This window comes from Phragmites australis, chromosome 19 (genome assembly GCF_958298935.1).
Source record: "Phragmites australis chromosome 19, lpPhrAust1.1, whole genome shotgun sequence".
Taxonomy (NCBI): domain Eukaryota; kingdom Viridiplantae; phylum Streptophyta; class Magnoliopsida; order Poales; family Poaceae; genus Phragmites; species Phragmites australis.
This window is the reverse complement of record NC_084939.1, coordinates 7,857,447-7,929,535: the sequence shown is the minus strand read 5'-3', so window position 1 is coordinate 7,929,535 and position 72,089 is coordinate 7,857,447. Positions and strand designations below refer to the sequence as shown.

The window sequence follows — 72,089 nt, the reverse complement described above, 5'->3', positions numbered from 1 at the left end:
CAGTTGTCCTGGCCAAAGGAAATCTCAACGTTCGACCACTTAATAGCCTGGCAACCCTTGGGGATGATACCTAAGACTTCTTGAGCCACCGTCTTGTACTGTCGCTTGGACTCATAGGATGCGGAACCACATAATATGTGGTCAATAGTCCTCTCATCCAACTAGCAAGACATCAGATTTGAGTCATCTTCGCTGCTACTGGAGCTGGAATCCTTGCTTTATTTGTTGACCTGGGTCTTCTTTCCCTTGGCTACTTTTTTGATCTCCGCTTTGAACATCTTCTTCTAGAGGCAGCACTCGTGAAGGCTATAATTGTCGGTCTGGTGGAGGTTGCACCAAGGCATACCGTCACATTTGTCGAAGCTTGGTGTAAAGCTCTTGCCCTGAGATGAACCAGAACGCTTGTCAGGATGGGTGTCGGGCAGATATGCAAAAAATTCATCAGATTTAGCTTTCTTGCCCTTACCACCCGTGGGGTTCTTATTGCACTTGATCTTGACTACATAGTTGTCCAACCTGGGATGGGGGTTCTTGATGCCCTGAGCCTTCTCCTTGACGAAGAGGAGCGCTTCTTCGGCCTTGGTGGCCATGTTGACGATCTTCTTGAGCTCTTTGACCATCTAGGGCTCCTTTCGGGCGACATATCCAATACATCATTGGCTCTTAACCCTCTGAGTGAAAGCTTGGATGACATCATAGTTGCTGATGTTGAGGATAGTGTTCCGGGTGTTACTGAAGAGATGCACAAACTCACGCAAGGTTTCTTTCTCCGTCTGCTCGCAATGGTAGAGATCATTTTTTGTGCCAGAGCGAATGTACGTTCTCTAGAAGTTAGCTCTAATTATATCACAAACTTGCTCCCTTGAGTAGATTGTTCCTGTCGATGATTGGTAAGAAATGTTCTGGCTGCCCCCTCAAGGGCATTGGAGAGGTAATTTTCCAGTACCTTCTCATCCCCATCAACAGTATGGATAGCTGTGGTATAGATCTGGAGGAACTCAACGGGATTCATGCACCCATTTTACTTCTCAGTCGACCTAGGGTGGAACCTTGCTGGCCAGCTCACGTTTCGTAGGTCTAGAGAGAAGGCCAGATATCCGTTGATGGCACCTTGATTGGTCCCGTCAGCCTAGGGTGTTTTATCCATGGGGGTGGGAGATCAGCCCCGGCTAAAGTGGTGCCGAGATATCCTTTGATTGGATTGTCAAGGGGCGGTCGATGCCTCCTCGGGGGTCCTCAAGTGTCTCCACTGGTCGATAACCTCACAAAAGTCATTGACCGGATGACCTCTGACCGGCGAGGTTCTGTGACAATTAGTTGGTTGGTTGTCATATTGGGACACCTTGTTTTGGGATTATGTCTCTTTGAGTTTGATCCTTCTTGAGAAGGGGTGTTCCGTGACTTCCCTCGATTAGAGCAATTCCCGGCAAGGGCCAGATGGGAATTCTCAGTTCGGATGTGAATCTCCTTTGTCATATCATTCATCGAGTTCATTCAGGCCTTACCAGTAGGGGTTGTCACTGTGGTCGGAGGGCGCATGAGGGCCTCCTATAGAAGTAGAAGTCTCTGCGCTATTTTAGATCTATAGCGTGGAGCCCCCTACTGATAGTCAGGAGACGGTAAACCGTGTGCTCCATTAGGGTTTTGGTTCTAGGGTGGTGTGGCTAATGGAGGCTGGCTGTCACCCAGAACTAGAGCAGGAGGGATCTACGTGTTTACAGGATTGTCACATGATTGACCTGATCATCACCCCTTCCTTCGATGACGAAGACTTCTCGGGGGTAACCTCCACTCGAGGAGTTTAGATCCATCATGGATTTTTCATGGGATTTCTCTGGGTAGGTATCTTGACAATCCATGTTGTCGGAAGCTACGGGGGAGGATCCCAACTTGTGGTGAGCAGTGTATTCGTGATTTTCTTGGCAGCCAAGTGGCTCGAACTCGATACCGTAGTCCTTGGTGCATTGATCCATGAAGCGACTTACGTCATTGCTAGAATCATCGCAAAAATAGTTCTTCATCTAGGTTTACCCAATCGATCACTGGTTCATCAGAGGGAGGGGTGAAGTTACCGTAGAACCCCTCGTTTGTGAAATTGGTACTCAGTGCAGGCTTTGGTGAAGTCGACAGCATGCCATGTATAGAATCTTCAATGCCTATTTTTATGATCCCCACAGACGGCGCTAGTTATCAATGATTGGCGAACTACTGATCTTACGAACTTGTAGAAGAGATAATGTATGCTTCGAGAAGACAAATCAAAGAGCACACAAAGAGATTTTTATACAGGTTCATGCCTCCCTTAGAATAATAGCCCTACATCATGTTTATCTTGTATTGATCTATGTGACTATTATAAGGAGGTGTGTGGCTAGCCTAGATAGATATAACCTAGTCAGGTGGCTTCCTTGTGTGTAGTCGAAGAAGATCTAACTGTGAAAGGCTTGCAAGAGCTTTCGCATATAGATGATAGCTGGTGTCTTGGCTTCTAAGGATTTGTGCCAAATTGTCCTCCGCAGGGTCCCCAGGCTTTGTATATATAGAGAGGGTGTTGTACGTCCTCTAGAGCCTTCCTTCCTGTTCTTGGATATAAATATATGCCCCGAGAAAGACAGAAAACCCTGAGGTGTCCGGATATGATACTTACATATTAGTTATCATCACAAAATATCACTGCCAGTTCTAGCCTTTAACCAACAGTGATAATCCATCTAGATGTGCAAAAACACTCTACCAAGAACTCTTTGTCATGGGGATTTGTCTCATGTTTGATCTCAAACTTTAGACAGAGACCCCATGCCAAAATGTTTGTGGTAGAGTATTTTATATATAATTCCAAATTTCCAGCAGAATCTCAATTAGCATTAGGATCAATGTGCCCAATGGTGCAAAACTACTCAGAGCTCGTAGTTCCTAGTACAACGGTTTTGCACCACAAGGCACACCGATCCCCATGCTCAAGCTTGATCCTAATTTGAAACTACAATCTTCTTGAAACTGCAATGACAAATAGAAATAGATGTTGCAAAATTACTCTATCAGGAGGATCTAGTATTGCAGTATTGCACAATACGTCAAAGAGCTCCTGATAGACCAGTATTGCCCTATTTGTTTTACATCTTGCACTATCCGAGTGATAATAGTAAACCTAAATGAATCGCAAAAAGATATTAATCTTGAAGCGAATATGTTTTCAGCCACTCGTTTAGATCTACCTATTGCCACAATCTAGAACACTCAACTTGCCACTTGTTTAGTTAGGGAAACAGAGACATGGAGATAGGGAGACAGGCTCGAGCGAAGGGGAGAAGGGGAAGATAGCTTGGACTTGAGGGAACTGGGTGGTGCAGCCATGTTGAGGGCATCCGTGAGGTCAGCGATGGGCTCGGGAGACGGGGAAGATGACTCACGCTTGGGGAAATGGGGTGGCGTGGCCTTGAGGTTGGTGACATGCTCGGGAGATGGGGAAGACAGTTTGGGCTCAGGGAAATAGGGCGGCGTGGCTAGGCCTTGCATGGCCATGATGTAGGCAGCATGCTCGAGAGACGGAGAAGACAACTCAGGCTCAAGAGATGGGGAAGACGAGCCTGAGGGGTAGAGAAGGTTGAAGTGGTGACGGTGACCATCATACCACTTCGACCGCCACTACCCCTCAAGATTAATTTCTAGAGATGGGGAGCGAAGTGAGATGGGGGAGCGGAGTGAGGGAGATGGGCTCGAGATTTATATAAATATTATCACTGCTAGTTCGTATTGGCTCAATTATTGCTCTGCCAGTGAGCTTATGAACTGGTAGTAACAACCCTTATCACTGCCAGTTTGTATTCCGAACCAGCAGTGATACTTGACTGTTGGTTCATAGCTATAATTGGAAACAATATCAACTATCACCGTCGGTTCTTAAAGGCGCAATTTTATACCTACTAGTTCAGCTTATGAATCGGTAGTAATACCTTATCACTGTTGGTTATTTCCGAACTGACAATGAAAGAGAGGTAGAAATGATCCTTTCTGTAGTAGTAAAGCTATCTATCGATGTTAAAAAATTTCAACACTTCATTGCATTGTTTTTTAGATGGGACTGGTGCTAGGAACATTTTCAACACTTCACTGCATAGTTTTTTAGATGGGACTGGTGCTATGTACTTTTTCAACACTTCACTGCATAGTTTTTTAGATGGGACTGGTACTATGAACTTTCAACACTTCACTGCATAGTTTTTTAGATGAGACTGGTTGTAGGAACTTTGATTTAGTTTATTTCTTGATCTAAGTGTGTGTAGATACATCTGCTATGATCCTAAGATGATAAGGTGCATAAACATCCAATAAGAGGATAGTCGTGCGACATCAGCTGTTAGGGAAGGGACTACACTATAGATTGAAGAGACTTAGATTAATTCTTATTTGCTTGACTACAAATGGTGGCAGCTTTATGCCTTATATAGACCTAACTCTAACAACTTGACTAACAAACTCTAGATAAGATAATAGCCTAACAAACCAATAGATATATTAACTAATCTATCCTAACCTATCTAATCTCGTGCTATAATTGCACGGTTATTGTTCACATGTGTGAACATTAATTCCAACACAACAATTTCACCCCTTCTTGCAAGAAAACCCATCCTCGAGCTATATTGGAGGCCAAGGTTGTAGCCTGAGATAGCCCCACCTCGATGAGCGATCCTGAGAGATCAGCAGGGTGTTATTGACTGTGGAGGTTGAAACCAGAGAACCCTTCATCCTATATGATGGTGAGGATGTAGCCAATGATTTGAGATACTAGAAATGGGACAGCAGCAACATCGTTTCCACATCTTTCATTGGTGGTTGTAGGAGCATGACGTCGTTGTGATCTTTCGCATGTTCGCCGCACTTTGCACCACCGCACACATGGTGTTGGCCAGCAGTGAGGCGGACATTGTCGAGGCAGTGGAAGGTTCAACAGCACCATGGATGTTGTAGCACCCTCTCCATCCGCCGATGAAGGATCCATTGCATTGGATGACATACTGCTTTGCAATACGGCTAACTGACTTGCGGTATCCAGAGAACGCTTGTCGATCACCGATTATTGTGAATATATGACAATAAGAGGGATAAGCATTCATCATGAGGATAACTAGATGACGTCAGTTACTAAAGGAGGAATTAGACTATAGATTGAGGAGACTTATAATAATTTTTCTTTGCTGCATTAAAAAAGATGGCAACTGTATGCCTTATATAGGTCTAACTCTAACAACTTGGCTAACAAACTATAGATATGATAAGAGCCTAGCAAATCATCAAATATACTAACTAATAAATCCTAACCTCGATAGCCTAGTGGCATAGTTCCATGGTTACTGTTCACACACATGAACCGTAATTCCCGGACATAATAACATCCATGTCTCGAATTCCCAATCCATAAACTTTGCAATCACAACACAGTGAATCCTAATCCATCGGAAATTTGTAGTCATAAATGCATGTAGTCTTGACAATGAGATGTTTTCTGCTATTATTATCAAAGAATCTTGAGGAGCTATCAATTAGTTTCTACAGAACAGAAGTACACCAACAATTTGACGGTCACAACTCAACAAAATGCAATCCTTACATTGAGATGCTTAGTGGTTGGGTGGCAGTTTGATCTTCATAATATTTGCCTCTCTTAACTGATACATCCTTTCTCTATGAAAGTGCAACATTTTTGAAAAAAATGTTCTTTTTTTAGAAAAATAGCAAAGCACATCGTTCTAATGGGGTGCAACAAAAAACCAGCTAATTGCAACAAATACAATTGAGTTAAGAAGGATAATAGAGGAATGCAACATCTCAAATTAGTAGCACCGATTGCAAGAATTAGACGCGATACCTTTGACTCCCAAAATTCAAAGCTATAAATACATTGTTGCAACAACCAAACAAGTCGATAAAGCATCTAAAGTCTCTTCCACAGAAACTTAAATGATTTGTTACATCTAATGCTTTAGTAGGACGACTATTGGCATTTCCTTCCACATCATGAACTAGCATGCATGATCCACTATCTTCACCACCAAGCTCAAAGAAGGCACATCACCCGTACCGTCCGCTTCGTACCACAAAGCTTAGGAGGCGGTGACACTCATGGCAGGACCCGTTGTAGAAAAAATAGTCCTATTAGGTCATGATTGTGATTTTAGTGATTAATAACAACATAGTCATTGAGAATAACATGTTTGTTAAGAATATATGTTACTAGCTCTCATGGATGCAATACATCAAGAAGCCACCGCAGCCGGGACAAAGTTTGATTGAATTGGAGAAGTCCTAGGAGAATTGATCTCACCAGAAGGTCCGGTGCAGAGGAGTTTGAACTCACCGGAGCATTGTGCACAGAGGCGGTTAGCCTCACCGGATAGTCCAGTGCTCTGTGTGTTAAACTCACAAGAGTATTTCTAATAAAGTGAGAGAAGGCTGAGGACCTCACTGGATAGTCCGATGATCTACACAGGGTAACATTGGACCATTTCCTGCAGAGAAGAATGCAAGTACGGAAGACTGAAGTTCAACCCACCGGATGGTCCAGTGCTTGATTTGTGCACATCGGAGTATAGCATTGGAGCATTTCCTATAGAGAATAATGCAAGTGCAGAAGACTTAAGATCAACCCACTGGATGGTCTGGTGTTTGATTTGTGCACACCGGAGTATAGCACCAGAGCATTTCTTGCACATGCAACTGCAAGTGTTGAAGAATGAAGATCAACTCACTGAATAGTCTGGTGATCATAGAGATAGTTGCACCAGAGAATTTTTAAGGAAAAGAGAGAAGGTTTAAGTCACTGGATGGTCCTGCATGAATGGAATGAATACCAGATAAATTCATCGGAGCTTTTACAAAGAGAGACTACAAAGGCTCAGATGGCTCAAGATAACTCATCGGAAGGTCCAGTGATAGATTTGAAGGCACACTGGAGTATCCAGTGTTCACAGAGACCTTGAGTAGTAGCCCAACGGCTAGTTTCTAAGGTTTTACTCACCAGATGATCCGGTGTTAGTACTACTATTCTCACTGGATTATTTGGTGTTAATAGCTTTTCTAAGCTATTGGGAAACATTTTGTTGGCGGGTTTGAGGCTATAAATACCCCTTCACTCAGTCATTTGACATGTGGCATGCTGCTGGAGTCTAGAGGAAGCTCATATACACTTGAGAAGATATCCAAGCCACCAAAGTGCTTAAAGTGATCATCCAAGGCGATTAAGCACAACACTAGAGAGTGTTTAGTGCTTATAGGCCTAGAGTGAGTTGTATCTAGGTGTTGCAGCTTGAAGAAGGATCAAGGAGTGATCCTAGCTTGTACTGAGTGGTACATTGGCGCTTTGGAGTCTTGGTGACTATCCGGCATCTTGAGCCTTGGTGGCTCAAGCTTGTTGACCCTCCGACTTGGTATGGAGCGGCGGCAAGACACATGTACAGGTACGTGAAGACCCTTGTCTTGGTGACTCAAGCTCTGAAGTGATCATGGCGGCAAGTGACAGGAAGAGAGGCTAATGGTGAGACCTTACCTTGGTGGCTTGGTGGCTCATCATGCTTGAGACCTTGTCTTGGTGACTTGATAGCTCAAGAGCCATGATCGGAAGAGACTTGATGATTGGGAGCACATCCTTTGTGGTGCTCCAATGTGGACTAGGGATGTCATTCATGCTATCGATACCACAGGATAAAAATTCCTTATGCCGAGTTTGTCACTCTACCGTATTTATGTTTCTGTATTTACATACTTGCAATTTAACTTGCTAGAGTAGGTTGCAATCCTCTTGAGCGGTAGAGTAGACACACTAGATAAACCTAGAGCATATTTAAATAGAAATTGATATAGGTTTATCTTGTGAAGTTTTTGGAGCCAGTTTGTTTTAGGTTTCTAAGTATCCTAATTCACCCCCTCTTAGGATGTCACCGTTCCTCACAATTAGTATCAGAGCCTCATGCTCTTGATAGGATTAACATACTAGAGTTATAACGTCTGGGGTTGGGATGGATACCCATAGTGCTCCACTTTTCGATGGTACAAATTTTCCCATTGAAAAATCCTAATGTCTTGTTGTTTGCAAGCCAAAGGTCTAGATGTTTGGAGAGTCATCGAGGAAGGGATGATACCTCGCATCACTAACAAGGAGAGACAATTAGATGCATTGGCGAAGAGTATACTTTTATCATCTTTAAATGTTGATGCATTTAATCGTGTTTATTTTCTTACAAATGCACATGATATTTGGACTAGTCTCGTTGAATTTATGAACACACAAAGGATGTGCGCAATGAGAAATATCATGTGCTTGTTACTAAGCTTAATGACATCAAACAACCACCCCATGAAAATGCTAATGACATGTACTCACGTTTAAATATTCTTGCCAATGATAGCAATGGGCTAGGTCTGATGCCAATTGACGATGATCAAGTGGTGAGAAGAATATTTCAAGATCTTCTTTCAAAGTACAAGTTGATAGTCTCTATCATCTACGACAATAATGACATCAAGAAAATGACTCCAAGTCAAGTGCTCGGCAAAATTACCGCCCATGAGATGACTATGAACATGGGGGTAGAAGCCTCTTCCTCATCTGACGCAAAGAACCTCGCTCTCATAAGCAAGCAAGCATCATGCCCACACATGAAGGCGAAGATGAGGAGATAAGAGCAAGAGTCAAGCTCAAGCAAACATGATGAAGATGAATATGAAGAGAACAATGAAGATGATGAGCAAAATATATCAAGTGATGAATAAATGGATCCTGAAGTCACCAAGCTCATCTCTCAAGTGGAGAAGAAGATCAATGCCAAGATTCATCATCGAATCTCCATGAAAGTCTTGATCAAAATAATTGATCACATCAACAAGGAGAAGAAGACCAAGAGCAAAAGGGAGACAAGAGGAAGAGTCAAAGTATTTGCGAGTATAAGAAGATGGGTCAGCAAAGATAAAGATTCAAGCTCAAGTGATGAGAGCTTCGCCACCCACTGCTCCAAGAGAAGCTCTTTCTCAAGGTCGTCATCACGCAAGCCACCATCACACAAGTGCATTATAGCTAAAGGTATGGATAGCGATGTAAGTGATGATGAATCTGATGAGGATTCTCCTTCCTATGATGAACTCCTTCATTTGATCAATGAGCAACAAAGGGCCCTCAAGAAACGATCTAAGAAAATTAAGAAATTCAATACCCTTGATGACATTCATGCTACCTTTGTTTCTAATTATGAACAATATTGAGCAAATTCAATTTGCTAAATAAGGAGCATGATGAGCTTAAGGCAAAATTTGAGTGCATTGAATCTCAATCTAAGGCCTCTTTGGAGCAATCTACCTCTCTTTTTAATTTTAATCCTAAGGTAAATGCTTGCACTTCTTGTAATGTTGAATTGATATATCATGCTCACCTCTTTGCAATGAGATATGTGTGAGAATATTCTTGTAGAATCATCTACTTAACTTATTGCATAAGAAAATGATGAGCTCAAGCAAGAAGTCGAAAAGTTGAAGAAGGACTTAGTAAGATTAAAGAGAAAGAATCATGTCCAACCTCCTCAAGATAACCATGATACCATGGTGAAAAAGCTTGCAGAGGGGTCCACCGTGACATGCTTCAAATGTCATCAAGAAGGCCATAAGTCCTTCAAATGCAAGAAGGTTAAGAAGGAAACCAAGGAGAAGAAGAAAGCAATGAACCTCTCCAACAAAACCTCCAACATCTACACTAAAACTAACTACAATATCAAAACCAAGAGACACCACTACAAGCTCAAGAAGAAGAACAATGGCAAAGTGGTTGCACATATGGTTGGGAGAAAGAATTAGGGGTGGAACTAACCCATTTGGGTGCCCAAGGGAGTCATCACTAATATGAAGGGGCCCTAATCGGTTTGGGTTCTAAAGAAGACTTGAAGCCCGAAGCGACTATGATGATTTGGAGATATGGCTCACAAGATAAAGTGAAGGTTCAATCGAACAAGCCAAGTGTATAAGATTGGGTGTTTTGATGAAAATCATGATCATCATATACCCAAATCCCAATCTAAAGGTAATGAGGTAATGGTAGCTAGACTTTTGTTCATATTTTAAACTATTGCCTTGTCTAGGATTGTATGTGCATATTTCAATTTATTGCAATGTCTAGTTTTCATATGGTAGGTTGCTTGTGCTTGTCTCTAACCTATGAGCAACCTACATGGTTTATTAGTTATAGGTTCCTTTTCATGTCATTAGTTTCACAATAGGAATATTTTATGTTCCATGAACCAATCTATAGGGTACCCTTCTCCATTGTTATTAATAACCAGTGCATATGTTTCACAAGTATTCAAAACTTATATGCAAACATTTAGGGGCAGTATATCCTATAGATTGTGATTTTAAGACTAACATGTGTTGCTAGATGTATCTTTTGTAGTCTCATGGAGAAATCAACACGTCCCCAGAGGTATGCAATGCTTAAATGCTTCAGTTGGTATCATTGTCAATTTATTTCTACATTTAAGCTACCTCCATGCATGATATGAATTAAACTTTCTACCTCTACTTATTGTCTAGATGTGTATATATTGCTATAATCCTACAAGTGGTATTCACAAGTGAGTCTCATTATATGTATGCACACATAAAAGGGGAGTTTAGATTATATCATGTGAGTTTCATGAATTATGATTCGTGTTTATCTTTTTCGATAGATATCAATGTCTCCTATCCTTTCAATTGGTATATATTTTCAATTGGTATCATTTCATTAGATCATGACTTATGAAGCTCTCTCCCATGTGCTCTAATGCTCTTCCTCGAGTTCAACATATGCTTTTAGCCCTTTTTAAGATTGTTGACAAAGGGGGAGAAGTTTGATGACCAAAGCAAGATACACAATACAAGATGTCTAGGAATACCGAAGTTAACAAAGGGGGAGAAGAAGAATATACAAGAAGCAACATGAGGCACCTAGGTTGACAAAGGGGAGCCACAACAAAGTGAGACTAAATGGTAAGAACATTGCAGCAGGGATAAAGTTTGATTGAATTGGAGAAGTCCTAAGAGAATTGACCTCACTGGAAGGTCCAGTGTAGACAATACTACAGAACAGGTAATCACTGCTAACTCAAAAACCCCCTTCACTACCGTTTTTGGAGCCAGCAGGGGGTAACGGACAGTGATAGTCGGGGACTATCATAACCGGCTCCGTGGACCAGCAGTGAAAGGGGTTATCACTGCCGGCTGAAGGATTCGACCTGTAGTGATTCCCTGGGTATCACTGTCAGCTGGTGGTTTCAGCCGACAGTGATTCCCAAGGCATCATTATTGGCTGAAAGCTTCAGTCGGCAGTGTTGTGCCTCCCCCCTTCTACTCTTGCCCTATCCTCACTCTCTGTACTCTGTTTCCTCCCTCTCTCTCCTCGATCTCTCCGTCTCTCCCCCACTCAATACATGCATACAATGAGACATATGTAATGTAAATCAATAATAAAGGCACCTTCATGAACACTTAGTAATTCATGTCACACATATATACAAAATAGTTCTCACAGGTCACCTCCCGAAAAGTTGGTTGAGTTGAGCCAGTCTAGTATCCCTCTACCTCTGCTGTGATGAGGACCGCGTCTCCGCACGGATAGCTGATGGCATGTGTACGTGTGGGGACGCGCGGGGGGGGGGGGGGGGGGGGAGGGGGGGATGGTGGTGGAGTGGAGGACCCAGCCACACCTAATCGATCGCAGCGTCGCCTAAGCTCCAAGCTCGCTAGCGCATCAAAGACATTGAAGTACGACTCCTGAATGCTAGTACGGTTTGAGCATTCGGCCTCCTCCATAGTGCATTGACGAGCCACCCTCTCATCCTCCTCCTCCTGGGAACGCTTACGGGACATTGCTTCTTGCTCCTCCACAGCGCACAACTGATGGGCCAGCCTCTCATCCTCCTCCTCTTGGGCGCACTGACGGGCCACTGCTTCTTGCTCCTCCTTCGCATCATCCGTTGGAAGGCCATTCTGTCGAAGAGTCGTTCAATGGTACCAACTCCAAAGTACACCTTCATTAATACATAGTAATTCATGTCCAATATTAATACATAAGAATTAATGTCCTTCATTAAAATGGTGTTACTTGGTAATATATAAGATGTTTAACCCTCAGGTAGACTTCCTCCTTGTCGCATACTCTATACTAGAAGGTATGGTGTAATATGAAGGTTTGTCACTGGTTGACGGCACGATCGGTCATGAAACTCACCATTTGGGTTGATAACATGTTCTATGAAGAACTCAGTGATCTGTTCTTGAAGGGCATTTATTTCTATAGGTTGTAACTCTTTTGTGCATAGTTTAGAGCGCTGCGTTTGAAGAATCAGAAGCATTAGTCCTTGAACATGTAGAAATTGAAAAGAAGGCATCAATATGTTATTTCATACCTCAAGATCATTAAACCTAACAGCGTCTCCGTCCGGGCTGAATCTGTGCATGGAAGTTAGAACATAAAACGCGTAGATATTCTTGCAAGGTGGCTGCCTCATACACTTCAAGAGGAAATGATTTGTTAGTGGAACGAATTGAACCTTTTTATGCAAAAGGAAATGCAAGATATGAAAGTTCTGTGCGTACTGGAAAGTCAGTTTTTATATTATACTCCTTCCTGAATGGAAAGTGAATAAGACTCTTTTTACGATATCTTGTGTATGCTCTGCACGTGAATATGAATACCAATTAAACTTAGATGCAATCATTGAGATGATGAAATGATCGAGTTTACCTATTTAGCATGCTGATTGGGTTTTGGTAAGTCGTCTGAGCTCTCTTTTGTGAGTCTAAGGCAATAATCTTGCTCAAGTCTGGGTGGATGACAAGGAGGATCCAATGAAAGCTGCAGGAATATTATGTCACCATAGCAAATTAGTACCAGAATCAAGTTGCCCACAAAAGCATAACACCCTAGTGCGCAAGCACGTACTCATAGCTATAGGGTAAGAGTATGAATTTCTTGTATTGGTGGTGAAGCAGACACTTCAATATATAGTTCTCGGTGAAGTCTGGACTCTCCCTTATAAGTGTCTAGTTCACAAGCCTAGGATTGATGAATCCTAATTTATGATCAAATTATTGTCTGCATGCGTGGATCTCCATTCTACGCAATAGAGAAGTTAGCCATGCAATTTTAAGATACAAGATCATATAACATGATTTACAGAGTCCATGCTCTGACTATAGCCACGTCCAGGGCATCTTCCTTGTATAGTTCATACAAGTCCTTGAAATACACCTAGAAGGAGCCGTCCTGTTGAGGAAATATTCATATGTGTATCTTACGGGGAACGCCTGCAAACCCTGCCTGGATTGCTCTATGTACCATTAATGTAATCGATGCATTTGAGTTGTAAGGTTTCTTTCTATATCTGGTTTGACCAAAGGTTTGGTCAACTTAAATGGTCATGTAACATCCAACTTTGCAATATCCGCTCCCAGAGTAAGCCGTGCTAGTTCTTCTGCTGATAGTCCAGAAGTAGCCAGGAAGTCCCTAATGCTTGGAGCATTCTGAATGATTGGAGCTGATTTGCTCTTGGCCTACTTCTTACTAATACGTTCGTAGTCACTCGGTGGCTTTTTTGAAGCCGCCCTAGTCTGTTTAGATTGGCCATATTCATGAAAAATTTCATGGTATCTTCAAGTACAACAGGCTTCGGTGGAGATGGTGGAGGATGGAAATGAGTCGTGACATTAGCATCCACAATCTTTTTGGTTTCCTCAGTAGTGAGTGAATAGATATCCTTGGGTTCCGCCAACTTCTTAGATGCCACTGACATCTTAGATGATGTCATCTGTTGGGATGTTGCATAACCTGATTTTGTTTTTCGAGCTGATGACTGTCTTGTCGATGGTGATGGGTTCTTGAGCGGTGGACTTCTTCGAGGCGATGGCTGAGGAGGTGGACTTTTTTTGGGAGATGGCTGAGGAGAGGTAGATCTTCGAGGCGACGACGGGCCAGGGAATAGTGGAGAGTAGAGATTCTCGGTAGCGGTTCCTGGTGGAAACACTATGTAGACCTTCTCCCACGTGACGAATGTGTGCTCGTTATCTCCTATAGTGTTCGCCCCCTCCTCTGCTGGGTAGTCCACCTCAACATGACGGTACTGGTCAACTGCCTCGTCTACTTCAACCACGGCGTAGCCCTTCGGTATCGGAGGTCCGTGCAAACGTTCATGGGAGCCACAGGGATAAGCCATGCCGGAAGCCACCTTGATGGTAATGTTCCTAGCACCAATGTGCAGTTCACACAGTGTCCATGCTGTGATGAGGTCCACGGGATAAGTGATGGTGTCAGCTCCTGGAACTCTTTTGGATGCATAGCTACTTCGACGAGCACCAGGGCTAGAGCGCGCAACATTAGGAGATGTTGCATGGCATTCCTGATCGCTCACAATGGCGGCCCATTCACGCATGAGGGCTTGTTGTACCGCTTGTGCTATCTTTTTGTCTGTATGTTCCCTCTCATGTTGTAGCGCTTGTTCAAGAATTTGTAACATCCTAGCTTGTTCCGCCTCTCCTTCTACATCTCGCTCTGCTTGGGATCTCTTTCGACTCTTGTAACTGTCGACGTCGCTTGGGAATCCATATTTCCAACCCATCACCCCAACACCTCGTGTGCGACCACCATGCTCCTTATTTCCCAGGGCCAAAGTGAGCTCGTCTCTATCCCTGTCTGGCTTGAAAGAGCTTTATGCAGACTGCTCATGGGCTTCCGTAAGCTTTTTGCAAGAGTTTTCATCACTTCCTAGTGTTTGGAGGTCGTAAAGCATAAGATTCCATCAGACAAGTAAGAAGCACCAATCCCAAGAAGGAAGCGCATCGATCGATCGCTCCAGCCCTCCATCTTAGGCGTGACACGTCTCTCTCGCAGTTGATCTAGCTATTGTTTCCACTACCGTTCTTTCCTCATGTACCCATGACATCCGACTTTGTGGGGGTAGAGGTTCTTCTTTGAGTTCGCTTTGTTCACCGCACTCAAACTCTGTACTTCTTCCGATGACTTGTACTCTGGAAAGGCTTACCAATGATCTTCTAGTTGCGACCACTTGCAGAAATCTAGCGTTGTACCTTTCTACATATATGTTCTATTCAGTGTGCCCTTCCAGTTCTTAAATGAAATGCCTATAATCATTAGCGTCTTACGCTTAACTACTTTCATATATGTCCCTTCATGGAAGTCGAACATTTCTAATATCTTGGGCCACAAGATGTCTTTCTTGATCGAATCAGGAACCACATGCGGATCATCTCGTTCGCCAGTCCACATTCTGTAGGTGAAGGGCACGTGATCCTTAACAGTAATCCCACAGACTGACTTGTATGGCCCCAGAACTCTCTCAGGTGTAGTTAGCTCCCCTGCTGGTGAGACCTTCATGATCACAAATTTTTCTATAGACATCTTCAAGGGACATCGAACACGATGCCGCTCCTTGGATTACTCATTGTCGTGACCATCCAGAGCATCAAGCATCTGCGCATAGGAGAAAAAACTATTGGGAACCCATACGATAATATGTAGAACAGATGCATTCATCTACTTATGAATTACCTCATCACCTCCACATGCGTCTATTTGTTCCAGGTTGAGATAGTGGCTGGGGTTACCTTCTTCAATGTTTGACGGTGATACTACATCTCCTTCTAGCAACTGGGCCAGATCGATGGTTGGTGGTGCCATCCTTCCTGGATGTTCTTTATATGATGACGACGAGTGGTTGAGCAGTCTACATATAGAGAGCTGAGAAAGGAGGGAGATAAAGGTAAAGCCGATGAGGAAGGGAGAGAGGCTATTGAAAGAGTGAGATAACCATGAAGGAGTCGATAGATAGAATGCATACAAATACAATATTGTAATTGAGTACATTAGAACCACATTTAACAAAAAAGTCACATCTAATGTAGGAAAATAGACATAAAGGTATTGACAATCGACACATTGATCTTATAAGTCACATTATCTTACATAGCAAAATAATGATGATTACAACCAGCACTAGGATTATAACATCTTTATACATGAAATCACACTTCTTCTCATTTTCGAAGTTAGCTAATTTTAGCTCAGCTTGGATGACGTGACTATTGTATGCCGCAACAGCTTTATGTTTGGACTTGTATCCTTCGTAACATGCTCCTTTGAATCCATTAACTTGTGCGTGGCATACCTCACAACTGGAGAACACTTCACTTTGCCAGCCACAATGGACAATATACCATGTCATAACAGTCCTAAATTTCAGATAATAGGCATAAATGATATATTGGACAGTGCTTTTCATACAAACTCATCATGATAGTGCATTGATCAATACTAAAATAAGCATAGCATCCGTATCTATACATTAGGGTGTGTAAGAAGAAAAGCAACAAACAAAAACTAAAATCAGTCACCAGCATCATATGCAACCACCATCCAACAATGAGTCTATTATTTGATTGATCCGCATTAGATTATGGAGATAATTATCTGCGACTGCAAGCTCGATTGGGATAGTGAAAAGATGTGTAAGGTGCATGTGTAATAACCATCCTAGTTGAGATTTGCAGTCATATATATGGTACATAGTTCTCCAATTTCATCATTTGCAAAAAAGTAAAACAAGTATGAAAATAGTGCAATTTTTAATACAACACATAGCAAGAGTTGAACTATGCCAAATAGGATAAAGATAAGCTTGGTAATCCAAATAGTTGTGCCTAGCACAACTCCATGTTAATAATTCTATATCTACATGCCATTCTCACTGCATTTTGAAACAAATAAAACATACAAAGCAATAAACTAGAGAAGAATCTCATAAACTTACTAGAAAAAAGAAACCAATGTAAGCCCATAAGGCTGTCCAATTTCTGCAAGGAAGCCAAAATAATTTAGTTTTGTTGGTTTAGTCCCCATTCTGTATAATCAAGCCCTTCTAGCTCAGTAGGAACAAAGTGACAGATATCCATCAATTTAGGCAAAATACGAGCAAATGTGATATATGAATGCACCTTATTGCACAATACGAAATGACAGCAGCACGATGGCTGGGCATCATAGCGGCACGATGGCCCGGCATCACAGCGGCATGATGGCCGACATCACACAGAGAAGAAGGGAGGGGCATCATAAGGCTCAGCCGGAGCACCAGTTACGATGGCTCGACTGGGAGGGGGATGGCTACTCACCACGGCTTCGACGGTCCTCGTCGGGGAGGAGGCGGCCAGAGTTCGGGAGAAGGTGGGCGGAGTCAGTGGAGGAGGTAGCCAGAGTCGTGGAGGAGCGCAGACAGGGGATGAGCACGGGCCGGGGAGGAGGCGGTCGGAGTTGGGAGGAGCGTGGGCCAAGGAGGAAGACGACAATGTTGAGGAGGACGGGAATGGCGCCAGGGAGGAGGACAGTGATGATGCTGGGGAGGAGGATGATGGCATCAAGGAGGATAGGGACAACGGGCTCAGGCTCGTGGTCCTTCGGCGGCATGGGCTCCTTGGCGTTAGGAGGTATTTCGTCAGAGGGCACAGGAGGGAAGGGGAAACTTTTTCTAAGTATCAGAGGGCGCAGGTGTCGAGCCATTTTATCGGGGAGAGCTTTCACTGTCGGCTCAGTATGCTCACTGGCAGTGAAAGGGTACCTTCACTGCTGGCTCAAGAGGATGACCGGCAGTGAAACTACTTTCACTACCAGCTCAATAAACTCACCGGCAGTGGAAGTAGTTTCACTGCCGGCCCAATATGTCCATCAGTAGTGAAACCCCTTTCACTACTAGTGCCACATGGTGCAAAAAATTTGTTTTAGTTTCGCGCGTGCACAAAGAATCGAACCCGCGACCCGCACCGTAAGACAGAATAAACTGCTGCACTACTCAAGAGTTTTATATTGAGATTCTACTATCTGTATTTGTTAACATCCTATTGACCTAAAATCCTAATACATATTTATTTAAATTTAAACTTGCTATATACCAAAATTAAGTTTTGTATATACCTAAATTTTCTGGTTCAATTTTCTAATTTAATAAATATTAAATAAGTATGTTCATACCAGTTTCTATATTAGGGCTGAAGAGGACGACCAGCAGTGATAGTTCACTGTCGGCTTAATAAATCCATTGGCAATGAAAGTAGTTTCACTACTGGCCCAATATGTCCACCGATAGTGAAATCCCTTTCACTGTTGGTACCACAGAGTGCAAAAAATTTATTTTAGTTTCACGCGCAAAGAAATTAAAGCTTCCATAACAAAAGTGAGGTATAATTAAAAATATAATTAGAGCTTCCTATATACGTTAATTCCATCGATAAATATTTTAAATCATTAATTTTTTTAATTTATTATTAAAAATAAAAAATTAATATGCTCAATAATAAAGACATCTTCCACCATCGCCACTACAAATTGAAGCTTCCATAACAAAAGTGAGGTATAATTGCATCTAAAACAAATTTATACATAATAATTAATACAATTTAGCTACTTTGTCTTAATGATTCACCCTTCATTATGATCACAGCGTATATAGGAAGGTTCATCGGTGTCTTCCATGGGACGTAGGTCGACGTCCTCTCCGAAAGGAGGTATCGTGTTGAATTGATTGTAGTGTTCCTCGTCAATAACATTCTCCACTCCGATAATCCTTCTTTTTTCTTGAAGAACCACGTGGTGCTCCTCCTTGTTAGCCAGGTCCGGGTCCTTTACATAGAAGACTTGCATAACATCATTCGCAAGTACAAATGGTTCTTCCATGTATCCTTTACAAAGTTTGATTGAATTGGAGAGGTCCTAGGAGAATTCACCTCCCCGGAAGGTCTGGTGCAGATGAGTTTGAACTCACCGGAGCATTGTGCATAGAGGTTGTTGGCCTCACCAGATAGTCCAGTGCTCTGTGTGTTGAACTCACAGGGTATTTCTGACAAAGGGGCAGAAGGCTGAGGACCTCATTAGATAGTCTGGTGATCTGCACATGGTAACATCGAAGCATTTCCTGCAGAAAAGAATGCAACTGCAGAAGACTGAATATCAACCCACTAAATGGTCCGATGCTTGATTTGTGCACACCGGAGTATAGCACCGGAGCATTTTCTGCAGAGAATAATGCAAATGTATAAGACTAAAGATCAACCTATCGGATGGTCCAGTGCTTGATTTGTGCACACTAGAGTATGGCACCGGAGCATTTCTTGCAGAGACAACTGCAAGTGCTGAAGAATGAAGATTAACTCATTGGATAGTTTGGTGATCACAAATATAGTTGCATCGGAGCATTTCTAGGGAAAAGAAGAGAAAGTTTAACTCAGCGGATGGTCCGGTGTTAATGGAATGAACACCGAATGAATGCACCAGATCATTTTACATAGAGAGACTACAAAGGCTCGGATGGCTCAAGATAAGTCACCAGAAGGTCCGGTGATAGATTTGAAGGTACAACAGAGTGTCCTGTATTCATAGAGACCTTGCGTAGAAATCCAACAGCTAGTTTATGAGGTTGTACTCACTGGATGACCGGTGTTAGTACTACTGTTCTCACCGGATCATCCGGTGTTAACAGCTTTTCTGAGCCATTGGGAAATGGCTAGTTGGCGGGTTTGAGGCTATAAATACCCCTTCACTCAGCCATTTGATGTGCGGGTCTAGATGAAGCTCATATACACTTGATAAGACATCCAAGCCACAAAAGTGCTTAAAGTGATAATTCAAGGCGATTAAGCACGAGACTAGAGAGTGTTTGTGCTCATAGGCATAGAGTGAGTTATAGCTAAGTGTTGTAGGTTGAAGAAGGGATCAAACAGTGATCCTAGCTCGTAACAAGTGGTACGTGGATGCCTTAGAGTCTTGGTGACTCGCTGGCATCTTGGGCCTTGGTGGCTCAAGCTTGTTGACCCTCCGAGTTGGTGTGGAGCAGCGACAACACACGTGTACAAGGATGCGGAGACCCTTACCTTGGTGGCTCAAGCTCCAAAATGATCACGATGGCAAGTGACTGGAAGTGAGGCTATTGGTGAGACCTTGCCTTGGTGGCTTAGTTGCTCATCGTGCTTGAGACATTGTCTTGGTGACTTGGTAGGCCAAGAGTTGTGACTAAAAGTGACTTGGCGACTGGGAGCATATCCTTTGTGGAGCCAATGTGGACTAGGGGTGGCATTCATGCCATCGATACTATGGGATAAAAATCCCTTGTATCAAGTTTGTCTCTCTACCGTATTTATGTTTCTGCATTTACATACTTGCAATTTACTTTGCTAGAGTAGGTTGCAATCTTCTTGAGCGATGGAGTAGACACACGAGATAAACCTAGAGCACATTTAGATATAAAATTGATATAGGTTTATCTTGTGAAGTTTTTGGAGCCAGTTTTTTTTAGGTTTATAAGTGTGCTAATTCACCCCCCTCTTAGGACGTCTCCATTCCTCACACCCATTACAAAGCTTATGCCCCACAACCATATAACTTGAGTGTGCAGCACCATTCTACTTTTCCTCATCACTACGTCTGAACAACACATTAGTGATAGGTGATAACCACAATTAGTAACGAGTCTCATACCATCACTCCGAACGCGTCACTAATGATGACCCATTAGTGACAGGTGTAAACTCGTCACTAATAACGGTCACCAGTGATGGGTCATAGTTGAGATCCATCACTAAGGTGCATCTTCTATGGCCTGAGCAGTCTTGTTGCCTTTCACTAATGATGGTCATTAGTGATAAATGCATTTACCACCCGTCACTAATGATTGAGTTCTAGTGATGGATTGTAATCTGACGCGTCACTGATGGCTCAGTAATCAGTGGTGGAAGGTAAATTCACCCATCACTGTAACACCATCATTAGTGATGAGTGGTAAATGCACCTGTCAATATGATCAAGTCATCAGTGATGCGTGAGTTTAGAACCCATCACTGATGACCTCTTTAGTGACTCGTGATGTTTTCACCTATCACTGATATGCTTATGCCCCGAAGGGCTTTACCCGTTTCCTGGTTGCATCCTGAAGCAATGTCAGGATACGACAACCATCTTCTCCTCCAAATATTTCATACTAGGAAACATATATATGCACATATCGACCACATCTTCGACATCAGATAACATATACAAGAGCTTAGATAGAATATATATGCACATATCAACCACATCTTCAACATCAAGTAACATATACAAGAGCTTAGTCTGTATAAAAGGGCGCCATAACAAAACACAATAGTACATCAACCATATCAAGTGCATCACATCAATACAATGGAACATATCACAACAGTACAATGGAACATATCAAACATATCAAGTTAGTATGGCACCTCCCTACAATGGAACTCGCCTTTTGAAGAGATTACTTCTGTCATTATGAACAAGGTGATCTGTCCGTGAACGTTGAAGAGTGCAGACTCGTTGATGTTGCCATTAGGTTTGCTAAATTCCTCCTAAATGAAAATAGTAATAGAAAAGGTATGCAATTAGCTTGAGCAAAATCATTTTATTATTGGATATTAAATGAATGAAAGAAGTTATGAAAATACTATACTCAATTATCTTACATCTAGGGATTTCATATCCTTTGCTGCCATGGCTAGCAGCATGTGAAGCACAACGTAGAAGCCGTAGACATTGCCCAATAGTTGTTGGTGGCACTAGAGAGAAAAAAAACCGTCAGTTCAAAAGAAAACGATGTAGTAGTAGTAGAGTATTTGCAAATATGTTTGCTGGCACTTACCGTGAAGACGGTCTTTTGTGTCAGTGTGCGGGGCTCTTTAGAATCGTACTTTGGATCAGAGCGGATATTCGTGTCAAAAGCCCTACATGCAAAGAGGGATCCATTAGTCAACATTTGAAAGATGTTCAAAAAGTTCAATAAGTAACCAAAGTATAGTCACGTACTCCCTGTTCGCCATTACGTCCTACTACTGATCTTGCTGAATCAAGGTACCAAACTAAGTTCCACTTGAGAGCAATGACAAGTAAAATCCAATGGCCATCCGTGTTGTGGACAACTATCAGATAGTCCTTCTTTGAAAAGTGACTCATTGCCCTAGCCACATATCCCACAACACTATCTTGTTCCATCACAAAAATCATCATAATTTGGGGTCAAGGAATCCGAAGGGCTCCTTCTTCCTCGTTTCTTACACCAAGTGTCTACAGATAAGAAGTTATTTAGATTGAAGAATTAGTGGTAATAATTAATGAATGACTTGTTTGAAATGCTTACAATGTAAAACATCACAATAACCCCACGTCTACGCCATCGAGGTTGAAAAGGTCATATAAGTTATTGAAGCTCACGAGGAAGTACCCGTCCCCATTCGAGAATGATGATTTTGGTACTGGACAAAAATAAAACACTTCTTCACTCTACAACCTTGCAGGTGTTACTTATGCAACTCGACACAAGGTTGTTCCACCCTTCGTAGTGGATCTACCATCAACAAGGGATTTCCAAGCTGGAATTTTGGGTTAGCGTAAGTCCAAGCTACTCCTATCACGCACTTCTTGGCGCTTGACTCATTACCAAAGGACTTGGACTTCTTCAACATCTGCTTCTTGGACCTTCGCTTGTACTTCTTCTTCTCTGGGCTGCCCTCATGTACCATAGCTAGAGATGGTGGAGTGGGTAAATGCGACTCAGCTGGCTCATCTCGAGGCTGAGGTTGGGGTAGGGAACTCGGTACACTTGAATGTCTAGGCGGATAGCTCCTAGATGGTTCTGTGTGCACCAAGATTGCCCCCCCCCCTCTTCCATTAGATCCTTTCAAGACGAGCTTAACCCAATTTTTGGATCTCGTCATTGGGGGGACAGGCAAATCTGTGTCCATAGCATTGGCATTTACAAAATCCACGAAGACCACAACATAACCATGACATATCAAGATTGTATGTAACACCTGGATCTCTAGATGCACCTAGCCCTTTGCAATCTCAATTTGGTAGCCCCCAGGTCTTATGACTAGCGATCATGGCGTGGGCCCATCGAGAAGGACCCTAGTATCTTGCTATATGGATAGAGAGAAGATAGTTTATTCGACCTCCCTGGAGGCTTGACTACTCCTACGTCCAGCAATGGGGCTATCATCCATTGGTGCACTAGGAATTATGACTCCCTATGATGCAAACCTTTGCAGGAGGTCTTGATAAACACTCTCTGGGATTGACTAGGTCAATGCTTGCACATCGATTGGACTCGACTTCTTCCTCTTCTTATACATCCTGATGTGTTCGGGGAAGCCTAACTTCCAGCCCTAGAAACTGGACACACCTCAAATATGACCTAGGTGCTCAGGGTTTCCCAGCGCAGTGGAGAGATCATCATGTTCCCTGACCCTGATGAATGAACCTTTGGTGGATTATGCTGCTATTTCTTTCACATTTTCAGTGACTACCTCGTTTCGCTGGATTTGAAGGTTATTTCTCCACTATCTGACATCTTACCCCTCGCTCGCAAATACGATTGCTATAATCTCAGGAAATGTAACCAAGGATTCTCGTGATCTTCGTTGGCTAACTTTTCATCCTCCAAATGCCATTATCCCTTTTTCCCACGTACCCGCCTGTGCCTAGGTTGTGATTCTGATTGTTCTTTACTCGAAGCTGTTTCTTTGCTGAACTCTCCATTTGTAACACATCTGAGCTGTTCAACCCTATAAAAGCTTCCCAATCCACCTTTTTTATATATGGGTACTTCTTGAAGGGCTCCAACGCTTTTGTCATATACTCGTTCACAAGCTTACTCTTGTGGCTTCTCCAAAGTTTGGCGACCATTTTCATAGCAGCCCTGCAAACCTTTGCCTTCATGTTGTTCGTGAACTCTAGAAACGTATTGACGCCATCGTTGAATAAGGCATTCTTTTGAGCCACAGTGAGGTCATCAAATTTAGAAGGGTCAATGACACTCTCTCCCAAGCATTTAAGGCATATGAGCTTTCTCAACCTCTATATGGACTTCTTCTCTATATGCACATCATCATCATCGATTTTTGTGATAATAATCTTGTTTGTCAGCCACTTTTCTTGTACCCTTGGCCTTCGTACTATTGCTCCACTGGGACCTTGTTGTGTAGAAATCTGACTAGGATCTTGTCCTTCGTCAGAGGATCCTGATGAAGACTCGTTGGTAGACATCTAATAGATACAAATATGCAAATACAATTGTATAACTATTAGTAACTATATTCACTTTTATATGAATTTATGAAAATATGATGTATTTCTTATCTAAATTGAAGGATCCTAGCTAATTTCTAATATGTAAAGATAGGTCATAATCCCATTCGAGGATATGCGGTCTTTGTAGGTTTTCATGCTCTTGTACGATTTTGGAGAAAATTTCAACCACACCTCCCCGCTATTCTCCAAATACACGTCTCAACAGTGAGCTGAGAGGGTGTGTAAACAAAGAACAATAGGGAGACGCCACCGAAATTCTATCTAGAACCATACAAGAGCACAAGAAACTACTACTCAGGCCACATATCCTCAAACTGTCCAAAGTACATGGACAATTCAGAAGCATCTTCTTATAAATATGACGAGTTGCTAAGTTATATTTATAATCAAATAATCCCGAATGGGAGATGACGTATTAGTTTAACGCAACCTAAATTCAGTTTTGGGATTTTCTTACAAATTTAGTTTTAATTTTCTAAATAACAACATGTGTATTGAAGCAAAAACATTCTAATAACATGATCTTGTATAACTGAAAGTAACTTGTAAAGAGCATCATAACAGAATCTAAAATAACATTATGCAAACTTTAATATGGAAACAATGACACTAAATAGAAGTAGAGCAATATATTAAGAGATATGATAATAATATGATAGGAATGGCATAACTGAATAAAGCAACATCAATATCATGTAAAAGAGCCATACAAACATGGAACCAAATTTGTACAGTGGGATTAAATTTAATCATGGCTCTCAGTTTGATCATTATGGTTGGCCCCAGGGCTAAGAAATTCCTACTCCTTAACTGTACCAGTTTGCACATCATTAATTGGGAAAAAAATATAAGACCCCAATTAGCTATAGAACCTGGAAGGTTTTCGAGACTGAAATAGAGCACATATGCTACTGTTGTTCTACAGAAGAAAAAGCATCAATTTTGTTCAGAAATAGGTCTGCTACTGCAACATTTAGTTCATCAATAGGTTATCATACTAGGTGCAAGTTCTGAATATCATCAGACATGAGTAAACCACAATTGTACCTACAATCTTTCCTAATTTCAATATATATGCAATCACAATATTAGAAGAACACTTAATAGGTTCAGAACCTTTGTACCTAGAATCTTGCCCAATTTCAATGTCTTCAGAACATCATCGAGCATTCAAACAGTAGATGACCACCAATATATTTAGATCAAGAGAAGAAATAAAGGTCAAAAGAACTCACAATGCAATAAGTGACGGGTGACAACTATGATCCATTACTAATTACTTTCACATTAGTGACGTATGTCCTCATTTATCCGTCACTAATGAGTGACCCCGACAATGAACCGCCCGAGACTATATTTAGTGGCATATGTTATTTCTACTCATCACTAATGACTACATCATCAGTGATGGGCTTTGAGGCGACTCGCCACTACTATCTTTAGTGGTAGATCGTTCACTCATCATTACTAATGACACCTTATTAGTGATAGGACTTGACCGAGTCCGAGTCCGAGCCACATATTAGTGATGGTTCGTCACTGGACCCATCACTAATAGTGCATTAGTAAAGGGTTCTGATCGGCTGCCACTAATAACGTATCTCCTTTGATGATTTCTTACGTAGTGCATGATACTTGTGCCAATGACTTCCATGGTGAGAAGGAGGATAAGAGGCTCACTACAATGATTCATCGTCTAGAACAAACTGCCATGTGCATAGTAACTTTTTCTTATAACAATTTGAACAGGGACCATTTGGCATCACCAACATTTATATAAAGCTTTTTTGGGAGTTTATATTCTTGCTAGGATCCCCAGCCCAATCCCCTGTCGAAATGGATGGGACGGTGTAACATTGGCTGGGATCCCTGCCGCGATATAGGCTCCCAAACAACGCCTTATATGCATATTTGGCTGGTGCCCAATCAAACTACGTGCCTAATCTTGAAACCATTGCAAAATCACATATATAGATTCAGCCTAATCTTAGGTATAGCAACCATGACCACACCGAATTCCAGTGAGGAAAAAAGCACACTGAATTTGCACTGAACTTGTAGTTACTACTAAAATTCACTAGTGTTAGAACATCTATGGAGCACTCTGCACCGCACCGCACCGTGCAGTGCAATGGCGATGCTTCGATTCCTATAGACTGGAAAGCTTGGAATTGTTCTTTTGGTCGTGGTGGTGAACAGTGTTTGCGACAGATGTGCATCAATGGTGACAGTACATAACAAGATATGATCAATAGAATCCTCCCCAGACCCCAGTGCAGAAGTACAGTGCAATGGCATCATACTTTTCTTTTTCTCCAGCAAACAAGGATCCCAGCTGGTGTAACACATTGACCTCAGCTACTTGGGTTGTCGCGGAAAGGTGGCTTTTAAGTTTGTGGCTTTGGGGGACACGAATGGACTGATTTGCATTGGTGTGGCATCTAGGCTATTCTTGATCGGGTTATTCTCCTAGGTTCATGCTCCTGCAGGGTATCTGCTTGGAACTCCAGGAACTCGCACTTCTCTATGATGAGTACGTGCAATGAACCTTTCATTTCCTCAAAAAATCCAAGAAGAATTCCAACACCAAACTGGGCCGATCTACATGCTGCCGGTCATCGGTAACAGGCTTACAGTTGCAGGTGTCTACATGCTGCCGGTCATCGGTAACAGGCTTACAGTTGCAGGTGTCACATTTCAACCAAGAATATATCTCGATCTCAATCCCTTTGGATTACATCATCATGACGGACAGAAAGTCTCACCGAAGCTGCCACACAGATCTAACAAAGGTCACCACTTTTTTTAATGTCATTGGATGTATTACATGGCTTTCATATATACACACACATATACATATTCTTCAGAACCCCTGCACCAGAACAATCCGAAGAGACGTACGTTCCTCCATGAAACATGGCGCCACTCCTACAAGAACTGCTTTGTGCGTAAATCTGAGGCCGACGACCCGACACCACGAGGAGGCCAGACCGTGTTTCGAGATCTCGTGCGACGTGTGCAGCTGACGGATGTGATTGATGGCCATCGCATCTCCAGTACCAGTTGGATCGGAGGCAAGACATGCAAGTGGTCAATCAGGCTATGCTCTTCTATTGTTTTGGGTGGAGTTGTTGCCCTCCCGTGCTCAGGGCTCAACTTGTCCGAGCATGTATTTTAATCTTCTTCCGACTTGTAATGAATGGTAGAGCTCCCATTCAATTTTTTTTAAGACAAAACGTAGGGCATGATAATGGATTCTAGGATGATCGCCATCTATCAGGTTTCTCTTGGGATACTCGTTGTATTACTGACCATCATACAAATTTCAGATTTTCTATAAATGCGATGCATAGTGGGTTTCGAGGGATTTTAGCTAATTTAAATTATCAGTGCTAGAGGTGGCGAAAATTCGTGCATCGACCTTTCTTTTTTTCTTACCCTGAATTGTCAAAACGCATTATTCAGCCCATGATAAAAAAGACCATTGTACCGTTCTAAAAAACAAAAGAAAAGCCCAGTGGACCTATATCTCTGCAGCATACTAGGCCCATGAAAGCCATAGTCTGCTACCTGTCTCACCTCATTGTGGGTTCGGAATTCCTATCCTTCGGACCCTCGAAATTAGCTTTAACATTGTGCGTTTCAAGATTCGTGAGTGCAGAGTCTGAAGGACAGGTGTCCCCAATTGATTGGGGGATATAGGTAGGAATCTATTTTGAGTCTCAAACTTCAAATGTTTTTTTTTCTCTCGTTTAAACCGTGTATCTATTCCCAAATCCCTTTTGACCCATTGTGTTGATCAGAATTAATGCAACAAAATAAGGTCCAATCTGATTATATATTTTATTGAGAAGAGTTGCTCTTTAGAGAGCACAGCACGATGAAAATTGTAAGGTATGTTCGGGGAGAGTTATTGCCGATCGTTGGCCTCTATGATAGAACCCGTCGGGGGCCTAAGATGCGGTGGTTTACCTTATGGTGGATGTCAACGGTTCGAGTCCGCTTATCTTCAGCTTATGAATCTAGCGGATACTTTGATAGCATCGAATTTTGCTAATTCGGCAGTTCGATCTATGATTTCGCATTCATAGACGTTGATAAGATCCTTCTATTTAGTAGCATCTTAGAATGGCATAGGCTTAACATTAATAGCGAGGTTTAAAAGAGGAAAGGCTTGCGGTGGATACCTAGGAGCCCAAAGACGAGAAAGGGCGTAGCAAGCGATGAAATGCTTCACGGAGTTTCCCAAATAGATCAACCTTTTGAACTGCCTGCTGAATCCATGAGCAGGCAAGAGACAACCTGGCGAACTGAAACATCTTGGTAGTCAGAGGAAAAGAAAGCAAAAGCGATTCCCGTAGTAGCCGCGAGCGAAATGGGAGCAGCCTAAACCGTGAAAAGAGGTTGTGGGAGAGTAATACAAGCGTTGTGTTGTTAGGCGAAGCGGTTTAGTGTCGCACCCTAGATGGCTAAAGTCCATCAGCCAAAGGCATCATTAGCTTACGCTCTGACCCAAGTAGCATGGGGCACGTGGAATCCATTGTGAATCAGCAAGGACCACCTTGTAAGGCTAAATACTTCAGGGTGATCAATAGCGAAGTAGTACCATGAGGGAAAGGTTAAAAGAACCCCCAATGGGTAGTGAAATAGAACGTGAAACCATGCTGAGCTCCCATGAAGTGGGAGGGGAAAGTGATCTTTGACCACGTGTGTCGGTGTATCAGGAACCGGGGGTCCCCGAATCCCGAGGCCAGGCCAGCAATCCGCCACATGGCGCCATCCCGCTGAGTCTCTCCCGCAAGGTGAAAAAGATTGAGTCCCGGGAGAGGACGCTCGGGGCCACAGTCTGTGGCCCCCGAAGTACCCCAGTTCCCCGATGATCCACGAAATCTAAGCACCGGGAAGAAAGTGCTCGGGAAGGTGTACGGTGACCTCCGAGCACCCTAGTCCCCCGACGACCAAGAGAGCTAAGTACTGGGAGAAACATGCCCGGGGCCGCTAGCGGTGGCCCCTGGGCACCCAAGTATCCCGAGGACCCACCGAAGGAAGTTCCGGGAGAGAGTGCTCGGGGCTGCGTGCAGCAGCCCCCGAGCACTCGGTTCCCCAAGGATCCGTACAAGTGTGCCCAGGAGAGAGTGCTCGGGGAGGTGAACAGTACCCCCCGAGCACTCGGTTCCCCGAGGACAAGAAAGGGTATTCTCGGGAGAGAGTGCTCGGGGAGGTGAACAGTACCCCCCGAGCACTCGGTACCTCGACGACCCAGGGAGCCCCATGGCAGTGGCCCCCGAGGGGCCCACCGATGAGGTGTCAGCCAGTCAAAGACCCAAGACCGCATTTAAAGAGCATGCGTGGCCTGTCACCTCCAACTGCTCCCGCTGCGCTCAACGTCAGTTCCTGCCACGTTCTGGTAGAGAGACGTGGGGTTATTAATTGCACGGGTCCTATCCCGTGCCATCCGGCCCGTCTCGGGATAACGTCGTAAGGGCCAAGGCGTTCCGTCTGCTGCGCTGATGTGGCAGGGGAACAAGACAGGACGGGCACGCCGGGCCGCTCTGCGGCTGCCCGGTGGGCCCTCTCCACGGCGCCCGTTGCCAGTGCATTTATGGTGACGGATGACCGGGCGTGCGACGTATTTTCCACCCCCGGTCACTTCGTCCAGAGGAAATGATGATTCCCTTTCCATTTATGGTGTCTCGGAACTCGTGCCCCCCTCCTGTTCGGGGCACGTTGCTGCCGGCGGGTATTTAAAGCAGCCGGCGGCACAGAAGAAACCAAGTGTGGAAAAAAGAGAGGCCAAAAGAGGTGAGAACGACTCAGTAGCAGGAGAACACAGCACTAAAGAAACAACGGCTGAGAAGTGAACAACACGAGACAGGCTGAAGAACAAAGAGCCCCAGGCTCTGAGATAGACCAACATTCTTGTAACCAGCAACATTCTTGAGGGACTTCCTCAGGGCATTTATAGTATCCATACAGGAGTAGGGTGTTACGCCCCCGTGCGGCCTGAACCTGTCTAAACTCCAGTGTATTTACTCTTTTCCGCATTAGATCACCCCGCACCGCCAGCCATCGCATTCATACCCATTTATTTCTCAGGCGAACATATTCAGGATCATCCCCCCGGCCGAATCTCTAAAAAGGGGTCCCCCAGGATCCCTGCGACATGAGTTCACCCTCCGACAACGTGCCTGTTGAAGAATGAGCCGGTGACTCATAGGCAGTGGCTTGGTTAAGGAAATGGAACACACTGGAGCCGTAGCGAAAGCGAGTCTTCATAGGGCGATTGTCACTACTTATGGACCCGAACCTGGGTGATCTATCCATGACCAGGATGAATCTTGAATGAAACTAAGAAAAGGTCCGAACCAACTGATGTTGAAGAATCAATGGATGAGTTGTGGTTAGGGGTGAAATGCCACTCGAACCTAGAGCTAGCTCGTTCTCCCCGAAATGCGTTGAGGCGTAGCAGTTGAATGGACATCTAGGGGTAAAGCACTGTTTCAATGCGGGCTACACGAGCGGTACCAAAATGAGGCAAACTCTGAATATTAGACATGACCCAAAAATAACAGGGGTCAAGGTCAGCTAGTGAGACTATGGGGGATAAGCTTCATTGTTGAGAGGGAAATAGCCTAGATCACTAGCTATGCCCCCTAAATGACTACTTAGTGACAAAGGAGGTGGGGGTGCAAAGACAACTAGGAGGTTTGCCTAGAAACAACCACCCTTTAAAAAGTGCATATTAGCTCACTGATCGAGCGCCCTTGCGCTAAAGATGAACGGGGCTAAGCGATCTGCCGAAGCTGTGGGATGTCAAAATGCATCGGTAGGGGAGTGTTCCGCCGTTGAGGGAAGCAATCGTGAAAGCGGGGATCAACAAAGCGGAAGTGAGAATGTCGGCTTGAGTAACAAAAATATTGGTGAGAATTTAATGCCCCGAAAACTCAAGGTTTCCCCCGCAAGGTTTGTCCACGGAGGGTGAGTCAGAGCCTAAGATCAGGCCGAAAGGCATAGTCAATGGATAACAGGTCAATATTCCTGTACTACCCCTTGTTGGATGGAGGGACGGAGGAGGCTAGGTTTGCTGAAAGATGGTTATAGGTTTAAGGACACAAGGTGACTCTGCTTTTTCATGGTAAGAAGGGGTAGAGAATGACTCGAGCTGAGGTTCAAGTACCAAGCACTGTAGCACTGAAGTATGAGCCCCGTGAACTAGCAATTGCTTCTCCACAAGGCTCGTACCAAGCGCTACAGTGCTGAAGTATGTAACCCATGCCATAATCCCAAGAAAAGCTCAAACGACCTTCAACAAAAGGGTACCTGTACCCAAAACCGACACACGTGGGTAGGTAGAGAATACCTAGGGGCGCGAGACAACTCTCTCTAAGGAACTCGACAAAATAGTCCCGTAACTTTGGGAGAAGTTGTGCCCCCATGCAAAAGGGGGTCGTAGTGACTAGGCCTGGGCAACTATTTACCAAAAACACAGGTCTCCGCAAAGTCATAAGACCATGTATGGGGGTTGACGTCTGCTCAGTGCCGGAAGGTCAAGGAAGTTGGTGAACTGATGACAGGGAAGCCGGTGACCAAAGCCTCGATGAACAGAGACCGTAACTATAATGGTCCTAAGGTAGACAAATTCCTTATCGGGTAAGTTTCGACCCGCATGAAAGGCATAACAATTTGGGCACTGTCTCGGAGAGAGGCTCGGTGAATAGACATGTCTGTGAAGATGCGGACTACATGCACCTGGATAGAAAGACCCTATGAAGCTTTACCGTTCCCTAGGATTAGCTTTGGGCCTTTCCTGCGCAGCTTAGGAGGAAGGCGAAGAAGGCCCCCTTCTGGGAGGCCCAATCCATCAGTGAGATACCACTCTGGAAGAGCTCAGATTCTAAACTTGTGTCAGACCTGTGAGCCAAGGGACAGTCTGAGGTAGATAGTTTCTATGGGGCGTAGGACTCCCAAAAGGTAACATAGGCATGCAAAGGTTTCCTCGGGCCAGACAGACATTGGTCCTCAAGTGCAAAGGCAGAAGGGAGCTTGACTGCAAGACTCACCTATCGAGTAGAGAAGAAAGTCGGCCTTAGTGATCCGACGATGCTGAGTGGAAGGGTTGTCGCTCAATGGATAAAAGTTACTCTAGGGATAACAGGCTGATCTTCCCCAAGAGTCCACATTGACGGGAAGGTTTGGCACCTCGATGTCAGCTCTTCACCACCTAGAGCTCTAGGTGGTTCCAAGGGTTGGGCTATTCGCCCATTAATGCGGTACGTGATCTGGGTTCAGAATGTCATGAGATTGTTCGATCCATATCCGGTGTGGGCATTAGAGCATTGAGAGGACCTTTACCTAGTATGATAAAACTGGGAAGGACACACCTCTAGTGTACCAATTCTCGTGCCTACTATAAACGCTGGGTAGCTAAGTGCGGAGAGGATAACTGCTGAAAGCATATAAGTAGTAAGCCCACTCCAAGATGAGTGCTCTCTCCTCTGACTTCCCTAGAGTCTCCAGTAGCACAACCGAGACAGCGACAAGTTCTCCACCCATACGGGGATCAAGAGACATAAGTATGGAAATAGGATAAAGTAGCAGTGAGACGAGCCATTTAAATTGGTGTCAAGTGGAAGTGCAGTGATGTATGCAGCTGAGGCATCCTAACGAATGAACGATTTGAACCTTGTTCCTACATAACCTGATCAAATCGATCAGGAACTTGCCATCTATCTTCATAGTTCAACTCTTTTATGAAAATATGAAATAATCAAAAAGAAAAACTCTGCCCTTCCATCTCTTGGATAAATAGAGAGGGAGGGAAGAGTCCTTTGGTGTCCCTTCCAGTTAAGAATTAGGGCTTCACAATTACTTGGTTCAGAGTCCTTTGGTGTCCCTTTCAGTTAAGAATTAGGGCTTCACAATTACTTGATTCTAATCCTATATGGAAAAATAAACAAATCCTAGATGGAAATATAAAAAAATTCTAAGAAAGCAAATTCTCCCTCTCCATCAAGAGTAATGAATTGGGTTCTGATACAATACAAAAAACAAAAAAAACTAACTAAATTAATCAAACTTGACTGATATTGAGGCAATCAAGAAAGCTGCATAAGTGAATATATAACCCACAGAAAAGTGCGCTAATCCAACCAATCTTGCTTGCACAATGGAAAGAGACATGAGCATATCTCTCCAGCGAATTAAATTAGCCAAAGGTGTGCACTCATGAGCCCATGCTAAAGTCTCAATTAATTCCTGCCAATATCCATGCAAGGGAATTAAGAACATAAATCCAGTAGCCCAAACAAGATGTCCAAATAAGAACATGCAGGCCCATACCGATACATCCCAAAAGGATTATATCCATTGATAAGTTGTGAAGAGTTTAACCATAGGTAATCTCTTAACCATCCCATCAATAAGTGGAGGATTCATTAAATTGTGAAACGTTGCCCTGCCATAATGTGATGTGTTTTTAATGCAATAAAAAGCAACCCATCCAATAGTATTTAACATCAAGAAAACTGCCAAATAAAACGCGTCCCAAGTAGAAATATCACAAGTACCGCCGCGCCTTAGGCCGTCGCAAGGAAAACTATACCCGAAATCCTTTTTATCTGGCATTAATTTGGAACCGCGTGCATCTAAAGCACCCTTTACTAAAATCAATGTAGTTGTATGCAAACCTAGAGCAATAGCATGATGAACCAAGAAATCTCCAAGTCCTATTGTTAAGAAAAACAAATTACTATTCTCATTAACAACATTCAACCATCCGGGCAACCATATGCTTCAACCTGCATTGAAAGCGGGGCCATTCATTGAAGATAAGAGTATATCGAACCCATATGTCGTCTTACTATGCGCAGATTGTATCCATTGGAAAAATATGGGTTCGATCAAGATTTGCTTTTCTGGAGTACCAAAAGCAAGCATGACATCATTATGGAGGCCCAAGGAATGGAATCCTAGGAAGAGGCTAGCCCAACTTAAATGAGATATGATAGCTTCTTTATGGTCAACATTCTTGTCAATACATTATCTTCATTATGTTCTAGATTGTAATCCCTAATGAAAAAATAGCTCCATGAGCAGAAGCCCCTGTCATGATGAACCCTGCAAGGTATTGGTGATGAGTATATAAAGCAGCTTAAGTAGTAAAGTCTTGTGCTATGAATGCATAAGTAGGTAAAGAGTACATATGTTGAGCTACTAAGGAAGTAATAACCCCTAAGGAAGCTAGAGAAAGACCTAATTGAAAATGAATCAAATTATTAATTGTATCATAAAGGCCTTTATGCGCATGTCCTCATCGACCCCCTGGAGGAGTATGTGTTTCTGAAAGATCTTTGATATTGTGCCCAATTCCAAAGTTAGTTCGATACATATGACCAGCAATGAGAAAAATAAATGCAATAGCTAAGTGATGATGAGCAATATTGGTTAGCCACAAATTTTGTGTTTGTGGGTGGAATCCCCCAAGATGGGTTAAAATGGCAGTTCCCGCTCCTTGAGTGCTACCAAATAAATGATTACTCGAATCAGGGTTTTGGGCATAAAAATTCCACTGACCCGTCAGATAGGGACCCAGCCCTCGGGGATAGGGTAATACATCTAAAAAATTACTCCATCGAACGTACTCCCCCTGGATCTAGGAATAGTGACATGAACTAAATGTCCTGTCCAAGCTAAAGAACTTACCCTGAAAAGTCCTAACAAATGATGATTGAGATGAGATTCCACGTTTTTGAACCACGAAATGCTTGGTGTCCATTTGGGTTGTAGATGTAACCAACCCCCTATTAAGGATAGCGTAGAAAGAAATAATAGAAAAGAGCTCCAGTATAAAGAACTTCATTGGTGCGCAATCCAATTTGTATGCCACCACTGATAAACCCCAGAATATTCAATATTCACTAGACCAGTAGCACCTCCTCGAGTAAAGGCTTCCATAGCAGGTTGACCAAAATGAGGATCCCAAATCGCATGAGCAATAGGCCTTACGTGTAAAGGATCCTATATCCATGATTCAAAATTTCATTGCCAAGCTACATGAAATAGATTTCCATACGTCCATAGAAAGATTATTGCTAATTGCCCAAAGTGAGAAGCAAAAATGTTCTGATAAAGATGTTCCTCAATAACATCATCATGACTTTCGAAATCATGTGCGGTAGCAATACCAAACCTAATACGACGAGTAGTGGGGTCTTGAGCTAAGCATTGGCTAATCCTGGGAAATCTTAATTCCATAATGCCTTTCAAATCCTCCTAGCTACTATTCTACTACAATAATTCTCGCTAAGAAGAATCCCCATGTTGTGGCAATTCCACCTAGAAGGTAATGGGTTACTCCTACAACACGTCCTTGTATAATGCTCAAGGGTCTAGGCTGAGTAGCAGGAGCAACTTTTAATTTGTTATGAACCCAAATGATAGATTCAATGAATTCTTGTCAATAACCGTGGCCGATGAATAAAAACATTAAACTGAAAGCCCAGGCAAAATGAGCACCTAAGAAAAAAAAGACCATATGTAGATAATGAAGAACCAAAGACTGAATTACTTGGGATGCTTGTGCCCACAATAAATCCCAGAGCCACCCATTAATCGTAATAGAAGTCTGTGCAAAGTTTGCCCCTATGATATGAGTTACTATCCCTTGATCACTTACAATACCCCAAACATCCGACTGCATTTTCCAACTGAAATGGAAAATGACTACTAAAATTGCATTGTACATACAGAATAGACCTAAGAAAATATGATCCCAGGGGATACTTGACATGTTCCCCCTCGCCCAGACCCGTCGCAAGGGAAGCGAAAACAAAGATTTGTTTTATCAGGTACCAATGGGAACTGCGAGCAAATAAAACACCCTTCAAAAGTATTAATACAGTCACATGGATAATAAATGCGTTAATGTGATTGACTAAAAAAATCTATGGTTCCTAATAGAATAGGTAGCAAAGCAACTTTGCCACCTATAGCTACTAACTCGCCACCTCCCCACGTTAAACTGGTACTTGTTGTTGCACCAGGAGCTATTACACAGGCACATCAGCATGGATATTTTGTACCCATTGAGCAAAGATGGGTTGTAATTGTATGGCGGTATCCGAAAACATATCTTGGGGATGGCCTAAAGCACTCATGGTATCATTATGAATGTACAAGCTAAAACTGTGAAAACCTAGAAATATACATACCCAGTTAAGGTGGGATATGATTGCATCGCGGTGTCTAAGGACGCGATCTAGTAGATCGTTGTATTGAGTAGTTGGATCATAGTCTCTTACCATAAAAATGGCTGCATGTGCAGCACACCGACTATTAAAAATCCACCAATCCACATGTGGTGTGTGAACAAGGAAAGTTGTGTACCATAGTCAGTAGCTAGGTATGGATAGGGGGGCATAGAGTACATATGATAAGCTACAACAATAGTTGTAGAGCTTAGCATAGCTAGGCTAAGAGATCATTGAGCATGCCATGATGTTGTTAGGATTTCATAGAGACCCTTATGTCCTTGTTCTGTAAATGGGCCTTTATGAGCCTCCAAAATATCTTTAAGTCCATGACCAATACCCCAGTTGGTCCTATACATATGACCAGCGATCAGGAAAAGAATAGCAATAGCTAAATGATGGTTTGCAATATCGCTCAACCATAGGCCACCAGTTATTAGATCTAGTCCTTTGTGAAAACTAAGAAATTCTGCGTATTTGGACCAATTCAAGGTGAAAAAAGGGGTTGCTCCTTCGGCAAAACTAGGATAAAGTTGGGCGAAAAGGTCACAATTCGAGATAAATTCATGAGGAAGTGGTATCTCTTAGGATAAACCCCAGCATCGAGAAATTGGTTAATTGGTAAAGATACATGGATTTGGTGTCCCGCCCAAGAAAGAGACCCAAGTCCTAATAACCCCGCTAAGTGGTGATTCAACATGGATACTACATCTTGGAACCAGGCCAATTTGGGAGCGGCTTTGTGATAATGGAACCAACCATAAAAAAGCATTAACGATGCAAAAATCAATGCACTGACTGCGGTACAATAGAGTTGTAATTCACTAGTTATTCCAGATGCTCGCCAAATCTAAAAGAACCTGGAGGTTATTTGGATTCCTTGAAAACTCCACCTACATCACCATTCAAAATTTCTTGCCCTACTATTGGCCAAACTACTTGAGCATTGGGTCCAATGTGAGTAGAATCGCTTAGCCATGCTTCATAATTGGAAAAATGGGCACCGTGGAAGTACATGCCACTCAACCAAAGAAAGATAATGGAGAGTTGACCGAAATGAGCACTAAAGATTTTTCGAGAGATCTCCTCCAAATCACCGGTATGATTATCGAAATCATGAGCATCACCATGTAGGTTCTAGATCCAAGTGGTAGTATTAGGGCCCTTAGCTATTGTTCTTGAAAAATGCCCGATCTGGCCCATTCCTCAAAAGATGTTTTTACAAAGATCCCTATCCACAACAATTTAACTTCTGGTTCTAGCAAACGAATAATCATTAAGTCCTCTTTCCGAACAAGACATACAAAGAGACTCGCCAACTGTCTTTTTAGTGAATCTTTGAAAGATAGATATTATGATTTGTCCTTTTCTTTTCTATCTACCGTCCTTCTTTTTTTTAAGTTGTTCACTGGAACAATTATATATTGAAGTCAATCCGAGGCAAGTGTTCAGATCTATTATGACATAAGGATTAGGTGCCTAACAGATGTTGGTTATCCTAGAAAATTATTTCCCGATGTAACAAAAAAAATCTTTTTTCATGTTTCCATTTAAGAAGCTAGTGTATTTTTTTAGGGTATAAGCCCCTATCTACATTGACTTTCCTTGAGTGAGCATAATATCTATTTTTTATTCGGTTCCAAATTCCAAGACAACTCATTAGAATTATTAATAAGATCGTCCTGATATGTTAAGTAGGAATATTTTGATTGCCCCTTTTATTTTATTAGCTTTATTACTTCTGTTCTAGAGCCTGTTCCTATTGTTTATCCTTATGAAATATGATATAAAATCGAATGTAGAAGAAAGGGATATAATGAAATTCTAGATTCGATCTTCCTACCTAAATTATTTGATTAATGGATCAACAACCAAGCCCACCTATTTTATGAAAATGGAGAGTGGTCTTATTCATTCAAAGCGCTCCTTAATCTTCAACAGTTTTGTGCTTCAATATAATTTCCCGGAGTAAGCGCTATAGCTTGTTTCTCATACTCAACAACTTGATCAAACCAAGCTTCCACAATTTCCGAATCACCCTGTAGAATGGCCTGTTCTCCTTGGTCGGAATAGACAGTTCCTTCCCCTAGAATCGTACTTGAGAGTTTCCTACCTCATATGGCTCAGAAATTGTTATCTTAATTTCCTCTATCTTAACTGAATTTGATTTCTCAAAAATCAATAAAATTTCTTCTTGGGTTAAGCAGAAGAATTTTTCTACCTCCTTTCTTTTTCCTTTTTTATTAGGAAAACAAATTATGTCAGTTATTTTGAAGTTATTTGAATCTCGTACACACAAAAATTTACAATTATTTTTCTACTGCTGGAATCTGGTATTTGGATTTATTTTAGCGATGCAAATTGGATTTGGATAGAAGGGTACATTCTTTTATTTTAGATAAAATAAACATTTCTTCTATCTAAAATAAAAGAATTTTGCTGATTTATTTATTGCTATATCCAATTTATAGAATTGATACACCATTTAATTGATATCATTTAGCTAAATGAAACACGGCATATGCATCCATCTTTCGACTCGAGAATTTCATGGGACAAAGATAGAGATATAGTATAAGAAATAGGTTATTAAGTAACCTAAATAAATGGTGGATACATTTGTATCCTTAACATGCTGAAACAGTTGCCATTATTCGTACCAAACCAATACCGATTCATAAAAGCTAAATCTTGTAATCAATGGTGGGCCAATAATACATTTTTTTTGCATATGTATTAAGATGCTTGGTCTGAATTTGAAATTGTCCAGAGTTTTTTATGTTGTTTTCATTGCAAAATGATGGATCTCCTTCCGTAAGTTTCCAATTACGAGTACAAGAATTGGAAGACATGAAAATTCTCAATTCTCTATGGCGTCTAGGAGATAGATAGAATATTTTCAGGAACAACAAAATCAGAAGAATCTTTTTCTCTATTCACTACCATTCCACATCTTTGACTTCTATTAGTTTCTTTTCTTCTTTAATGCAATAGCTATAGTTTGATATAGAATCCATTTCTCAAAGTAATGGAAACCATTCTCTTATAGGAAATGGTTCGAAAATTGCTATTCCACCTTTTAGGTTTAGGTATCATGAAAAGTGATACCTGTGAAGATCGTGCATTTCAGTCACATTCAAAACCGTTTTTCGAGTCCATGATATAACCAAATTGGATGGGTCTTCCACCCATTTAGCTAAGAAAGAATACATGCAGAGGTGGATAATAGATTGATATGAAGATCATGAGCTGCCCCATAATGAAACTACTAGTAGTCGTGAATATCTCCTTCTTCCCTAACCCGAGAAAGAAGATCTAAGAGGGACCTATGGAGAATGTGGTCAGAAATCCATAATAGAGTCTGACTACAACAACCGAATTAATTATCCTCATCGACAAACTTAGACTACTAAGTATAAATATTTTGAAAATCATGGCATGGGTCTCCTTTTTTCTTTCTTTATAGTTTTCTATATGCACAATTTCCTTATGTTTCGATGAGAATTTCTTGACTTCCCATATATAGAAAAAGATAGACTATAAATGACATCTCTTATATCAATAAGACCAAAGGGATGGATATTAAATGATAGGAAGTGCTAGGAAGTGAAATAGAATGAAATAGAGCCACTTTGGGCTTCCCTGTGAAATGAGGCATGGAAAAGAGACATTACGAAGAAATTCCAGGAGTTACAAAAGAAGCTTCGGACTCATATTGTTCATGGGTTGAGAGCGGGAGTTGAACTCTAGGAGGTCGAATCTCCCCTTATTCCTCAGTAGCTCAGTGGTAGAGCGGGCAGCTGTTAACTGACTAGTCGTAGGTTCAAATCCTACTTGGGGAGATTTGATTCATTCTTTAATGTAAGAATAAAGAATTGAATTAAAAGGCTTGCTTTGACCCTTAGGAGTAGGTCACCCGTTCGCTATCCTTGTCTCTATTGCATTCTATCTCATCGTATCACATTCTGTTCTACGATTCCACTTCGACAAAAGGAAAGAGCATACCAAAGTTCAATATCTTTACGTCTATTATTCCAATCATGATTCTCCTACACTCAGGGAGAAAGTAAAGGCCCTTCCCACTTTGGAAGGTTGTGGGTGAGGAGGGATTCAAACCCCTGACACCATGGTTCGTAACCACGTTCTCTAATCCTCTAAGCTACAGGCCCACCCCGTCTCCATTGGATCTCTTCCCCGGGGTGCCCCCCAAAAGAAACCTTATTCTCCTCAACCATTTCATTTCGGGTTAAGAAGATGGGAAAGAGCCTTTCTCTCTATAAGAACCGTGCGTTTTGAGGTGTGAAGTGGGAGAGAGGGGATGCGATGATTGATGTTTTGAATAAGACGACCTTTGCATTTGGGATTTGGATCTTTTTTGTATTTCAAAATAGTGAAGAAGTCAAATAAGGGATGTTAAGCTTTTTATCATTCTAGTATCGAGCTATTTTGCCACAGGACCTCCCCTACAGTATCATCACCGTAGCAGAGTTTAACAACCAAATTCTAGATGGATTGGTGTGGTTCCTCTACGCCTAGGACACCAGAATATTGAACCATGAACAAGAAAAGGCATGAGAGAAATATTGGCTAGTAATTGTGAAGCCCCAATTCTTAACTGGAAGGGACACCAAAGGACTCTGCCCTCCCTCTCTAATTATCGAAGAGATGGAAGGGCAGAGCTTTTTTTTTGGTTTTTTCATCTTTTCATCAAAGAGTTGAATAATAAAGATAGATGGCAAGTGCCTGATCAATTTGATGTAGTCATGTAGGAGCAAGGTTCAAATCGTTCATTCGTTAGGACATTGCACTTCCACCTGACACCTATTTAAATGGCTTATCTCGCTACTACTTTATCCTATTTAAGTGACCCCCCGTCCAGACCGCCCAGATCCCACGAGTGAATAGAAAGTTAGATCTACATGGGATCTCACCTGAATCACCCCATCTATCCTCCTGAGGAGAAGTTTGTTTGGTTTCAAACTCCGATTCAAACAGGAGGAGTATGCCATGGTAATGTGCCTTGGATGATCCACATCTTCGGGTCAGGTGCTGATGAGCACATTGAACTATTCATGTGGCTGAGAGCCCTCATAGCCCAAGCACAATTACACAATTATTAGGGTGCGCTCTACCACTGAGCTAATAGCCCGTCGCACGGGCCTCCCTTTGGGAGGCCTGCTACGCCAAAAGCGAGAAAAATTCCATCCCTTTCCTTTTGACATCCCCATGCCACCACACCACACGGGGGGACATGGGGATGTCAAAAAGGGGATCCTATCACTGTCAACTAATTTGTGATGACCTAGGATAATAAGCTCATTAGCTTGGTCATACTTCACCCTAAAAAGACTTCCATACCACAGTTTAGCTCAGACGTAGCTGCTTTCTTTTTGGGCGTGAAGTAGTGTCAAACCAAAATACCTAATAAACAAAAGCATTAGCTCTCCCGGCATGAAGTAGTGTCAAACCAAAATACCTAATAAGCAAAAGCATTAGCTCTCCCTGAAAAGGAGGTGATCTAGCCGCACTTTTCCGTACGACTACCTTGTTACAACTTCACTCCAATCGCAAGCCTAGCATTAGGCATCCCACTCCTTACAGTTAAAGGTAACGACTTCAAACCTGGCTAGCTCCTATAGTGTCACAGGCGGTGTGTACAAGGCTCGGGAACGGAGTCACCCCGTATGGTTGACTGGTGATTAATAGCGATTTCTACTTCATGCAGGCGAGTTGAAGCCTGCAATCCAAACTAAGGATGGGTTTTTGGAGTTAGCTCACCCTTGTGAGATCGTGACCCTTTGTCCCACCCATTGTAGCACGTGTGTCGCCCAGAGCATAAGGGGCATGATAACTTGGCCTCATCCTCTCCTTCCTCCAGCTTAACACCGACAATCTGTTAAGGGTTCCAAACTCATAGTGGCAACTAAACACGAGGGTTGCACTTGTTGTGAGACTTAACCCAACACCATATGTCACGAGCTAACGATAGCCATGCACCACCTGTGTCTGCATTCCCAAGGGAACCCCTCTCTTTCAAGAGGATTCGTGACATGTCAAGCCCTAGTAAGGTTCTTCACTTTGCATCAAATTAAACCACATGCTCCATTTCTTGTGTGGGCCCCCATCAATTCCTTTGAGTTTCATTCTTGCAAATGTACTCCCCAGGCAAGATACTTCACGCATTAGCTATAGCATTGCACGGGTCGAGTCGCATACCACCTAGTATCCATCATTTACGGCTAGGACTACTGGGGTCTCTAATCCCATTTGCTCCCCTAGCTTTAATCTCTCAGTGTCAATGTTGGCCCAGCAGAATGCTTTCGTCGTTGGTGTTCTTTTCGATCTCAATGCATTTCACCACTCCACCAGAAATTCCCTCTGCCCCTTCCGTACTCCAGCTTGGGATTTGACGGCGGACTTGAAAAGCCATCTGTAGACTCTTTACGCCCAATCATGCTGGATAACGCTTGCATGCTCTGTCTTAACACGGCTACTGGCACAGAGTTAGCCAATGTTTATTCCTCAGATACCTTCATTGTTTCATCTCTAAGAACAGAAGTTGACGACCCGTAGGCCTTCCACCTCCACACGGCATTGCTCCATCAGGCTTTCGCTCATTGTGAAAAATTCCCCGCTGCTGCCTCCCGTAGGAGTCTAGGCCGTGTCTCAGTCCCAGTGTGGCTGATCATCCTCTCGGACCAGCTACTGATCATCACCTTAGTAAGCTAGTGCTTCACCAACTAGCTAATCAGAATCGAGCCCCTCCTTGGACAGATTTCTCTGTTTGCTCCTCACCCTACGAGGTATTAGCAACCATTTCCAGTTGTTGTTCCCCTCCCAAAGGCGCGTTCTTACGCGTTACTCATCCCTTGACCACTAGAAACACCACTTCTCGTTCGACTTGCATGTGTTAAGCATGCTGCTAGCGTTCATCCTGAGCCAGGATCAAACTCTCCATGAGATTCATAGTTGCATTACTTATAGGTTCCTTATTTGTAGGCAAAGCGGATTCGGAATTGTATTTCCTTCCAAGGATAACTTGTATCCATGCGCTTCAGATTATTAGCCTGGAGTTCACTACCAGCAGTATAGCCAACCCTACCCTATCACGTCAATCCCACAAGCCTCTTATCCATTCCTGTTTGATCGTGGTGGGGGAGTAAGTCAAAATAGAAAAAACTCACATTGGGTTTAGGGATAATCAGGCTCGAATTGATTACTTCCACCACGTCAAGGTGACACTCTACTGCTTAGTTATATCCCTCCCTCGTTCCATATAGAAAGAGAATTAATGAATCCAAAGGCAAAGGGGCAAGAAACTCAAGGCCAGGCCACTCTTCCTCCAGGCTTTCTTTCCACTCTATTATGGATAGTCAAATAATGGGAAAAATTGGATTCAAATGTGAATCGGTCCTATCAAAAATAGGATTGACTATGGATTCGAGCCATAGCACATGGTTTCATAAAATCTGTATGATTTTCCTAATCTAAATCGAGCAGGTTTCCATGAAGAATATCTTATTCAACATGTTCTATTCGATACTGGTAGGAAAAGAACCCGACTCAGTATTCTTTAAAAAAGAGGGGAAGCAGAACAAAGTCAAGATGATATGGGTCGCCCCTTCTTCTTGTGCCAAAGATCTTACCATTTCCAAAGGAACTGGGGCTACATTTCTTTTCAATTTTCAGTCAAGAGTTTCTATCTGTTTCCACGCCCTTCTTTTGAGACCTCAAACCATGAAATGGAGAAATTCCTCCTCTTAGAAACACATACAAGAAAAATGATAATGGTAGCCCTCCCATTAACTACTTCATTTTCATTTATGTATTTCATAGTAATAGAAATCCATGTCCTACCGAGATAGAATTTTTAACTTGCTATCCTCTTGCCTAATTGGCAAAGATTGACCTTTGTAGAAAAATTGATTCATTCGGATCGATATGAGGACCCAACTCTGTTGCATTGCCAGAATCCATGTTCCATATTTGAAGCGGGTTGACCTCTGTGCTTCTCTTATGGTAGAATCCTCTTCCTGCTGAGCCCCGTTTCACCTCGGTCTACAGAGAAAAATGTAGGACTGGTGCCGATAGTTCATCACGGAAGAAAGAACTCAAAGAGCCGGGATCGCTAACTAATAGAATAATACTATTAACTAATACTAATATATAGAAATAGATATCTAGAAATAGAAACATACTAATATATAGATAATCAAAATTGAAAAGAACTGTCTTTTCTGTATACTTTCCCCATTCTATTGCTACCGCATGTCTTATGCAATCGATGGGATCATATAGATATCCCTTCAACACAATATAGGTCATCGAAAGGATCTCGTACGAATCACAAAATCATGAAAGCCAGTTAGAAAATGGATTTCTATTTGAAGAGTGCCCAACCGCATGGATAAGCTCACATTAACCCGTCAATTTTGGATCCAATTCAGGATTTTTCTTGGGAAGTTTCAAGAAGAAATTGGAATAATATCGATGCATATAGAGGAAAAAGTTCTTTGTTGATGCAAATGTTGTACCTAGAAAATAGGGATAGAGGAATAGGGAAAATTGAAACGACTAAATAAAGAATAATGCCAAAAAAATAAGTCAAAGATAGAAGAGCCCAGATTCCAAATCAAGAAATGGAAACTCAAAAAGGATCCTTCTGATTCTCAAAGAATGAGGGGCAAGGGGATTGATACTGAGAAATATTTCTTCTTATTATAAGACGTGATTTGATCTACATAAGTTTGGTAAAAGAACAATCTTGTCCTTTAATCATAAATGGAAAGTGTTCAATTAGAACATGAAAACGTGACTCATTTGGTCTTAGTTAGTCTTCGGGACGAAGTGAAAGAAGGGCGGAGACTCTCGAATGAGGAAAAGGATCCCTTCGCAATAATTGAACAAGGAGCCGTATGAGGTGAAACTCATATGTACGTTTCTGTAGAGGGACAGTAAGGGTGACTTATCTATCGACTTTTCCACTATCATCCCCAAAAAAGCCAACTTTGCCTTACGTAAAGTTGCCAGAGTACAATTAATACTTATATACCTGGTATTGGCCATAATTTACAAGAACATTATGTAGTATTAGTAAGAGGAGGAAGGGTTAAGGATTTACCCGGTGTGAGATATCGCATTATTCGAGGAACCCTAGATGCTGCTGCAGTAAAGAATCATCAACAAGGGCGTTCTAGTGTGTTGTAGATTCTTATCTAAGACTTGTCTCATTTGATGATGCCATATGAATCGCTAGAAACATGTGAAGTGTATGGCTAACCCAATAACGAAAGTTTCGTAAGGGGACTGGAGTAGGCTAGCATGAGACAAAAGATCTTCTTTCTAAAGAGATTCGATTCAGAACTCTTGTATGTCCAAGGTCAATATGGAAATTCTTTCAGAGGTTTTCCCTTCTTTGTCTGTATCAACAAACAATTTGAAATACCTTGACTTTTTCAAAAAAGGTCCAAGTCAAATAGCAATGATTCGAAGTACTTCTTTTTCCATTACACTACTTTGGAAACCTAAGGACTCGATCGTATGGATATGGAAAATACAACATTTCTGATCCTAATGGGAAAAGGAGGGAAACAGATACTCAATTTAAAGTGAGTAAACAAATTCCATACTCGATCTCATAGATCCTTATAGAATTCCGTGGAAAGCCGTATTCGATGAAAGTCGTATGTATAGCTTGGAGGGAGATCTTTGTTATCTTTCAAGATCCACCCTACATTATGGGGTCAAAAAGCCAAAAAATAAAGTGATTCGTTGTTAGCCCTTATAAAAAGAAAATGGATTCTTGAACCTCTTTCACGCTCATGTCACGTCGAGGTACTGTAGAAAAAAGAACAGCAAAATCCGATCCAATTTTTCGTAATTGATTAGTTAACATGGTGGTTAACCGTATTATGAAAAACGGAAAAAATTAATTGGCTTACCAAATTCTCTATAAAAAGATTCAACAAAAGACATAAACAAATCCACTATTGGGTTTATGTCAAGCACTACGTAGAGTAACTCCCAATATAGGAGTTAAAACAAGACGTAATAAAAAAGGATCGACGTGAAAAATTCCAATTGAAATAGGATCTAAACAAGGAAGAACACTTGCCATTCTCTGATTATTAAAAGCATCCCAAAAGCATCCAGGTTGAAATATGGCTTCCAAATTAAGTTCCGAATTAGTAGACGCTGCCAAAGGGAGTGGGGGTGCCATACGCAAAAAGGAAGCGACTCATAGAATGGCATAGGCAAATAGAGCTCTTGCACATTTTTGTTAATCCATGAACAAAATCTAGGTATGTAGACACATGGATCCATACATCTCGATTGGAAAACAATCAATAGAAGGAGAATCAGACGATATCTTTTTTGAAACAAACAAAAAGGAAAAGAAAGAAAAAATAGAAATCATGATCAACTAAGCCCTCTCTGGGGCTTGCTTAAGAATAAGAAAGAGGAATCTTATGGAAATAACATGGAATAAGGTTTTAACCTATTCATGGCGATTCCATAAATATCCCATTCCAAAACCGGGACTTTTCGGAGATTGGATGCAGTTACTAATTCATGATCTGGCATGTACAAAATGAAAACTTCATTCTCGATTCTACGAGAATTTTTATGGAAGTGTTTCATTTTCTTCTCTTCCATTGAAGTTTCATTTTCCCATAATGTATCCTAATTTTTGGCCTAATTCTTCTTCTGATGATCAATTCAACCTTTGATAAAAAAGATAGACCTTGGTTCTATTTCATCTCTTCAACAAGTTTAGTAAGAAGCATAATGGCCCTATTGTTCTGATGGAGAGAAGAACCTATAATTAGCTTTTCGAGAAATTTCCATACGAACAAGTTCAACAAAATCTTTCAATTTCTTATTTTATTATGTTCAACTCTATGTATTCCTCTATCCGTAGAGTACATTGAATGTACAGAAATGGCTATAACAGAGTTTATGTTATTGGTATTAACAACTACTCTAGGGGGAATGTTTTTATGTGGTGCTAACGATTTGATAACTATCTTTGTAGCTCTAGAATGTTTCATTTTATGTTCCTACCAATTGTCTGGATATACCAAGAGAGATCTACGATCTAATGAGGCTACTATGAAATATTTACTCATGGGTGAGGCAAGTTCGTCTATTCTGGTTCATGTTTTCTCTTGGCTATATGGTTCATCTCGGGGGGGGGGGGGGGAGATCGAGCTTCAAGAAATTGTGAATGGTCTTATCAATACAAATGTATAACTCCCCAGGAATTTCAATTGCGCTTATATTCATTAATGTAGGACTCGGGCTCAAGCTTTCCCCAGCCCCTTTTCATCAATGGACTCCTGACGTCTACGAAGGAGTGTGGTTCATTCGACAAATTCCTACCTCTATATCTATCTCTGAGGTGTTTGTGTTTTGAAAAACTCCATAGACATGCAGAAGAGAAATGCTATTCCCACTCCGACCAAGACAAAACTTTTACCAAAAGTTTATTGTGATCTTTTTGTTCAAATAAAAATTAAGATGAAGCGGGGTTAGGAACAACGAATCTCTTTATGATAAACAGATCCATTTTGCAAGCTCGTTATTATGGGTAGTTCCTACAAAGAATCGGCTTAATGACATATACAGTGCTTGAATTATTGATATAGATGCTACATTCTCATCCTTTAGAGACTACGATTGTAATAGGAGCATCCGTTGACAAAAGGATTACCCTAAGATGATCATCTCATAGCTATTGGGAACGAATCAAATCAGATGGTTCTATTTGTCAACCTTTCTGACTTGCTCCTACGGAACCAAGGTCGAAAGGATTGAAAACGTCATTCATTCACAACCACTAATGAAGGATTCCTTGAAAAGTTAAGGATTAGTAGTTCTTTTTTTGAAATGGATTTCGAAAAAGAATGAATTTGGTTTGATACATATGCAAGGAAGGTAATCAGAAAAGAAAGAAGACGAGTTCTTCTTTCTTTTATCACTTAGGAGCCGTGCAAGATGAAAGTATCATGCACAGTTTTGCATGAGAAAAAGAAGCGAGGAATCTTCTTTTCGACTCTGACTCCCCCACTGATGAGGACATCACTCTTTCGGATACACACACACCGAGTATTCCTCCAACAATAGGTCCATTGACACGAGCTTGTGCACGTCAAGTAAATCATGAGGTGAGCTCGTTCCTTAGTGTTCCTTTATATTTTGATAAGGATGGGATGCTACTGAATAATTGTGATATATTGTTACTTAGGAACACGGGAGAAGAACAGCAAGGGCGCCCAAGCCAAGGTGGAGGTCCAATCAAGTTCGAGTCTGTTTCGGAGTCCAGGACCAGTCTGCACTAAAATTGTCGCCCAGGACGCATACAGACTCCGTTTTTGACGTTCTACACCTGGTTGGAAAGCTAAGGAGATAAGCTTTCCAACGGAACTGGTCCTATGTCCAAATTCTTTCTGAGTCAACAGGAATCGTCAAAAAAATTGGACGTCCAGAATCTGTCAGGGTGCTGCGCCACCATCTTTTGGGCCGTTGGGCCGTGTAACATGTTGGAGTCTATTAGGGACGCGTCCAGGGGTCCTTGGTCGACCCTAGTCTTTTATATACAGTAGCCGCTGCCCTAATTAGGGTTGGGTTTTGCTTAGATATTGATCTACACACAGATTGTGAGATTTTCGCTCTTGTTCTGGACCGACTAGGCTGTCGCAAGTGTTTGTGGAACCCCAACTTCGAGTGCTTGAATTCTATTCGCAATATTTTAGATTGCATCTTCTACGTTCTTGCTTATGTTCTCGGTACGCTTGTAGGGATTGAGCCTTCTTGGCGAGGTCAACCGCATGACACGGTTGATAACCAACGGAGCTGTGGTGTAGTGATTGCAAGGGAGACGATCTGTTCAGGTCGAAGCCTTTGGATCATCAACGTCGAGTTCTCCACCCACCGACTTATCGCTACCTATCGGAAGATTAGGCCAACATTACTCATCAACTGGTATCAGATTTTCATGTTGCCCGTTAGGTAATTTTGTTTTCCCCTTTAGATTAGTCTGTTTTTCATTACCTAGAGTCCAGAAAAAGCCAAAAAAATTCCGTCAATTTCCGCTGCCCTAGAACCCTTTGTGCCTTTGCAATTTTTGTTTTCAGTTGCGCGTTGTTGAGTTTGTGTCCGTGGTCGAGTCTTGTTGCTGGTTTTAGAGTCGTGTTCTTGGTTTTTAGTTAACGCTCCGTGCTGTTTTGATTACGCTGCTATCCCATTGCCACCATCCCCACCAACAAGTCGAACCACCACATTACTCGATTTGCCACCGCAAGCCGCCTTGTGTTACTTTCCGCCACGCCAACCCTAGATAGGTCGCAAGCCGCCTTGTATCAATTGCCCTGTCACCGCTGCCATCCTTGTTCATCTCGCGATCCTATTGCTTGCAATACCTTAAAGAGATCAATTTCTGCAAGAGGTGCTTTGAAAAAAAAACCCTAACTCGATAGGGGTTCAGTAAAACGGCCATAACTTTCTCATATGGACTCAGAATCAGGCAAAAAAAAATTTCACGGACATCTACAGAAAAAGTTACATCCGTTGCTCGAAGTTTCCGCACGCTTTTCAGATAATGTGCTTGATTTTCTATAGGCCACATCTTGCATCCGTTTGAGCTGAAAATTTCTGTGGTTGTTGCTTGTGTGCTCCTAGTTCAGAAAAAAAATATCAGAAAAATACGAAAAAAAATTCGTGATTCCTACTAGTGCTAAAAGACAAAAAGAGGAGCATATAGAGAACACCCAGATAATTGTGCTATTTGCTGTGTCTTTCTCTGATCATCCTTTTTAGCTTTGTTTCAGCTGTTGTGCTAGGACTAGGGACACGTGATAGACCAGCAACTGTGATTCATACTTTGGACACTTATTTAGCTTTGCTCATCTGATTACAGTTATTGCTAATCCTTGCTACCATATTGTGCCTTTCCAAGCTCCACCTCCTTTGATCCGAACAGGTTCACTCTTGCAATCATCCCACGCTTCCAGACTTTTCACCGGTTATTCCTCCTTGCTGCGTTGGTAAGAACATTTGTAAGAGCGTGGTAAGACGCTTGAGTGTGTGTGATTCCACCTTCCACCACCTAGTAGTTGATAGGGATAATATTGTGTTGTCCTTTGTTTTCTACTAACCATGTCAGGTGAAGGCTCTCCATCGGATTTTAAGGATTGTGTGTCCAAGGAAGAACTCAACAAAGCCTTGCAGGATCATACTAGACTATTGACAGACATTAGAACAAGCATTGCTAACCTTGTCACGCGAGTCAACGACCTTGAGTTGCGACAGCCACCACAGGATGATGAACATTCACATGATGATGATAATAATAATGGTGACGGAGATGGTGACCAAGAAGATGGTGAGGTTTTTGTTGGGCAAGATGCGCATGCTGAGCAACGTCCTCGTGCTGAACAATTACGTCGTGACCAACAACAACGTCATCAAGGTAACGGAGGTAATAATGTTAATCGCAACGGTCGCGATGATCCTTATTCTAAGATTAAGTTTTCAATGCCTCCTTTTGATGGTGCATATGATGCTGATGCTTATTTGAATTGGGAAATGACGGTTGATCAAAAGTATAGTTCTCATATGGTTCCTGAAATGCATAGAGTTAGACTAGCCACTTGTGAGTTCACGAATTATGCTATTATTTGGTGGAATGGTTTAGTTTCTAGTGGCTTAGAACCTGAATCATGACCTAGATTAAAGCGTGCCATGCGCAATAGATTTATTCCTCCTGATTATACACGTGAATTGAAAAAGAAATTGCAGCGCTTAAATCAAGGTTCTAAATCTGTGCATGATTACTATCAAGAGCTTCAAATTGCTATGCTTCGTTGTAGTATACAAGAGGATTATGAGGATACCATGATTTGTTTTTACTCCGGGTTGAGACGTGAAATTCAGGACCTTTGTTGATTATAAAGATTACAATACTACCAATAGATTGTTCCGTTTTGCTATCTTGGCAGAAAAAGAACTGCAGGGTCGACAACAGGTGCAGAAATTGCGGAACAATTTTGGGAGTACATCTACTTCACGAGTACCAACGGGACAAGCAACAACATTCCCTTCTACATCTACACAATCTGCTGCCCCCTCCTCCAACACTCGGGCGCGTTCAGCAGGAGCACCACAACCATCACGTGAGGTGAGTAAATCTACTGTTTCGCAGGATCCAATGCCAAGCTCTTCTTCAAGTGCAGCTACCACGGGTCGTACAACGGGTATTGTTTGCCGTCGCTGCCAAGGTATTGGCCACGTCATGAAGGATTGCCCAAGCCAGCGAGCATACTCCGCAACAGCAGATGGTGGATATGTTAGTCATAGTGATGTCAAGGAAGAATATGCATTTGAAGCTAATCTTGCAACCGATCATGACATGGATAGTGAGGGGGAGGAGATTAGTGGTACCGCTGCCACGGAGAGTTATGCAGCACGCACCTTCATTGTGAAGCGAGTTTTGAGTTCTCAAATGGGGCAAGCAGAGCAGCTACAACGCCATAATCTATTCCAGACATTCCTCATTGTCAAAGATGCACGTGTTCGTACCATAATTGATGACGGGAGTTGCAACAACCTCTTGAGCTCCGATCTTGTGAAGAATCTTTCCTTGCCAACACGTGCACATCCTCATCCATACTACATTCAGTGGTTCAATAACAGCGGTAAGGTTAAGGTAACACAATCTGCGAGAGTACATTTTTCTATTGGTTCCTACCATGACTATGCTGATTTTGATGTAGTGCCTATGCAAGCATGTTCACTTTTGTTAGGCCGTCCTTGGAAATTTGATACCAATGCTACACACCATGGTAGAAATAATAAATACTCTCTCATGCACAAGGGAAATAAAATCTCTTTGCTTCCTTTGACACCTGCTGAAATTGTGCAATGTGATAAAGCGCTAGCTGAAAAAGAAAAGAAAGAACGTGTTTTGGAATCTGAAAATCAGCAAGTAGCTCAATCTGTTTTTCCACCTAAGAAAGAGAATAACACACCTAGGTCCGAAGGCATTAAGTTAAAGGGTGGTGTTATGCTTGCTACTAAATCTGACCTTGCTAAAATTCAAGATAATGATACTTTGTGCTATGCTTTGGTATGCAAAGAGGTTTTATTTTCAATTGATGATATACCTAGCTCTTTGCCTCCTGCTATCACTAACCTTTTGCAGGAGTATAAGGATGTCTTTCCAGCTGAGATACCCCTGGGGCTGCCACCATTGAGAGGGATAGAGCACCAAATAGATTTGATCCCGGGAGCAACTTTGCCAAACTACGCTGCATATAGGACCAATCCTGAGGAGACTAAGGAAATTCAGCGACAAGTCCAAGACCTTTTGGACCATGGGTACGTACGAGAGAGCCTTAGTCCTTGTGCTGTTCCTGTTCTTTTGGTTCCTAAGAAAGATGGTACATGGCGCATATGTGTTGATTGTAGAGCCATTAATAATATCACAATAAGGTATCGTCACCCTATTCCTAGGCTAGACGACATGCTTGATGAGTTGAGTGGTTCTATTATTTTCATGAAGATTGACTTGCGTAGTGGTTACCACCAAATAAGAATGAAATTGGGAGATGAATGGAAAACTGCTTTCAAAACTAAGTTCGGTCTATATGAAGTGGATGAAGCTAAAATTGAAGCTATCAAGAGCTGGCCAACCCCTGTGACTATCACACAGGTGAGAAGCTTTCATGGCCTTGCAGGGTTCTATCGGTGTTTTGTGAGAGATTTCAGCACCATTGATGTCCCACTCAATGAGTTGACAAAGAAGGGCGTTCCGTTCCAATGGGGACCAGCACAAGAACAAGCTTTTAATACGCTGAAAGATAAGCTTACGCATGCACCTCTACTCCAACTTCCGGACTTTGGTAAGACTTTTGAGTTAGAATGTGATGCTAGCGGCATTGGAATTGGAGGAGTGCTACTACAAGGAGGTAAACCTGTTGCTTATTTTAGTGAGAAATTGAATGGGCCATCTCTTAATTATTCGACTTATGACAAGGAGTTGTATGCTTTAGTGCGAGTTTTAGAAATATGGCAACATTATCTTTGGCCCAAGGAGTTTATTATTCATTCTGATCATGAAGCTTTGAAACATATTAGAAGCCAAGCCAAAATGAACAAACATCATGCTAAATGGGTTGAATTTATAGAGTCATTTTCTTATATCATTAAACACAAGAAAGGTAAAGACAATGTCATTACAGATGCGTTATCTAGACGATATACCATGCTGTCCCAACTCGATCATAAGATTTTTGGTTTAGAAACAATTAAAGGATTATATGCTACTGATTTGGACTTTAAAGATGCTTTTGAACATTGTAACGAAGGAAGAACTTGGAATAAATATGTGCTGAATGATGGATTACTATACCGTCCTAACAGGCTATGCATCCCAGCTAGCTTTATTCACCTATTGTTCTTGCAGGAAGCACATGGAGGTGGTTTGATGGGACATTTTGGAGTAAAGAAGACTGAGGATGTATTGGCTGCTCACTTCTTTTGACCTAAGATGAGGCGCGACGTCGAGCGCTACGTGGCACGCTGCACTACTTGCAATAAAGCTAAGTCTCGCTTTACCCACATGGATTTTATATGCCTCTTCCTGTTCCTAGTGTGCCTTGGGAGGATATTTCTATGGATTTTGTTTTAGGATTGCCTAGGACCAAGAGGGGGAGGGATAGTATATTTGTCGTTGTGGATCGTTTTTCAAAAATAGCACATTTTATACCTTGTCACAAGAGCGATGATGTTACAAACATAGCTAATTTATTTTTCAGGGAAATCATTCGCTTGCATGGAGTGCCTAACACCATTGTTTCGGATCGTGATGCAAAATTTTTGAGCCACTTTTGGAGGACACTTTGGAATAAACTTGGGACAAAGCTGCTATTTTCGACGACATGTCACCCTCAAACCGACGGACAAACGAAGGTTGTGAACCGTACATTATCCACCATGTTGCGGGCTGTTTTGAAGAAAAATTTGAGGATGTGGGAAGAGTGTCTACCCCATATTGAGTTCGCTTACAACATATCAGTTCACTCCACCACCAAGGTAAGTCCGTTTCAGGTAGTGTATCGTTTTAACCCCCGTGCCCCTATTGATTTACTTCCTTTTCCAACATCCGAGAAATTGAATTTTGATGCTAAGACACGTGCTGATTTGATTCTGAAAATGCATGAGTTGACTAAGGAAAATATTGAAAAGATGAATGAGAAGTATAGAACTTATGGTAGCCAAGGTCGGAAACATATTACTTTTGAAATTGGTGATCTTGTGTGGTTACATTTGCGCAAAGATAGGTTTCCTGATTTGAGAAAGTCTAAATTGCTGCCTCGAGCTGATGGTCCTTTTAAAATTGTGGAAAAGATCAATGATAATGCATATAAGCTTGAGTTGCTTGCAGATTATAGGGTTAGTCCCACATTTAACATTTCAGATTTAAAGCCTTACTTGGGAGAAGAAGATGACATTGCATCGAGGACGACTCCAATTCAAGAGGGGGAGGATGATGAGGACATCACTCTTTCGGATACACACACACCGAGTATTCCTACAACAATAGGTCCATTGACACGAGCTCGTGCACGTCAACTAAATCATGAGGTGAGCTCGTTCCTTAGTGTTCCTTTATATTTTGATAAGGATGGGATGCTACTGAATAATTGTGATGTATTGTTACTTAGGAACACGGGAGAAGAACAGCAAGGGCGCCCAAGCCAAGGTGGAGGTCTAATCAAGTTCGAGTCCGTTTCGGAGTCTAGGACTAGTCTGTACTAAAATCGTCGCCCAGGACGTATACGGACTCTGTTTTTGACGTTCTACACATGGTTAGAAAGCTAAGGAGATAAGCTTTCCAACGGAACTGGTCCCATATCCAAATTCTTTCTGAGTCAATAGAAATTGTCAAAACAAATGGACATCTAGAATCTGTCAGGGTGCTGCGCCACCATCTTTTGGGCCGTTGGGCCGTGTAACGTATTGAAGTCCATTAGGGACGCATCCAGGGGTCCTTGGCCGACCCTAGTCTTTTATATACAGTAGCCGCCGCCCTAATTAGGGTTGGGTTTTGCTTAGATATTGATCTACACACAGATTGTGAGATTTTCACTCTTGTTCCGGACCGACTAGGCCGCCGCAAGTGTTTGTGAAACCCCAACTTCGAGTGCTTGAATTCTATTCGCAATATTTCAGATTGCATCTTCTACGTTCTTTCTTGTGTTCTCGGTACGCTTGCAGGGATTGAGCCTTCTTGGCGAGGTCAACTGCGCGACACGGTTGATAACCATCAGAGCTGTGGTGTAGTGATTGCAAGGGAGACGATCTATTCGGGTCGAAACCTTTGGACCATCAACGTCGAGTTCTCCACCCACCGACTTATCACTACCTATCGGAAGATCAGGCCAACATTACTCATCACCCACTCCAGTCATTGCTTTTCTTTTTGTTACTTCGAAAGTAGCTGCTTCAGCTTCAACCACATGAATTCTCGATATTCCTTTTTATTTCTCATTGAATGAATGGCATCTTCTTCTGGAAATCCTAGCTATTCTTAGCATGATATTGGGGAATCTCCTTGCTATTACTCAAACAAGCATGAAACGTATCCTTGCATATTCGTCCATAGGAGAAATCGGATATATAACTATTGGAATAACTGTTGGAGACTCAAATGATAGATATGCAAGCATGATAACTTATATGCTGTTCTATATGTCCATGATTCTAGGAACTTTTACTTGCATTGTATTGTTTGGTCTTCGTACCAGAACTGATAACACTCGAGATTATGCAGGATTATACACTTAAGATCCTTTTTTGGCCCTCTCTTTAGCCCTATGTCTCTTATCCCTAGGAAGCCTTCCTCCACTAGCAGGTTTCTTCGAAAAACTCCATCTATTCTGGTGTGAATGGCAAGCAAGCCTATATTTCTTGGTTTCAATAGGACTCCTTACGAGCGTTCTTTTTATCTACTATTATCTAAAAATAATCAAGTTATTAATGACTGGACAAAACCAAGAAATAACCCTTATGTTCAAAATTATAGAAGATCCCCTTTAAAATCAAACAATTCCATCAAATTGAGTATGATTGTATGTTTGATAGCATGTACTATACTAGGAATATCAATGAACCCCATTCTTGCAATTGCTCAGGATACCCTCTTTTAGCTGCTAGGTCTATTTCTTAGTTCAAGATCCCTCTTACTAACTGGAATAAAAGAATTAGTAGATCTGTTTTGCCAAAAATGGGAATGGGTGCTAGGGTTATGAACTTTTAATCATGGAATCGACTCAATCATTAGATTATAAGTTCATTCTATACTGGACCAGACCGTGCATATTCTTATTATGAGAAGGGGTCATTCGAGCCTATGGAAATAGGATAATCGATTTACATTGAAATCCCTAGGTCCTTACATTCTATTTAGGATTAGGAATAGGTGTAATCAGACCTGCTTTTGACATATCTTTCCTATCCTTATTTTGGTACCATATGCACCTCTTTGGGCTTCTATTGAACCGAGAAAGTGGATTGTACATCTTTTTTATTTTGATATCGATTTTGATACATATAAGGTGTCCTATGGATAATGCAAATCAAAGCTATTTGATGTTTGACTCAGGCCTATATGACCGATCGACCGAAACATTCCAAGACTCCACCTTTTTCATATATTCCATATATCACATTTGATAGATCATATTCATGGAATACGATTCACTTTCAAGATGCCTTGGTGGTGAAATAGTAGACACGCGAGACTTAAAATTTCGTGCTAAAGAGCATGGAGGTTCGAGTCCTCTTCAAGGCATAATATGGAGAATGTTCATTGAATGAGCATTCCCCGTAGAAGTATTCCAGAAATCTGCACCTAGCACTCTCCTCTATCTTCTGAGGTACTTAACCATCTCCATGAGAAAAGTAGACAGTAAAAACCAAAATAGACTAAATAAATATAACCGGAATGATCCTAAAACCCCCTTGAAGGAGATAATAAAGAACCTAAAGCAGACGGTATCCTACTGCAAGGGTGGTCTTAATAATTCAAAATAGGTTGCTCAGAAGAGATTGATGTATCACAACCTCTATTGCTCTTGCGTAAAGCCTTTTTTTACGCGATAGGAAAAAGTTCTACGAATTCCCCTTTTTGTTTGCGAATCCCTGTTTGTATCCTTTGATCGCACGCCCATAAGTAGCGATCAAGGAAATCGATCAAACGATCCCAATACCATGAAAGAGAAACTTCCCAGATCCATGAAAGCTTATTATAAAGGGCTTTGACAAGGGGTTTTATTCGTTCTTTGAGCAAAAAGATAAAGATCGGATATATTCGAAATGCAATTGCAAAGGTAATAACTACTATGCAAGCCTAAATCATGATCTTCACCAACTTTGATTTGGATCTCTCGCAAAAATCACAAGTTGCAGAGATGAGAACCATGAAAAGTAAGATCCCGAATAAGAAGACAGAAACTGAGGAAACCACAGGAGTGAAGACTAGTAGAGTCTCATCTTTTGTCATTCTTTGCTCCTTTTCACTCAATGATTCATTCGAATTTCCCAACCAAAAATTCTATATGTCTATTCTATGATATTCTATATATATAGAATATGATATCTAATATGACACTCAATTTGCCAAAGGGATTCGATTGGTGACTTACCCATTTTATATAGCAATCCCGGATCAAAGAGAGAACAATATCCATTTGAAAACATCTCTAATGGATTCCTTGGTTCGGACCGACAAAGTAATGGCACTCGATTATTATCAACCCAATTGCAATCTTTTTTCTATCGGTAAGGACTGCACCAGAGCACCTTCTACTTCTAATAGGCCATGAACTATTGATAGAGAAGAATCATTCTAAGCGAGTCCATAAGAAGTGACCCACTTTTTCATCGGTTCTAGGGGAAGTCCAAAGATCTTGTGCGACTGGTCTGCTAGAAAAACTAAAAAGAGAAAGAAGTCTCGTTAATCTCTTCATGCTCATTCCAAGTTCGAAGTACCGTTTGGCCAAAGAAAAACCCGCTTCCTGACATGATTGCCTCTTTATATGGATAGGTATAGGATCTATGGGGTTATTATGTAGAAGCCTATTTTGTACAAGATCCCCTCCTATTTGATAAAAAGGGTCCCATGATCCCGAGCCAGTCTTATCTTGGCTCGCAAACCCCAAGTTTGTCTATGAAGAGCTAATCTAATTGTATTAATTTCTATAATAGATTTCTTATGTGGAATACTAATGGATAGGGTCTCGTTGCTAAGTGCTACAAGATCTAGTGCACTGGAACTCGTGGTTATGGACCCCAATCCTTTAGTATGGAACATTGTCTTTTCCAAGTAAAAACCCCTAGTATATGAAAGAATGAAAACGTGCTTTCATTCTTGTGGAATAAGAAGCCCTCATACCTTAATGAAAGGAAAATAGGAATTTTTCGTTAGGTATTTGACCAAATAGGATTGTCCAGTTCCTATAGAACCTATCACTAAAATACCCGATAGGTCTAAGCGGAGCGAAAAGGGTTTTCCATGATATGGTAAATGAAAACGATTAGCCCCAGGTTTGGGAATAAGTGATTGTTTGATAATAAGCATGGAATATACGTCTTTCTGCTAAATAGGATCTATTAAACTCATAATTCATTAGATCCGTGTTATCAATGTCAACTAGGTATCATAAGTAAATGGATCCCGATTGTTCAATCCTTTGATAACCAAGGTCATTGTTTGCTAAAGAGAAATGATCACTGTGAGTTAGACTCAATAGAATTGGATCCATTCCAGATAGCAAGAATTAGGATTCTTGGTCCCTCTCAATCTTCAAATATTTGCTATCTCCGAATATTTTTGATTTTATTTTTCTATGATATGTCTGTCTATATGAAAATTGGTTATTTACGATGTACAATGATCCCCGTTAAGCATTCATGGCTGAATGGTTAAAGTGCCCAACTCATAATTGGTAAATTTGCAGGTACAATTCCTGTTGGATGCACGCAAAATGGGAACATTGGAACTGGCTCTCTATCCATGGAATCTCATCCATCATCTATACATAATGAATTGGTTATGGTATAAACATAAGAACAGTACGAACTCAAATTCTTATTGATACTGGAACTCATAGCATACGAGGGAAAGTCAATTTATGGATGGAATCAAATACGTAGTATTTACATAAAAGAGTCTTTGTTTATTGGGAAAGAATGAATATACTTCTAATGTTGAATCGGAATTCACTAAGATAGAAATAAAGCATTGGGTCAAACTCTTCTTTGGTGTTAAGGTAGTAGCTGTGAATAGACATCGACTACCCAGAAAGGGTAGAAGAATGGGACCTATTCTGGGACATACAATACATTATAGACGTATGATCATTACCCTTCAACTGGTTTATTCTATTCCACTTCTAGATAGAGAAAAGAACTAAAGGAGAATACTTAATAATACGGTAAAACATTTATACAAAACACCTATCCTGAGCACACGCAAGGGAACCATAGACAGACAAGTGAAATCCAATCCACGAAATAAATTGATCCATGGAAGGCACTGTTGTGGTAAAGGTTGTAATGCCAGAGGAATCATTACCTCAAGGCATCTAGGGGGGGGTCATAAGCGCCTATACCATAAAATCAATTTTCGACGGAATAAAAAAAAACATATCTAGTAGAATTGTAACCATAGAATATGACCCTAATAAATATGCATACATGTTGGCACAAGAGATTGTCTTGCACTAACAAGTACAACAATAGTTTCTTCTAAGGCGGAGACTCAAGCTTGGAGACGAAGTTTGAGAGGAAGGGAGACCGAAAATGTATTGATAGTCAAAAAGATTGGTCTAGGGGGAGTATCACTATGTGTTTTTCTATTTGTGTGTATCTATCCTCTCCCCCCAGATGACCATGGCCCCCATTTATAGGGTTGTACGTAGCTCAGTGTATAAGTTATCACCATGTACAAATATCTATGACCTGGCCAAATTACATAGCCTTATCTTGAATAACTACTTTTAACCCTACATAGAAGATAAATATCTACCATCACAACTATTGTGGTACAAGCAACCCTGGGGGGTGAGTTGGTCACCAATTGCGGCCTCGCGCCGCACTGCTAGGGGTGTCAGGATGACCTCCATCACATTGGAGTGTCAGGATAAACACCACTTACACCGGCATTAATTTCCCATCACTTCGTGTTAGGTCGGTTGCAGGGGGTGTCCTTTCTTCCCCGATATTATTTTTAGAGACCTGTTGCATCTTTGAGCTTCGAGAATGCCACACAGGCACTGGAGGGGTGGGTCCGAAGGGGTCCACAGCCTCCAGAGGCCAGGCCTCCTGCTGAGGCTTCAGAAAATAAAGGCTCTGGAGGGACCTTTGATAGCCATCCTTAACCATTGTCCGGAGTCTGGTCTATTTCCCCCCAACAGTACCCTCTCATCCACGGGCCCCGATGTTTGGAGCGGTGAGAGGATGTAGAGGAATGCCGACTCTAGCCTGGTATAGTAACAAGGATACCGAAACACGATCCCTTGCCTCTGAGGAGTCTCTCAGTGGGAGCTGTGGGCGTCGATGGTGAAGCTCAAGGCTGATAGCATATTCCAAAAACATAAGCACGTTTAGAGGAGACACCGAGGGAGGGAGTCTCTAATGTCATCAGTGGCTTGTCATGATGAGATCGAAGGTATACTTGTTTGTTGAAGCCAAAGCCTGTCCGGGTGTCATCATCAGCACACGCTCCGGAGCCTATGCTGAGGTCGGAGGTGTGGCCGTTGTCGAGGTCAAAGACCGAAAAAGTATTGGCGGAGGTGACACGCTCCGGAGCCTACGCTGAGGTTGGAGGTGCAACCGGCATCGAAGTCAAAGATCGAAGACGTATTGGCAGAGGACAAGGAATTCCGTTAATAACCGACCGTTTTGATTCTTTAGAGCAACTAGATGAATTTAGTAGATCTTTTTAGGAGGACACAATGACCATAGATCAAACCTATCCAACTTTTACAGTGCGATGGCTGGCTGCACGGATTAGTTGTACCCACAGTTTTTTTCTTGGGACCAATATCAGCAATGCAGTTCATCCAATAATGAACCAAATTCGAACTATAGAACTATGACACAATCAAACCCTAATGAACAAAATGTTGAATTGAATCGTACCAATCTATACTGGGGTTTATTACTCATTTTTGTACTTGGTGTTTTATTTTCCAATTACTTCTTCAATTGAGAGAAAGAAAGAGAGTAGTAAGAATTCTCTTATCCCATTTCGAAGGATACCATCCTTATAACTATCCATGACTATTTTTGTCTCTAGCATGACCACTTGAGAAAATGTGGAGGAAAGTAGGAGAAATGAGCGATACTAGTGGAAGAATTCGTCTTTGGTTGATAGGTACTGTAATTGGTATTCTTGTGATTGGTTTAATAGGTGTTTTCTTTTACCGTTCGTATTCTAGATTGAGTTCATCTCTATAGTAATCGGAGGAGCTAGATTGTAAACATTAAAAAGTAGGAGATTACCAGGTCCTTACCCCCCTTTTATCTAATTAGAGCGGAAAGGACCCGTGGAATTCTTATTCTTATAACACAATTTTAATCTATTAAACAATCTGCAAATTGGTTACCTATTTCTATTTGTAAAAATAACAAGGAGAAAACCTTTGCTCTGATGGTTAGAAACCTTCTATTTATTCTTTTGTTTGTTAATGATGTTAGTGACGCAAACCATCGAGTGATTTAAAGCCCCCCGCCTTTCGCCCATAAAATTGATTCACTCTTATGAAGCAACAAGAAAGAGGTGATCAATCGAGGTTCCAATATTTTATTCCACGAAGGAAGTATCCTGCAATCATTGATTTAGTTTAGAGTAATAAACTAATAAAACCTTAATCAAAACTACTCAACTGGCCTGAAAAGAAAAGCCATCCTTCAATGGAAGGGTATACGTTTTTTTTTACAAAATTTATGTAAGTTCGAAGTTGAACTTAATTGAAAAAAGTCAAGCAATTCTATTTGTTCACAATAAATTTGCCCCCCACCATACTTTATTTCCCTCTGTTTGTCCACTACCGCACCCAAACCTAAGCAAAGGAAGTCCAAGAGATAGACCCAAATAAAGAATGAATAGCAATCTTTGACAAAACAAATAAGAAGAAAAATGATTCTTACTTCGATACAAGAAGAATCGACACAAGAAAAAGGCAAAAATGCATTTTTCTTGTGTCCAATCGAGGATTAAGAAGAACCGCAATTCTTCCTAAAAGGACTTGTTCTTTTTTTTTTGTTCTCGCCTCTGCCTTGGATTCTCTTCTTTTGCATGAGATAGAAATATCTTTTGCATGAGATAGAAATAAGGAATTCTAGAAATTGAGGCTTTTTACCAACTTGCTAGTAAGAAATCTCGGGATCTAGAAATTCATTTTGTACAATTGAACCTTTTCAAATTGTTTCTTTTTTAGAACCAAAAAACTTGTGCCAAAATAACAAATGCGAAGAAGAACAAAAGGCCTTGGACACGCAATGGATCCTGAAGCACTATTTCTACATCCCCTTGACCAAACCCTCCTACATTAGGATTGCTTGTTAATGGTTGATCAAGCTTGATAGATTCCCCCTCTGAAACAAGAAGTTCTAGCCTGTGAGGTATAATATCAATCACTTGGAGTCCATCAAACGCATCGACTATGGATATTTCATATCCCCCTTTTTCTTTACGTAGTATTTTTTTTACTATACATGTTGATGTAGCATTACCGACCATATTGTTACTCTTGCTACCATCAGGATAGATCTGTCACCTTCCTCGGTTTCCCCCTACATATATGGGATATTTTAAGAAATTAATGTTTTTTTGTAGCGGATCGGGGAAAGAATTGGAAAGACAATTTCACTATATTTCTTACCGGGAACAGGACCTATCACAAGAATATTTTTGATTGGGACGATAACTTTGAAAAGAGAGGTTTCCTATCTTTTCTTTCAACTCAGGAGAAATACGGTCAGGCGGTGCTAATTCGAATCCCTCGGGTAAAATAAGAACAACACCCACATTCAACCCTCCCTTTTTCCCATTAGCAAAAACTTGTTTCAGCTGCATATCGTAAGGGATTCGAAGAACTGCTTCAAATATAGTATAAGGAAGCACAGCTTGGAGAACTTCAATATCCATGGGCTTATTACCTAAATGGCAATTGGCACATACAATTGGTCTAGTTCCCCATGGGTTTTCATAACCCTAATGCGCAAAAATGGGATATGCATTTGAAATAGATGTCAAAGTTATTACGTATATCATGATCGATATAGAAATCAATCGAATTTCTATTTTCCATGTCCAATCATGGGTACTGGAATTTCTACAATAAATAGATAGGTAGCTAAGCTAATCTAGTTCCCTATACACGAGTCTGTTGTTATTCTACTGCAACAATTGTACTGGAATGATGAATACCTTGAGCAAGTAGAAATAGAAAGAATTTTGCTAAAAAGGGAAAGGGCTTTCTTTCTCAAGGAAGAAAGATGCTAATTTGATTAATATTATAAATCAAATGAGTGAGTTTATGCTTCACTAATTGAATGATAAATGACTATAAGTGAAGGAGATAGACGGTTTAAACAAAAAAAAGACCCAAAATTTCAAACACGTGTCTAAAATCACAGGAAAACTACAAACAAAAATAGTAAAAATTAGCTCGTTTGGAGCCCATCCAAGATCGTTGTAGACCCAATGAATTAGTAGTTCCCAACCACACGTGGAGTGAAATCCAACAAAAAAATCAGTAACTAAAAGAATAAAAAAACTTTTACTGAATCATTTAAGTTATAGAAGAATTTCTGAACCCAAGAATCCAAAATGACAAGTTCCTCTTTACCCAGAAAAAAAGAACCACATAGAATAGCCAAACAGATTATATTTGTCAAGAAATGCAAAATGATAGGGAGATGATCCTCATTATCTATTTTGGCCAATTGTATTTGTTGGTAACGGGTAGGCTACGCTAGTCTAAAACCAAAAATTTCTACCGCATTCACCCAGGAAACCATGCTAGTAGGAGATCATAGATGGTTACCGATCGACGCGCAGTGCAGCAGAAGAAGAGTTAGAGTAGACCAATCCAACGTCGTGTGCTTCAAACTCCTCGAGTAGCTTCTCAATCAAATCCGCGACTAGCCCCACGCAAGTGGTCACGCTCCCCAACCAACTCCAAGCAGATAGTTGTGCTCCTCGACCAGTTCCTCGATCAACTCCCAATTAGGTCTATCGCATCCTCGACCAGTTTTGAGTGGTTGTGTCATGCTATCCAACCAGATCCGAGTGGTCGCGTTGTGCTCCGCTTAGACGAGCAGGTACGTCGACCAGTTCATCGCGACCGGCAACCAGTCCCAAACATGTCGCGATCAACTCGCCGAGAAGATCAGCGTCGCAATAGCAGCAGTGCCTCTATGGTATCCACACGTGCCAATGTACTAGCACCGCACACACGACTAGGATTTTGGGAGATCATGTAGAAGGCTACGGCTAGGGTTTCGGAGTGACTCAACCTTAGCACGCCCTACCGACGCCTCTCCTTATATAGAGCTCGTCAATGAGCTCCCACGTTGGAAGCACTTTAGGACTCTAACTTCTCATGGATCACAATCCAATCAAAACTCATATACAAATCCGATTCGCATGTTTTGTTCCAACCCATTAAGTGTGTGACCCGTTAGGTTCATGTACAAACGGCTATGACTTGGAAACCCTTTCCAAACCGAAATAAATAGCGATCCCTAGCAGGTCATGTTGAGTCCTGAGTATACACAAAAGATCATATCTGTTGAACCTTGATATACACATGCACCGATCCCTTCGCCTCACGATTCCAGTCAAGCTCAAGGCGAGATACGTGCCACCCTTGTGATAGATCTACCATTCACTCGATCAAGTAGTGGATTCATCATGACTAACTCTTTAATCATATTGGCATGGACATGCACTTTCTCAATCCAGCTACCTCGAGGGGCCCCAGAGATATCTCTCCTGTTATCAGGGAGGGAAAATTCCATCTTGATCGCTCACACCCCACGACATGTTTCATGAAAAGTCCGAAAACTACCTTTATGACTACCCAGTTACGAAATAGCTTTTGGCAGTCTCAAAGTATGCCACTACACATTCTGGGAATCAATGACGATCTCAGGTCTAAGGATCTTGCCGGTACATCATTTGAGATAACAACTGATGGCACATCATAAATAATAATCCCAAGAGTATCTCAAAGTGGGTTTATCCAACATCATGTTCTCTAACATAAATATCCACATTATTGACTTGGTATCTCTATACCTATGATCCATGAAACGTGATCGTCAATCAATACAGGTGATGGTCTTATGTATCATTGCAATGATATGTGACCAGGGATCGACTAAGAATAACATCATGATATAAATAAAGAGTTTCATGAACAAGTCACATACTTACCAATCAATGTAACAGGTAGTCATTCTTGGAATAACATATTATTTAAAAGTACATTAATATATACGTGTGATATAATCATCTTTATGATTGCCTCTGGGGCATATCACCTTCAATATTATCTCCATATGTATTCCTATGGAGGCTTTTGTACATGTGTTTTCGGTTTCTCTTTTATCATTTCATCCAAGATAAAAAGTTCTTCTAATTCTATGAATTCTTCTAGAATCCTTTTCTCTTAAATATCAGTTAAGAGAGTTTCAGATTGTCTCGTATTCCACAAATTCTTAATCCAAAGTTCCAGACATTTATTAAAAGAGAAAGAGACTCCCTAGGGTAAAAGTATGATAAATACAAGATATAGGAAAGAAGGAAATGCTTTATTTTTTTTTCATTTTTGATCTGTAAATTGAGTTGTTAATGAATCCACTTCATTTGCTGACTCTATTTCATTTGCTGACTCTATATGATATTCTTTTCTTTGAAGCAAAAGTTCTATAACAAGGTTTGAGACCTTGTGTTTGTATCTATTTCTCTTTTTGTATACTAGTGGAATTTCATTGTATTGGGTTCTTTGTTAGATCTAAATGGAATGGAAGTGAGAAATAGAATAAAAAAGGCCCTTCATATGAAAAGGAAGAATATTATACCATATATCTCACCTGGACAAAACAAATTAGAAGCAATTTTCTCTTATCCTCGTTTGTTCCTTTGTTTAGATGAATACTCAAAAATCCCCTTATAATTGAAAAAAATTGCAATTGGTACTCAAATCAAAATACTTCAATTGGTACACGCAAGAAATAGGCCAATTTGGCAGCTTTTTTTCAATTTCTCATGGAGTAAAAAACTTCTCATCAGTACGAGCCAAGGGGATGACCCCCTAGCCCCAGATTCCATATAAAGGATACGACAAGGATAAAGACCCTATTAACCTAAATTCTAATTGATTGGATATCCCGCACAAGGAATCGAAGGAAGATGAGATGTTTTATTCCAGGGAATCCCCAACGAAAAATGCACACTATTCCCTCTTTTCTATCGAATCAGTCATAACTACTACCTACATTCCACAAAATAGTGCACCACAAATAGGAGCTAATGAATAGGCCCATGATTCCGTAGAAAGACATCATGACTACCTGTGGAAAAATAAAGAATTTATTGAGATGGAAGTACGGATATCATATTCTTACCAAGATAACTAGAAGCCCCAACTGCTAAGAATCCTAATGAACCTAGAAACAAAATATAGGCCTAGAAAAAATTACCTCTTTTTTTTAGAACCTTTTAGAAGTTTTATCCATATGTGTTATGATTGCCAATTCATATTAGATATACTAAATCCAGCAATGGTTAATTGAAATTGAGAGAATAAGGTAAATGATTTTGACTTACTTTTTATGATTCTGAAATCGCCTTCAACAGCTAGTATTCATGTGAAATAATTTTTTAGATACATTGACTTTCTATTCAAAAAAATCATGGATCCACTTAAAAAACTCATTATACTCGTCTACGCATATGCATGCATTTATGCTCGTAGCCTATATCTGCATCCATAGATGTTTTTCGTTTGTGTGTAGAAAGAGCTACATACCCTATCATATTATATTATTTACACTAAAAAATATCTATAATGTGATCCTGGAAATACATTGAGAAAATTTGGCCCCGTCAGTTCTAGACAATCTTATTTTTATGTATATAAAGAAATAAAGAAGCTATTGCAATTGCCGGAACTACAAAACCTACTAAAGGCACGAAAATATAGGGTAAGTTAAAATCTGCCATAGAATAGGTGTCTCAATTCAAATTTACTATTTCTATCTATTCGAAATATATCTTAAGATTCTTGTGATATAATTAAGTATATCTATTATAAGGAATATTGACTATTGTATTTTTTAGTTTGCAAATAAAATAAAGATTTTTTTATAGAATACTAAGTATTCTATAAAAGTATTCTATATCTAGAAAAAAATGAATGGAATGGATAATAAGAAAGATGCAAAAAAGGGGAACTAATTAAAAAGATTTGATTTTTCTTTTCCCATTCTCATGGCCTCTCTATCGTTCTAATCGAACTAGAAATTGGATTCAAAAGAAATAAATTGTGAGAATGAAAGAAATACCTCTTTCAGAATATCCTTTAATTTAATTAAAAAAGTAGAATTGGAATAGAAGACCCAATTGAAAGGTAATGATCGTATGTCTGTAATGCATTGTATGTCCTAGAATATGTCCCATTCTTCTACCCTTTTCGGGTGGTCGATGGCTATTCACAGCTACTACCTTAACACCAAAGAAGAGTTCGACCCAATGCTTTATTTCAGCCTTAGTGAATCTCGATTTGACATTAGAAGTATATTAATTCTTTCCTAATAAAGAAAGACTCTTTTCTGTAAATACTGCGTATTTGATTCCATTATCGTATGATAATACTACATTTTTATTTGTATTTGTTTATTGTATTATACCTTTCTATATTCTAGATATATTGAATAGAAGAATCTCGATTTGTCAAGTCTAATGATCATATCAAGATCTATTGAAATTTAGCTCAATCTTTTTCTTTAGAAAAAAAAGATTGAACCAAATTTAATTGCAATCAATTAGAAGAATAAAGAAGAATTACTGCATTTTGTAACTAATTTTTTCTATTTCACTTCTTTTCTTTAGACCTTCTTTATATCTAATTTTATCTACTTAATCGATGGTATCTACTGGCTAGAAAACGAATTTGATTGCCTTCCATACTTCACAAGTTGTGGCTAGTTCAGGACTCCATTTGCAAGCTTGTCGGATAATTTCATTACCCTCGCGAGCAAGATCGTGCCCTTCGTTATGAGCTTGTACACATGCCTCTAAAGCCACTTGATTAGCTGCTGCACCAGGTGCATTCCCCCAAGGGTGTCCTAAAGTTCCTCCACCAAATTGTAATACAGAATCATCTCCAATGATTTCGGTCAGAGCTGGCATATGCCAAACATGAATACCCCCTGAAGTACCAGTATAACACCTAGCATCGATACCCAGTCCTGAGTGAAAAAGACACCGTGACCACGGTCTTTTTCAATAAAGTCATCACGCAATAAATCAACAATACCTAAAGTCATTTCGTGTTCCCCTTCTAACTTACCTACTACTGTACTGGTATGGATATGATCTCCCCCAGACATATGCAATGCTTTAGCTAATACACAGAAATGCATACCATTACTTTTCTATCTATCAATAATTGCATGCATTGCTCGGTGAATGTGAAGAAGTAGGCCGTTGTCGCGGCAATAATGAGCCAAACTAGTATTTGCGGTGAATCCTCCAGTTATGGAGTCATGCATTACAATAGGAACCCCTAATTCCCTCACAAATACAGCTCTCTTAATATGTAATGCCCCTTGATTTCATCGATTTTGGCCTGTTATTTATAAATTGCTTCAGCACAAAAGACAAAACAGTTTCTCCAACGCATAAATGGTTGTGAGTTTATATTTTCATCATCTTTGGTAAAATCAAGTCCACCGTGTAGACACTCATAACACGCTCTACCGTATTTTTGTGTGGATAATCCCAATTTTGGTTTAATAGTGCATCCCAATAAAGGACGGCCATACTTGTTTAACTCCCTTTCAACTTGGATACCATGAGGCGGACCTTGGAAAGTTTTTTAATAAGTAGGAGGAATTCGTAGATCCTCCAAACATAGAGCGCGTAGGGCTTTGAAACCAAATACATTACCCTCTTAAAATCGGTCTAGTGGATAAGCTACATAATAGATATATTGACCCTCGTCCCTAGGAACGGGCTCGATGTGATAGCATCGTCCTTTATAATGATCAAGACTGGTAATTCCATCTGTCCATCGCCCTTTATTGCGTGTCCTAGGGTTTCCACAATTGAAGAAAAAAGTGCAGGGCGTATTGATCAAATTATTGGACCCGTGCTGGATATCACTTTTCCCCAAGGCAAGTTGCCTTATATTTATAATGCTTTGATAGTCAAGAGTCAAGACACTGCCGATAAGAAAATTAATGTGACTTGTGAGGTACAACAATTATTAGGAAATAATCGAGTTAGAGCTATAAATATTAGTGCTACAGACGGGTTGATGAGAGGAATGCAAGTGATTGACACGGGAGCTCCTCTCAGTGTTCTAGTCGGTGGAGCTACTCTCGGACGAATTTTTAACGTTCTTGGGGAGCCTATTGACAATTTGGGTCCTATAAATACTAGTGCAACATTCCCTATTCATAGATCCAGGCCTACCTTTATCGAGTTAGATACGAAATTATCCTTCTTTGAAACAGGTATTAAGGTGGTTGATCTTTTAGCTCCTTACCGACGTGGAGGAAAAATCAGACTATTTGGAGGGGCAGGAGTAGGTAAAACTATACTCATCATGGAATTAATCAATAACATTGCTAAAGCTCATGGAGGCGTATCCGTATTTGGTGGAGTACGGGAACAGACTAGTGAAGGAAATGGTCTTTATATGGAAATGAAGTAATCTGGAGTAATTAATGAAAAAAATTGAGGAATCAAAAGTAGCTCTAGTCTATGGCCAAATGAATGAACCGTCGGGAGCTCGTATGAGAGTTGGTTTAACTGCCCTAACTATGGCAGAATATTTCTGAGATGTTAATAAGCAAGACGTGTTTTTATTCATCAATAATATCTTTCATTTTGTTCAAGCAGGATCAGAGGTATCTGTCTTATTAGGGAGAATGCCCTCCACTATGGGTTATCAACCTACCCTTAGAACAGAAATGGGTTCTTTGCAAGAAAGAATTACTTCTACCAAAAAGGGATCTATAACTTCGATCTAAGCAGTTTATGTACCTGTGAACGATTTGACTGACCCTGCTCCTGCAACAACATTTGCACATTTGGACGCTACTACCATACTTTCCAGAGGATTAGCTTCCAAGGGTATTTATCCCACAGTAGATCCTTTAGATTCAACCTCAACTATGTTATAGCCTCGAATCGTTGGCAACAAACGTTATGGAACTATGCAAAGAGTTAAGGAAACTTTACAACATTACAAAGAACTTCAGGACATTATCGCAATTCTCGGGTTGGATGAATTATCGGAGGAGGATCATTTAACTGTAGCAAGAGCATGAAAAATTGAGCGGTTCTTATCACAACCATTCTTTGTGGTAGAAGTTTTTACCGGTTCTCTAGGAAAGTATGTTGATCTTGCTGAAACAATTAGAGGATTTCAACTAATCCTTTCCGGAGAATTAGATGGCCTACCCGAATAGACTTTTTATTTGGTGGGGAACATCAATGAAGCTAGCACGAAAGCTATAAACTTAGAAGAGGAGACCAAATTGTAGAAATTAAATTAAATCTTTATGTACTGACTCCTAAACGAATTTTTTGGGATTGTGAAGTGAAAGAAATCATTTTATCTACTAATAGTGGACAAATTAGTGTATTACCAAACCACACCCCCATTAACACAGCTGTGGATATGGGTCATTTGAGAATACGCCTCCACAACGACCAATGGTTAACGGCGGTTCTATGGAGTGATTTTGCGAGAATAGTTAATAATGAGATCATCATTTTAGGAAATGATGCAGAACTAGGTAGTGACATTGATCCAGAAGAAGCTCAACATGCACTTGAAATAGCCGAAGCTAACTTGAGTAGAGATGAGGGTATGAAAGAATTGGTTGAAGCGAAGCTAGCTCTCAGACGAGCTAGGATACAAGTCGAGGCTGTCAATTGGATTGACCCATCCAATTGAAGATAATCCAAAGGTTTCGTTGAGACAAAGAAAAAGGAAAGAAGGGTAGAAAAGTTATTAGATAGCGAAGCGAAGTAAGTCTAATGCTATCTAGTGATTTTTCTACCTACCTACCTACCTACTATTGGATTTGAACCAATGACTCCCGCCGTATGAAAGCAGTACTCTAACCTGAGTTAAGTTGGCAATTTATCACCATAAAAGAAGCCACATTACTTCGGTCGATTATAGATCAAATCCTTTTTATAAGCAGTACCTCTTTGTTATTGGTATGTTATATAGTAAACAGATGAAAGGGATATCCTCTGGCATTAGAGAATATTCATCTTGACAAGAAAGTATCCATATGTTAAGATATCTCTAACACGGGCTATAGCTCAGTTTGGTAGAGCAACT

The 72,089-nt window shown here is 41.2% G+C and overlaps 1 non-coding gene and 5 pseudogenes across 1 annotated transcript; 3 read left to right on the top strand and 3 right to left on the bottom strand.

The window, feature by feature from the left end:
* Positions 1 to 33,241: 33,241 nt before the first annotated feature.
* On the bottom strand, positions 33,242 to 35,624 carry LOC133900170 (photosystem I P700 chlorophyll a apoprotein A2-like; annotated as a pseudogene).
* Positions 35,617 to 37,700, bottom strand: LOC133900169 (photosystem I P700 chlorophyll a apoprotein A1-like; annotated as a pseudogene).
* Positions 37,701 to 40,193: 2,493 nt separating this feature from the next.
* On the top strand, positions 40,194 to 40,265 carry TRNAN-GUU (transfer RNA asparagine (anticodon GUU)). The gene has a single exon. It is a non-coding gene; the product is annotated as a tRNA-Asn (tRNA).
* A 6,730-nt stretch (positions 40,266 to 46,995) lies between these two features.
* On the top strand, positions 46,996 to 56,723 carry LOC133900684 (NAD(P)H-quinone oxidoreductase subunit 2 A, chloroplastic-like; annotated as a pseudogene).
* An 11,939-nt stretch (positions 56,724 to 68,662) lies between these two features.
* Positions 68,663 to 70,333, bottom strand: LOC133900168 (ribulose bisphosphate carboxylase large chain-like; annotated as a pseudogene).
* A 118-nt stretch (positions 70,334 to 70,451) lies between these two features.
* Positions 70,452 to 71,305, top strand: LOC133900365 (ATP synthase subunit beta, chloroplastic-like; annotated as a pseudogene).
* The last annotated feature ends 784 nt before the right edge of the window (positions 71,306 to 72,089 follow it).